Here is a 72089-nt window from a genome sequence, read left to right on the forward strand (position 1 = left end):
GATATTTTTTGTTAGTAGGTAGTCTTATTTTTTTAAAAAAATGTTATGATTACTAATAAATATAGATTTTAACTCCCCCCTAAAAATCCCATCTTTCTCGACTATTTTATCTCTCTATCAACTCTCTCATCTTTCTTTCTCACACCCATAAGCACAAACCTCTCTCTCTCGTTGTCGCCCTTGCCGAGTCTGTGTGTCTTTCTCTTACATTCTGTAATTATCCCGAGGACCCTAAATTAATTTTGAGTTTTACAATTGATGTTTCGGATTGAACTATTGAGGATGAGATTCATGAATGGATTTAGAGGATAAGGTTGTGATTTGTGTACTGTGGAGAGATTTGTGTAAATTTGTGATGATGATTGTGTGAATTTGTGATGTAAATTTAGGGTTTCAATACGAAATCCTAAATTAATTTAGGAGTTTCAATATCAAAAACCCAATCTATTCTAGGGTCTCAATATTGAAACCCCAAAAATAATATAGGATTTCGAATTGAAACCCTAAATTATGTTAGAGTTTCAATCCAAAACCCTAAATTATGTGAGGGGTTTAAATATCAAAACTCCAAAATTAAATTTGGGGTCTCAAAATTGAAACCTAAATTAAATTTGAGGTCTCAAAATGGAAACCCCTAAATTAAATTTGGGGTTTTAATATTGAAATCCCTAATTGAAACCCCAAAACCGTTTTCATGATTGTATGATTTTAATTGTTATGTGATTTTTGCATTATGTTATCATGCCAGGTTTTGTGAGTCAAATCCAACCACTAGTATTAGTGCTAGCTCTCCTAACCTTACCGACCCCCTACCCTTACCCCTACACCCATAAGCCCATTAAGTAAGAAATCAAATTCAATTGTGTGGTCTCACTTCATGAAAATAGAGGGTGATGACCCCAATAACACCTAAGCTAAGTATAATCATTGTGGTAAAATATATGGATGTCACTACCGAAGACATGACACATTCCAATTGAAGGTCCACTTAGAAGAACAATGTAAAAAGAGTCCAATTATACGTTGATTACAAGAAAAGAGTCAATCTAGATGAAAGATTGGGCTTAAAAGAATGGCGGATGGTAGTAGTGAGGGGGAATGTTGAAGAGGTATACAAATTATGATACAGATGAGTGTAGGAGATACCTAACTCGTATGGTTATTGTAGATGAGTTACCCTTTCAGTTTGTGGTAGAGGAAATGTTCCAAGCATACCTTAAGTACTTGGAACATAGGTATGACATTTCTTCTTGCCACACAGTGGTGAACGATAGTTTGAAACTATACGATGTATATAGAAAATTGTTGAGAAACCAATTGAGGGGTAAAAAAGTTTGTCTCACAATCAATTCATAGACATTGGTCTAAAATTTTAATCATATGTCTTTGACGGCACATTTTGTAGATAGTGATTGGTAATTAGACAAAAAGATTTTCAAGTTTTTCCAAATTACCAATCACAAGGGTGAGACAATTGAAAAAATCTTAGAAACCTCAATAGATAAGTGGGGGTTGGAGCAGATTGTGACTGTAACGGTTGATAATGCCTATTCTAATGATACCACTTTGGGGTATCTTAAGAATAAGGTTAAAGAAGACAATACGACAATCATAAGTCGTGAGTGTTTACATGTGAGATGTGCTGCACATATTCTAAATCTTATTATAATTGACGGTTTGAAAGATGTTCATGATTCGGTTGCAAGGGTTAGAATTGCGATGATGTTTGAAAGATCTTCGTCATCTAGGCTTGATAAATTCGGTTGTGGGTATTGAATGTAAGAAGGCATTTTCTTGATGTTTTTACAAGATGAAACTCAGTCTTCTTGATATTGGAGATGACCCAGGAGTATAGAAAGTCCTTTGACTTATTGGGTGAGGAGGACATACAATATGTCAACTATTTTAATAATGAGAGAGGATTGTGCAAGCCTAAAAATGATGATTGTGTTGTTGTTGGGATTTTTGTAGAATTTTTTAGGCTTTTGTACGAGGTCACAATACCATTTCCATTTCTTTGTATGTTACATCTAATGAATTTTGTTATCAAGTATGTCAGGTGAAAGAACAAATGGATGAAATGTGTGGGAGGCTGTGAGAAATGACAATGAGCATGTGGAATGAGTATGAAAAGTATTGGAGAAATCTAAGTAGGTTAAAAATTTTCTCTATTGTTCTTGACTTCCAGTACAAAATTGATGGCATAGTGTTTGGATTGGTATTGGTGAACAGGAAGGCATGAGAGGATCATATTGCGGTAAGGGTATGGGAAACTCTTGAAAGATTGTTTGATAAATTTGCTGCATTCAGGAGTGGTAATATTCTGACACCTACACCTACTGCACCGCCTCCTCCTTAAGTTAGGATGGGGAAAAAACGTAGGTTAGAGTGAGGTGAGAGGTTAGGCCAGGTTGCTAAGCTTCATCAACCTTCAAACATATAGTTGGAGTTGGATAGGTATTTGGCAGCGTATATGCACCCATTTACGCAGAGGTTTGATATCTTATCTTGGTAGAAGATCAATGCCATCAAGTATCCCATCTTTGGAGACATAGTCCACAGTATTTTGATCATCCCTATTATCATCATAGCCTCATAGTTGGCCTTTAGCACGATGTGACACATATATAATGTTTGTAATTTTAATTATGTTTTTGTATTTTTTCATATTTTATAATCTCATTGTCACATGCCCAATCATAATCCCAATGATCTCATCTTGGTTAGTAATTTTAATTTTTTTAACTTTTTCAGTGTTCACATATCTATAATGTTTGTGTTTATGATTTTTTTTTTTCAGATTTTATAGTCTTACTTGCCCACCACTCCCAAATTTCAATCTCAAGACTCAAAGTCATCTGGATCTTACTACAATTTTAGTCTTTAGATTTCATTGAAATTTTTTAATATTTTTAGATTAATTTGTAATAGTTTTAAATTAGTTTGTATTATTGTAATAGCTTATAATTATTAGTTGAAACTTAGAAGTTACTAACTTAATGGTTAGAACTTAGATTTTTATGTTTTATAATTTAACAACCTTTGTTTCATTTTTTGTAATATGTGTAATATAGTTTTTAATTTTTTTTTTGTTTTAATTTAGACAGATTTTTTAATATCTGGCCCCAAAATGATCCGAAAACAAGCTCTGGACCATTTTTTAGGCCCATAAACAGGTTCTAGACCTAGTGGACTAAGGCCCAATTGGGCTAGATAGACCCAAATCCGTCCCTTGGCACCCAGACGGGAGATTGCCCCCGGTGTGTGGGGCTAGATCCTAGGAGGAAACCCCACTCCCTGCCCATGCGGGATCTGGGGTGCAGGAAGGCCCCCCATTTTGCCCCGAGAGGTGTGGGTAGCACTCCTACTATGAATAGTGAAGATAAGTTAGTGTAGAGATATATTGCAAATAGTATTTTCTAGGTGGTTAAACATGCTTATCATCTAAAGCATGATTTATTCAATAGATAAAAGAGAAACTATTCTCAAGGGACTTATAGAGAAGCTGAACCCTTTGGTAGCTGCTATGGAAGTCTAAGGTGCCAAATGTAGTCAAGAATTTCAAATGGAAAGCTCATGGCAACATCCTTAAAACCAAATTGAATTTGAAGAGAATGGGCGTGTACTGTATGATGCAAAATGTCCTATTCATGCTCTAGAGGAGGAAACAATTGAGCATATCTTATGGGAGAGTTTCATTCAACAAGAGATGTTTGGGTAACATGTGGAAAAATAATTCAAAAGAGTAGAATAGGTTGGTGTTGTAGTTTTCTAAAAACTTTCTCAACTTTGTCAACCAAGGTAGAAGTATGAGACTTGGAGTTAATGAGAGTGATTGCAAGGAAATTATAGTCGATAAGTAATTCATATGTCTATAGATTTATCAAGATCTCTTTCAACATCCCTCTCAATTGATGGCATTGGCAAGAGAAGCCTTGGAAGAATTTCATGGTTCCCAAATGCAGGTAGATCATTGTGAATCCATCATAGTTGAAAATTCACCAAAATGGTACTAGACTGGATTAACTTTCATAAATGCCAATTGGGATATTACTCTAGATGTAAGACAAAGGAAGATGCAGATTGGAATCATAATTCGGGATGATTTGAGGCAGGTTTTAGCATAAAACAAATTTATAAAGAGAGCTTTTCTCTTCATTAAAATTAGCCTAAACATTGGGGCTTTTGTGGTAGTTTACTTTTGTTTGAAACTAGGTTTCTATAGGATTGAGCTTGAAATAGATGTATAGAAGTTGTGGAAGCAATACAAAAGGAGATGAAAGACTTTAACTGTGATAGTTACCTAACTACAAACAGTCGAATAATGCTTTCTTATATGCAAGAATGGAAAGTGAATCATGTTACACATGAGTTTAACTTTATATCATATCACATAGCAAAATCATCTCTAGATTTAGTTGCTGGTAGAGTTTTTACTGAGGAAGACCCTTATGATGTTATGCCATATGTTAGGGGTGGGCAGCGGGGCCCCGCCCCTTGATGCACCGCTCCGTTCGCCCCGCCCTCAGTGGAGGCAAGGGACAAAGGGGGCCTAACCCCTTTCCAAGTTTCCCTCGCCCCGTTATATATACTAAAAAAAAAACCCCAAACGAAATGACGTCTTTTTGTCATTTTAGACAAAACGGCACCGTTTGGTCAGGGTTAATTAATCCCCCCTCCCGTGACTCCCCTCTTCCCCCAGCCTCTCCTTCTCAAAATCAAAATTCTCTCAATCTCTCTTAGTTCTTTATCCATCGCTCGCCTCTTCACTGTGTCCAGCATCCGCTCATCTCCGTTGCTCTCTGTGGTCGTCGCTCTTTGTGTCCTTCCCATCATCTTCGCCGAAGGTAAGCCCCAAATCCAAACCTCTTAGTTTTAGTATTTTTTTTTATGAGTTATGGAAAATAGAGGAGGGTTGGGATTAAATGAAGATGGATGATGGAATTTGTGAATTGTGTGCTGTAGAGAATCTTGATTGTGCATGTGATTTTTGAATGTAAACTGTTGCGATTCGTGAATCTGTGCTCTTGTGCATGAGTTTCGGATTGGAACCCTAAATTGGTTTAGTGTTCGAATATGAAACCCTAAAGAATTAGAACCCTAAATTAATTTAGGGATTTCAATTTTGAAACCTCTTAATTAATTTAAGGTTTTGGATTCCAATCTAAATAAATAAAGGCGCCTCTTTTATAAATTTATATGGTATGTCCTTTTATTCTAATGCTGTCTATTAATTCATGCTAATATGAATTGACATATTATAGTTGATTTTAGTTACTTAATAAAGAAATTAGTCTCAGAACCATAGATTTGAAGACGCATTTGTTACTAAATTTTTGTTGAACTTATTAATTATGGGTTTTTCTCAGATATTGTAATAGTTTTTATTTTACTTTTTCTTGTATGAGGGTTATAAGGTCTTTTAACATCTTTCAATTGTACTTTTGGGCTCGAGTGTGCTACTATTGGAAATAAATATGTTTACCAATTAATCGGTTAAAAAATGTTTAAAAAATTGGCACTAATTAGAAATGAGGCTAATAATATGGAATTAATCATGTGATTGATTTTGGGCAGCATTGCTTTTATATATGATACTCCTTACAATATTGGCCGGCCATTATATATTTGAGTTTTGTAGTATGACTATCTATACAAGAAAAAAAAAAACAAATGAAAAATGTTTTACTAGAAGAAATATTGGTTTACTAGAGATATGATTAGAAACTTTTCGTTACATTAAATGATTATATACAAAGTTATATTCTAATCGAGTATTAAAAGTAATTTTATTTTCCACTATTTTCAATCCAAATAAAATCGCAGTGTTTTTTTAACTAAAAACATCACAATTTCGAGGTATATTCATCAACCCACGAGGCAAAACTAATGGGCATACATTTTTATTCCTTTTTTTATGTTGTAGCCACCACTAGAAGCATAAAAGGATAAAAACTCAAAGTTTGATGAATATATAAGAAAAATCAAAACAAATTAGAGAACTGTGCTCCTTGTGATGCATATAGAAATATAGAAAAAAATTCATAAGAATTCAGAGTTGATTGTGCATGCTTATAATATGATGTCCATTTTGATTGTGTATGCTTATTTTATAAAATAAATTATAATAATGAAAATGTTAGTGGCATGTTGAAATTTGATTGTGCATGCTTATTTTATAAAACAAATTGTAATAATGAAAATGTTAGTGGCATGTTTTGATTGTTGATACTTGATCCCTATGTGTTGATTGTTAATGTTAGTGGTATGTTTTTGTTTTAATTTCAGATTTGTTGCTTGTTTTGGAGAATGTCTTCCTCTATTCCCTCAGATTTTAGTGATAGTTGTTCTACTCCTACCGGGCCTACCCTCAGCACTAACCCTAGTGACCCACACAAAACAAGAAACTTGTTTCCATAGTATGGTCTCACTTTACCAAACTAAAGGGTGGTGACCCCAATAATCCCCAAGCAAAGTGTAATTACTGTGATAAATTCTATGTATGTCACTATAGAAAACATGGTATATCACAGTTAAATGTGAACTTAGAAAAACAATACAAGAAGAGTCTAATATTGAGATCCTTACAAGAGAAGAGTGAATCTAGACTAGAGATTGGACTAAAAAAATGGCGGATGAGAGTAATGGGGTTTCTACATTTAAGGGGTATACTAAGTATGACTTCGATGAGTGTAAAAAAAAGTTAGCTCGTATGGTTATCATGGATGAGCTACCTTTTTAGTTTGTGGAAGGGAGAGGTTTCCAAGAATATTCTAGTTGCTTGGAACCTAGGTTTAATATTCATTCTCACCACATTGTGACAAATGATATTAAAAAAATATTACCAAAAGGAAAAAGATTTATTGAGGGGCTAATTGGCGGATTAAGTTGTAAGCCTCGCTCTGATACTTGGACATCCGTCCAAAATTTTAAATATATGTCTTTGACTATGCATTTCATTGACTGTAATTGAATATTACATATGAAAATTGTAAAGTTTTGTCTAATTTTCTATAACAAGGAAAGACGATTGGGAATGCCTTGGAGGCCACAATAAAGGAATGGAGGCTAGCACGAGTTTCAACGGTTACAATTGATAATGCCTCATTTAACGATGTCGCATTGGGATATCTTAAGACCTATCTTAGAGAGGAAAATAAGACAATTTTGGGTGGTGATTGTTTGCATGTTAGATGTGCTGCACATATTTTGAATTTAATTGTGTCTGATGGCTTGAGAGATGTTGATGACTCGGCTGCATGAGTTAGAATGACTATGATATTTGTGAGATCTTCTCCTGTTAGATTGGAGAAATTCAAAATCGCTACAAAGAATGCGGGCATAACATCCAATAATGACCTTTGTATTGATATTCCTATAAGATGAAACTCAACTTTCTTGATGTTGGAGGCAACCCAAGAATATAAGGCAGCTTTTGAATTATTGGGTGATGAAAACATCCAATATATCAAATATTTTGATGAGTACGAGGGATTAGGAAAGCCTATTAATAATGATTGGGAGGTAATTGCTATCTTTGTAGAATTTTTAATGCTTTTTTACGATGTGACATTAAAAATATTTAATTTTTTGTACTTTGCATCTAATGAGTGCACTTAACAAATATGTAGGGTGAAAGAAAAATTGGTTCGATGAGATGTGTATGAGTGACCATATTAGGATGAGAGAGATGAAATTGATGATGAGAGTCAAATATGACAAGTATTGAGAGGATTTGAGTAGGCAAAATATTTTGTTATATTTGGCTGTTGCTCTTGACCCTCAGCTCAAGATTGATGGTATGCTATATGGTTTGAGACTTGTACAAGGGGCCGCATGGGCTGAGCTTATTGGGTTCATGATTAGAGACACCCTCAGTTGATTGTTTGATGAGTTTCTCGTGTTCAGGGGTGATATCGCAACTGCATCTACCCCTACCCTAGCGTCTCTTCTAGAAGTCGGGGCAGGGAAAAAGCGTAGGTTGGTGTGGGCCCAAAGCCTCTTGTAGAACCCCCATCCAGTCCGTCAATCTACAAAGTCGAAATCGGAGGTAGACCGATATTTGACAATAGATCTTCTCCCATATACGGAAGGGTTTGATATACTAGTTTGGTGGAAGATCAATGCCGTGAAGTATCTAATTTTTAGAGAGATAACTCGCAATATTTTAGCCATTCTTATTAGCACCGCAGTCTCAGAGTCAGCCTTTAGTACTAAAGGACACATATTGGATCTATTTTGAAGTTCTTTGTCCCCTACCACTGTGGAGGCATTGATTTGAACGTAAAATTTGATCAAAAAGACTCAAATTCATGTTTAAGATGTTCTTGACTTTAATGAGATTGACGAGGAAGAGGGTGATGATTAGCCTAAATCTGGTAATCGTTGATTTCAATGTTTCATTTTATTATTTTGATTTATTTTATTTATATACATTTCATCGGTATTAATTTCAAATTTAATTGTTGTAGCCGTACATAATACGACGTCTACCTCTGTTGTAGTATGACTTCAACATATTGGACCCCGACCCACCATTGCCATTTGTCATAGGTTTGTACAATTTGTATTGTCCCTTAATTTTTTTTTTTGTATTTATGTAATTTTTGGTATCTAATTGTTTTTATAAACTTACTATCATATGCGTACCTCAAGCCTCAATCATAATTCCAAACCGAAATTCAAATGATATATTCTCAATATCAAGTCTTGATTCCCATCTCATCTTGGTTAGTTAGATTTTAATTTGTTTCTTGTTTATAATTCTACTTTATATTCCTATTCAATTGTTAATGCTTCAGATTTTATGATCTCACGACTCACATCAAGCAGCACTAAATTCTATTTTCACGCTTGGCCACCTATCCCAAATGTCAAAGTCAAAGTTCAAAGTTCCCATTGTTACTTTTATCATTTATGTTCAATTGACAATTGTATTTAGATTTTACATATTCAATTCTTTGTAATGTTGATACAATCACAATGTCCCTTTTATGTTTGTAATTTTGTAATTGTTTTATCTTAATTTGTATTATTGTAATAGTTTAGTTATTATAATTTTATTATAAATTCTATTATTGTAAATTGTAATAGTTTAGGGGTTAGGACTTAGGAGTATTAATAGTATTTATTTAATCTTCTTTTCTCTTAATTTGTATTTTTTTTATTGTAAATTTAATTTATTACAATTTAAAAAATTATGCATTTTTTTTTATTACTAAGCCATTTTGGGCCTAGAAACAGCTTCTAGGCCCATGGCCCATTTGGGGGTACAGAGAGGGGGGTATCTACCCGAACGGGGTACCCCGGCCCTGCACCACAGGGTGGGTGCCAGTGGGAAAATCCCCACATTGTATGGTATGGGTAGCACCCCTACCAAATGCAGTTGCTGGCTTTTTATATTTCTAGAGCATATGCATTAGTGTAGGCATTCTACACTTTTATGCAGTTTTTGACTAATATCAAGCTTTTTAGAGAATTAGCATTGGTGTAGCCAAATGTAAATATAAACTAAAATTTAGTTAACAACCCCATAAAATCGTCTACATTGGAAGAGGCAAAGGCAAATTTTTTGCTTACAAGCTACAGTAATTCTACATATTTGTATGGTTACCATTCCCCATCCATTGAATAATTTATGTTAATTTCTCTCTCCTCACACTCAAACTCTCTATCTTGACTCATAAGCCTTTAGACATTAGCTCAAGCGGTCTGCCAAGCGTCCCTTGAGCGAACACTAAGGTTAGTACTTTGCTCGAACTTAGAATCACGCATACCTCCAACACTTAGTCTGTCTGAGTTTGCTCAAGTCCACTATCGAGTACGCCTCAAGCGTACTCATTGTCTGAGTTTCACTCGAGTGCCAGGTCAAATGATAGTCGAGTGAATAATCTGTTTGTGCCTTTTCTACTTACAAACTAGGCTCCACATATAACTCAATAAAGAAGGGTGGACAAAATGTGTTTGTTGGTTTCAAGAATTGTAGATGAGATTGTTGGGTAAAAGTAAGATTGTCAAAATGTGTTTGTTAGTTTCAAGAATTATAGATATGATTGTTTGATAGAAGAAGGGTTGACAAAAGAAGATAGTTGACAAACAATAATTTAATAATAATTTTTTTGATTTAATAATTTAATTTAATTATAATTTGATTGTTAATTAATATATGATAAGTAGAATTGCAAAAAATGAAAAAGATAAATTAGAATAAATAAATATTATTATTAAATAAATAATATTTTATTATTATTTTGACTAATATATGGATAATCTAATTTGAGAATTTCTCTTGAATGGAATAGGCAAAAGACAAAATATATGATTTTAGCCAAATTTTAATTTTGCCTTTACCTATTCTAATGCTAATGCTCTAAATCTGGGTTGGAATAAGCAAATGCTACTGAAAATACTTTCATCTGTAGTTAATCTTGGAGTTATGTAGTATAAGAAATTGATTAAAAAATATTATTTTATCTCTCTATAAAAATCTAAATGTAGCCATGCACAATTAAATAAAAAACCTTTTAAATATGATGCTTTGTGTTTTTATATAATTTGATGTATTTTTTATGTCTTGTGTGATTTACAATTTGATCTAATTTGATTTGATCTAATTTGATTATGTTGATGCGTTGCAATTTTTTGTGTGGATATATTTGATTGTATAGGTTCGCGTTTTTAAAAATTATGAAAATGAAAATAGAACTGATTTTATAGATTTAAATACACGTTAGAAAAACAAATGATAAAAAATATTATTATATTAAGAATAAAAATTCTTTGTGCAGTCATTTTTGCTTATTCTTTTGTGCACTCTACTAACGTGATTGATTGTGTCACATTTTTTTAATATAAAATAACTACTTTGACCAATCACATCAATAGAGTGCACAAAAAATACGCAAAAATAACTATACATAGTAAAAGTCTATTAAAAATTATTGCTAATCCAATGTAAGTTTGATTTTGGATAAATTAGACAAAATGTAAAAAGTGGCATGTGTAGCCAAAAAAATACCTAAATCTAAGGGTGCAATACTTGTTCACAAGTTGTGTTAGGTTATGGATATTTAATTATATGGGTCAACCCACACTGCTCGTTAAGTTAAATGAGTTAGACACTCAAATTCTAACACGACCCATTCAAAGAACCAATCGTGTTGTGTCACATGTTTTGATCCGTTTAATAATTAACTAGAAATGAGTCAATACTATATGGTTCATTTCAACCTGTTTCATGTAAATGAGTTGAACTTACACGCAAAACCTATTTGACTTGATTAAAATAATTTCACATAAAAGTTAAAATCTATATTTATTAGTATCCAAAATATCTCCAAAAAATTAATAATCCTACCTACTAATAAAAAATACTAGTATTTTTCATATTTTAACCTACAATAATTAATACTACAAACCCAACAATAATAAATATGAGCATAGATTCAGAACTACAATTTCAACAATAAAAATATAAGCATATTAAAAAATATCGATATTACAACTCAACAATAATAAATACTATTATTTTTTTTTCTTGGCAAGTAAGCATTTATAGATAAACTAACGGATATAAGACACAAGTTCGGTGGGGTGGAAGTCCCCTACAGTCTTTCCAAATTCAACGCACATTACAACATAAAAGTAAAAACACAAAGGGGGTGATCGGAGCAAAAAAATTGACTCCCACCCAATTCCCACAAGGAGAGGCCGCTTAGTGACGGTTTTTATATAGTCTGATGAACAGACTATTAAACTGCAGCTAGAAGCCACAGTACAAAGGGGTGTGCTGCAACGTGTTGGTCTAGACTGGCTGGAAGGAACTGTCACATCCACTTTCACTCGATCTTCGGTTAGGGAAAGCGGAAACATAGTGTAGCAATAAAAAATTGAGAAGAATCGCCAGCGAGGGCCACCACTGGTTGTGGCGGCGCGTGCAATACATGTGCCACACCTGGAGAGGGTTGAAAGGATGGAACAAGAAGATTCGACGCTGCTGATCTTGACAGTGCCGCTCGTGGCTGCAGGAAGCTTCCACAGGTGTGGCGGCGCGTGAAACTCGCGCATGGCATAGACCGCACGTGAGGTTTATGTGCCACTCGAATGGGCAGATTTTTTCTGCCGTCTTGAAGATCGGCACCTGGAGAGGCTGATGGAGGGCACGTGTTTGACTTTGCTCTCCGGAAAGCAGCAAATCGACTAGTTTCGGTGTAACTGGTGAAAAACTAACATAAAAACTAAGGAAAGAAAAACCTAAACAGAGATTAAAGTTGGCGAGTGAGGGAGGTGGGTGAAGCCAAAGCTTCAACCCTCCTCCCCCCAACGAACTGATCAAGCTTTTGGAATCGGTGATTTGTTTTTAAAAATGAAAAAGAAAGCGAGAGACTAAGGTAATAAATACTATTATTACAATTCAACAATAATAAAATTTTTGTCTTAAAAAAAAAAACGAAAGAAGGACTTTTTACAAGTTTTCCTGCAAGCTTGCAAGGCCACTGGCCCATTTCTCAAGAGATCCAGCACAAAATAAAGGGGCACGTTCCGGGTTTTACCACGTCCTCAGAGAATAAAAGTACGACCCTTTTGTGTCTATTTTTCTGGGTTCTTCAGTTTCCTCTTCGTTTTCTGATTCTTACGTTCCAAACATATTTAGAAAAATAAGGGAAAGAGCGAGAAAGTGGTTGTGTTTGGTTGCAGAGCGTCGACAGGACTGGAAATGAAGAAGTCACCGCTGCCGCTACAGAGCATTCGCGGTTCCGTGAAGCAGGTTTGCGGAAAGGAAGCTCTGGCGAAACTTCTGAGGTGGCATTTCGGTCATGCTGAATTTAGAGGCAGGCAGTTTGAAGCCATCGAAGCTGTTCTCTCGGGTCCGTACTCTTAAAAAAAATTCTCTATAATTTCTGATCATTTAGCACGTTTAATCGCGCACACACGTGTGTGTATGCATATATTTATTGCTTATCACGTAGTTCTTATTTTTGGCCGCCGTGGTCTAGGGAGAGATTGTTTTTGTCTGATGCCAACTGGTGGAGGGAAGTCAATGTGTTATCAGATCCCTGCACTGGCGAAACCAGGAATTGTGCTTGTTGTTTGTCCTCTAATAGGTGAATGGTATTTAATCTTGGTTTATTTCTTATTGTTTCATATAATTACAGGGAGTTAAATGCTACTTAACATTTTTTGGTCTTTGAATGCAAGCATACATCCTAACTTCTTGCATTGTTGGGTGTTCATTTTACATCTCAGCCTTAATGGTAAGCAATAAGTACGGTATAAACTTTGTTCTATATTTGTTATCTTTGAGCCATTTGAGGTCTGGGTTTTCATCTGTTTTTATATATTTTAGGAAAACCAAGTTATGGCTTTGAAGGAGAAAGGAATTGCGGCTGAATATCTCTCTTCAATCCAAACATCACACGCCAAAAACAAGGTGACTTATCCGTGCTTTTGAGTTCCTTGTTTTTTTTCACATACATGTGGTACCTAGAGGCGCATCATAATAATGTATGGTGGTTATGATAGTCAAGAAGCTGCTTCCCTAGCTAAATTACAAAGGAGTGTTAAACTTGAGCTTTATCACGAATCAGGGAGATTATTCGTTACTTTAGGAAACTATTGTTTGAGACTTTATGCTTTCCAAGACTAATTTCTTAGATGTTTCAGATTTTGCGCATATTATTATAATTGGAATATTGGCATTTACTTCTTTAATTTGTAGATCCACGAGGACCTTGATTCTGGAAAACCATCACTTAGGCTGCTGTATGTAACGCCAGAACTGATTGCAACTCCTGGGTTCATGTCAAAGCTGACTAAGATCTATGCTAGAGGGTTGTTGAATCTCATTGCCATAGATGAGGTGTGAACTACTTGGCCTTTAAACCACTTGTATGTGTGGAATTTCAGTGTTTCTACTAGAATTTTTAGCTATATGTGTTTAATATGCTTGTTTTTGTGTAAATTCAGGCACATTGCATCTCAACTTGGGGCCATGATTTCAGGTTTGTAACATATCCACTGATGAGCGGTGGCAGATGATCTTTTAGACTAGATGCAAAAAGGCATTTCCTCTCATCATCATGTCGGGGATCAGTGTCATGCTCTTTCATTTGTTTTTTTAACAAGCATATTCTTCCATTTGTTTGATTGCCCAACATTTACTGGTACCTTGTAATCTTCTATCTAAAACAATGAAGAACATATTGTGATGTTCCAAACTTAAGCTTTTTGAGTTAGCTTGTGCCTGTGTCTGTGCGTGTAATGGGTAATTGTTACTATACTTCTTTATTATCAATTTGAAACAGGCCTAGCTACCGTAAGCTTTCATCTCTGCGGAACCGGCTTCCTGATGTACCAATACTGGCTTTGACAGCTACTGCTGTTCCTAAGTGAGTCTTCAACTTATTCTATCTGCAGGAAAAAAAATTGATTCATTTCTTTTTAAGTGATGTCTCTAGATCCTTTTTTTTTTTTTTTTAATTTTTTTTATAAGTAAAAATAAAGTTTTATTGATATAAAAGACATCGCCTAAGTACACCGGTAGTATACAACGAACATGCCTAATTACATCTAAGCACTAGTGAGAGATACAAACAAGTCATGAAAATTGTCTGTATTACAAATAATGGCCGAAGCCCAAGAGAGTAAAGTATTGTAAAAAACTCACTTCAGCTCATCCAAATAACACTTCATATCTTCAAAGCACCTCTTGTTTCTCTCCTGCCACAAGCACTGCATAATGCAATGAGGGATCATTCTCCACACAACAGCGATTTGGGCATTTCCCCTAATTCCTGTCCAACACCTCAGAATATCCCTAACTCTTCCAGTCATAACCCATGCCACCTCTGTCCGATTAAAGATCTCATTCCATAAACACTGGGCCACCTCGCAATGTAACAAAAGATGATCCACTGATTCTCCATCTCTCTTGCACATAGAGCACCAGTCTAAGATGATGAGATCATGTTTTCTCAGATTATCTGAAGTGAGAATTTGCCTAAGAGATGCAGTCCATACAAAGAAAGCAATCGTAGGAGGTACCATGCACTTCCAACTAGCCTTATAAGAAAAACTATGATCATTAGAAAATCCCGAGAGCCATATAGAAGGAGCACATAGAGAATTTTTTATTTCCACTCGGATAGCAAATCATCCTATCCTCCATCTCATTGTCCATTGACATTGCATATAACGAGTCAAAGAAATTAGCAAACATCCAACTCCCAATCTTGAGCCGCTCTTGAAAAACTTACATTCCAATGGACAACACCATTAGAAAATACCAATAAATCAGTCACAACAGTCTCTTTGTCATAAGAAATTTGGTATAGCACGGGAAACACTTGCTTTAGAGCCCTTTCACTACACTAGACATCATGCCAAAAATAAATGCCATTACCTCTTCTAATTGCCAATCTGAAAAACTTGGAGAATCTTCCCCATCCAGCTCTAATGTTTTTCCACAATCCCACACCACGTGTCCCCCTAATTTCCTTAGAACACCAACCCCCCCTCCCGCCTCCCCCCCTCCTGCGCGAATACTCCCATACTTCGAATCAATGACTAAGCCCTCCCCTTCCCTATGATATCTCCACAACCATTTCCCCAGAAGTGCTTTGTTGAAAATTCTCACATTACGCACCCCCAACCCACCGCATGGAACTTAGTTTCCTACTCAATGCCTCCCCAAAGAAAGTTGCAAATTTTTTTCTCAATACGAGAGGCCACACTTGTAGGTAGCGGAAATAGGGATAGAAAATAGGTAGGGATGTTAGATAAAGTGCTCTTGATGAGAGTTAATCTACCACCCTTGAACAAACATATCTATTTCCACCCAGCCAATCTTCTTTCAATTTTTTCTAACACACCATCCCAAATAGATTTTGTCTTGAAAGCAGCCTCCAACGGAAGATCGAGGTATTTCAAATGCAGCGAAGCAACCTTACAAGCCACCATAATTGCTAAGCCTTGAATATTGTTCACACCACCCACAAGAACCATTTCAGACTTCAAGAGATTTACCTTCAGGCCTGAAACGGCTTCAAAGCAAAGTAATACAACTCTCAAGTACTACATATGATCACTACTCGGCTCACAAAAAAGTAGAGTGTCATCAGCAGGAAGCCTCCAATAACCGCCTTTCTCAACATATGACTCAATGCTTACATAACAATGACAAACAACAAAGGGGAGAGGGGATCCCCTTGTCTTAATCCCTTAGAGCTGTTAAAGAATCATTTTGGTGCTCCATTTGCCAAAACCGAATAACGAACCGTAGTTATACAATACCTAATCCATGAAATCCATCTATCTAACCATACCTCCCAAGTGAATAACACAAAAAATCTCAATTAACATGGTCATAAGCCTTTTCCATGTCTAGCTTGCACAAGAGCCCAAGTTTACCCTCCTTAATTCTACAATCTAGGCATTCATTGGCAATCAACACTGGATTCAAAATTTGTCTCCCATTCACAAACACATTTTGAGATTTTGAAATAATACTACTCATAATAGTACTCATGCGATTGACTAGCACCTTTGAGATCATCTTATACACCTCATTAATGAGACTAATAGGCCAAAAATATTTCACTTCCACAACCCCAACTTTCTTAGGGATAAGAGTAATAAAAGACGCATTCATGTTTTTTTCGAATTTACCAAAGGTATATAGCTCCTGAAAAACCTCAATTATACCCCCCCCCCAAACCACATCCCAACAATCATGATAAAAGACCATCGAAAACCCATCCGGACCCGGGGTTTATCATTGGCCATCCAATGAATCACCCAAAGAACCTCCTCCGCTTCAAAAGGTCTCTCCAACTACATAGAGCTTAAGTGATCTCAATAGTCTCAAAAGGCATACCATCAAGTTTGGGTCTCCAAGGGGATTTTTCCAAGAAGGTCTTTGTAGAAATTGACAATGTGGTTCTTAATAGAATCATAATTAGAGCAAACATGTCCCTCAACCTGAAGCACCTTGATAGCATTATTCCTACGACGAGAATTAGCCACCCAGTGAAAAAATTTAGCATGTAAGTCCTCTTCCTTCATCCAAAGGACTCGTGACTTTTGTCACCATGAAATTTCCTCCATAAGTAGCACCTTCTCCAGTTCCGAAGTGATGGCTAATTTCCTGCAAGAGTCCACCTCAGAAAGGGGAGCGCTCAACTCCTTTCCGTCAAATCCTTTAATTCCTCCATAAGGGGCAGTTTTTGACTAATGTGTCCAAAGACTTCAGCATTCCACCTCTTCAATGCTTTCAATTTCCTAGCCAATATAAAGCTTGTTGAACCCTCAAAAGAATACGAGGACCACCACGACCTCACTTTCTCCCCAAAATCCTCAACTTCTGCCACATATTTTTAAACTTAAAGTATCTTTTTCCCTTGTGAATGCCTCCACAATCTAGTATAATGAGAAATGGTCCGAGCAAACTCTATCCAATCTCTTCTACTGCAAGGTAGGGTAACGTGCCTCCCATGAAGGAGATACAAAAAATTTGTCCCAATGAGACCAAACCCGATTATTAGACCAAGTGTGCATGCCACCAACAAGTGGTAAATTCACCATATCCATGTCAAAGATAAATTTAGAAAAATCATTCATTGCCTAGCTATACCGACTTCTCCTGATCTTTCACTAGGGGAGTGATGTTAAAGTCACCACCAATACACCATGGTAAATTCCACCAGCTGCCCAAACCCGCAAGCTCCTCCCATAAAACCTTCCTATGTATGTCCACATTTGGCCCATACACACTAGTGAAAGCCCAACAAAAACCGTCCTCCACATTTTTGAACGAACATGCCACCATATAATTTCCAGCACACTCCTCGATAGACTCAACACCTTTGAGTCCCACATATAAGGATAACCTCGGGTGCTCCCTTAGAAGCAAGGTACACCCATCTCACAAATGGACAGCCCTAAATGCTAGTGATGATGCTAGGATCCATGAATTCCATCTTGGTTTTCTGCAAACAAACAATATCCAACTTCCAGTGGCATAAAAATTCTTCACCCGCAGACGCTTATTGGGATCATTAAGACCCTGAATGTTCCAAGAAAGAATTCTAGGCTTCATGGGTAGAAACAACCTTTCCCTTGGATCTACCTTTGCTAGTACTCCCCTCCCATCCGTCATACTTGATTGAACAAGTGAGACGCTTCAGCTCCCTCTTTTTCCTAGAACCGGATCTAGGGGATTGAAACCGACCCTCCTTTATAGTGATAAGTAATGCCCTGAATTGCTCCTCAAACCTGTCACAAGAAATCCCCACACACTCCTGAATATCCTTAACTTTCTGAGTCACCCAATCCGATGGTGAGCCTCCTGTTGTAAGCAAGGGAGACAAGGTGCATAACAGTTCCGGGTCCACCTCGGCCTCCTTATACACCAACTGAAGAGTATAATCCACATCCTCTGACTCAGACGAGAAATCAAGAGGCATTGACTTCTCCTCAGCGACCCCATGCCACTCTCTGCCCCTTGTACCATCCCTTGGGCTAATTGAACCTGCCCAGAGACCTTCGTTAGGGAGAAAATCACTTGAGCCTCTTCCCCACTACCCATCGGCCTTATCTGTGGATGTTGTCACTGAGATCCCACATCCGCTAGTGAGAAAATGTTGAGATCCATTTTTGGATCGGCTGTTGGCAACTCCACGATCACCTTCTGAGCCACCGTCGATGATTCCCCCGCCACTCGCGATCCTGATGGGTTGATTGGCACGTGAACTATGGTCCTCAACACCTTGGCTTCTTCATCACCTTCTCTTGGGTCCTCCATCCCCATCGATGAACTCTTGGGTACCACCGTCGCCTTCTCATGAGTCCAATGAGTGACTCGTGTGTCCGATGGTACCTTGGCACCTTCTCTGGCGAGGTTGACCAACTCCCGATGGTAGAAGGCCTAGCCTCTCCATTCTCCCTGACTCTCCACATGGGCTGGGTTCTAGCCCCAAGGTTTTCTCTATTTTGCCCCATTTCTTGAAGCCTAACCGAGTGACCCATTTAGTTTGGACCTAACCCGGTCGCTTTTAATAGCCCTATCGGACGGCCCATTTGCTTAGAGCCTAGCCCAGACTCCTTAAGTTACCCGCCTGTTACCTTAGATTCCTTTAATTGCCAAAGGGCCCCATAGCCCAGGCCCATTATCTTGCCTGATCCATTCACATCACTTCCCAAGCCCATCTTATAATCCTCCTCAATGCACCGTATTAGAGCCTCCACCTTCTCTTGCATTGTTGACAACTGCATTTGCACAACCAGCAAGGTACTGTGCATGTCCTCCTTTGCCATACCCACGACATGCTTGCTTCCTCCACCTCTCCATTGTGCACTTTCTGTCCCAGATGTAGGTGGAGCCTTTTCACCCTTGTCAGCACCCTCTGCTGCACTAGAGCCATGAGTCGGCACATTCTGCTGCACCAGGACCTCCCTATACGAACGGATCTATGAGTGGTTCACCACCACCAATGGCCTCCGCGCTACCCCTCCTCTGCCATGAAACTCTTGCCCTCCCTCCATAAATGCCTCCCACAACTGCCTCACACAGTGCATCAGCTATTCTCCTCCAGCTCTTACCTCCCAACTCTTTAGGTATGAAAATGAAACTTTTGGCCACCACTACCGTACTCCACTAGAGCCATTAATGTCCACGAACGTTTTGCGATGAAGCTTTTGGTACCCTCCCTTGAGGTTGTGTAAAAATCGTTCTTTTCACCCTTCATGCAATCCTCCAGTGTTTTGGCAAACCAATGCACCGTAGGAATTCCCAACCTCATCTCCTTCACCACCCTCCTAATCCTCTCAGTAATGAACAAGAACTTCCCATCCTTTGACAAGACAAACTCCTTTGATTCTATCACCAAATGTTTCAGAAACCCCATAATCCCCCTAATCTACTTAAAACACTAAACCAGTAGTAATCTCACCAAAGAAACCCAAAGAGCCTCTGGAGTATATACTCTTGAGAGTGAAGCTTAGTTATAACTCTATTATATCCCATTGTCTCTAGATTCTTTTCTCATTAATGCAAGTACTTGAGTTTAAACTACAATCTAGAAATATTTGACGTGTATTTTGCCATATTCTCCTCAAACTTGTAATCACTATATGGCATAAAGATTCACATTGTTTTTTCATCTTCAATTGTTTGTAAAGAGCAAGAAGAAATATTAATTCCTTTTATTATTTCTTGTTCTGCAGAGTTCAGCAGGATGTGATAGAGTCCTTATGCTTGCAAAACCCATTAGTCCTAAAATCATCTTTTAATCGTCCTAATATATATTATGAAGGTGGGTCCTACAAAATTGACTTGATGCCAATCCAATTTCTTTTTGCGCATGTCAACTCCTACAAAATTGACTTGATGCCAATCCAATTTCTTTTTGCGCATGTCAACTCAGATTATACAGCTGTGAGTACTTAGTGTAGCTGGCAATTGTTGACATGACTTATAGACCCAACACAAACCCAACATTCAGAGCTGACAACTTTTGTCACAATTTGTGAACCTGACATGAACTCTACATGAAATTAGCAGGTTAGGGTTGAGGGAATGACTCTTTTAATTAAATGGGTCAGGTTATGTTGACTCATATGACCTGAATCCAACTTGACACGACCCAAACCTGACACGACAACACGAATTGCCAGCCTATACACACTAGTTGATTGTGACTTCCTGATTTTTCTTTTAGTGTGTTTCCAGATGTCTTTCCTCAATTACATGCATGTTGCTGTGACAATTTTCATGCCCAGAGTAGTATAATGCCACAGGATAGTGTATAGACTGCTTTTCCACCTTTTCCCAAATTCATTACTTACAAGATTCTCATGAAGCCGCAACTTTCAAAGTAAACAAAATAAAACACCGTAATATAATAATCTTGAAAAATTAGCTTTTAAGGTAAAACCATCAATGCTAAAGTAATTACAATAGTTTATTGTTGAAGATACTATGCCATAGATTGGAGGAGTGGTGAACTGGGTCTTCATCCTTATTTTCTCACTACAAGGATGATACTGTGATTCCGACTGCCAGACACCTGTGGACTAAACTGAAATCTCTTGACTGGACTTTTAGGTACAAATCAATCTCTGAGCTCAATGATATGTGCTATATATAAGGATGGCTTGTCCCAAGAACTAATGTATAAAAGTTCTCAATTAGTTTATAAGCTACGATATGATGCTGATGGAAGGGGGTTGTTGGGCTAAAGAGAGAAGAAGAAAAAAAACAAAGTACTTTTGTTTAAGGTAGTCCTTTCTCAACAGAAGGTCCAAAAGGACTGGGAAATTTTCATTCATTGCCTTGTAATTGGGAAATTAGGAATTGTGGAAGTAATTTTATGACTCTGCATGAGTTTGACTGTGGTTTTTATTTTATGATGACATAATTTTTTATACATGATCAAAAGACACTATCCTGTTACAGAGGTAATATTATACATCAGATACATCTAACTAGAGAAAGTAACAATGATCAATAAAGTTCTGAAAACTAAACTGAAACATAAATGGGCAACCACCCTCAAGGATAGCGTATTAAAAAATAAAGCTTCGAGATCATCCATTGCCCTTCTGCTGTATTCTAAACTTAAATAATTTCTTTGACGCCAAATCCACTATAGTAAGCAAGTCAGTAATCATTTTCCATAATAGTCTGCTAAGTTCACTCTCAAAATGACCTTTCCAGCATGCTAATAGATCTGCCAATTGTCTTGGCATCACCCATACCAGCCTGAAGAGGCCAAAACTTTTTTGCCACAAAGTACTAACTATTTGACAATGAAATAGGGCATGATCTATAGTTTCCTTAGACTTTGCACATGCAACATCTCTATTATCACAAAATACTCTTCCATACGTTCTCTCTAAGGTAAGGATTTTCCCTAATGTAGCCGTCCAAATAAAAAGGCCATTCTTAGAGGGTCTTACTTCCCCAGATAGGCTTCTATGGAAACATAACACTGTTGTGAGGGATCAATGCATTACAGAACAACTTGGCTTCAATCACCGGTCTCTTGAATATGCCCCATTGCATCTCGTCGTCCTGTCTCATATATGTAGAATATAACTGAGCATAGAATGAATTGAAAAGTCATTTCCTAATCTTTTTCCATTTTGATTACGTCCACTACCCATTGAGGAGATCTATTGGAAAGCTGTATCTACCACCGATGCATCTTCAGCCTGAGCGAGGCAGAATGGATACAAAAGAACCCTTCAAGAAGTCAATGTTTGAAACACACATCATGATAGTAGTTTATTCTAGATCTATCTCCCACATCATATATGGTATGGCGTGAAATGAAAAGTGAAAACACCTCCTAGCCCCTTATAATATTTTTCCAGTGGCATGAAAACTCCCCCTAGCCCCTTCTAACATTTTTCCATTGTCCAACCCCATATGTTCCATTCACCTGATTAGAGCTCCCTCCAACGCATGCACTATCATATTTTGTTTGAATTACCACTCTCCATAGGATCTATCTCATTGGTATATGGCCATAGCCACTTTTTCAAGAGGGCTCGGTTGAATGTAATCATTTTCTTGAGACAGTTTGATTGTGTGATTTATGATTCACAGGTTTCTCTTAAAGTTTATTTTCTATGAGAGACTGTTACTCTGTGGAGGAGGGAATTCTAACTAGAAGTCTCAATGATGCAGTTCGATACAAAGATCTTCTAGATGATGCCTATGCCGATTTGTCTAATCTACTCAAAGTGACTGGAGATGTTTGTGCAATTGTATATTGCCTTGAACGTACAACCTGTGATGACTTGTCTGCTCATCTATCAAAAACTGGCATTTCATCTGCTGGTAACTTGCTGTATTTCTGCCTTCAAAATTTTAGTTCTGGAAAAGATTGATATATTTAAGTGTTATCCTGCTTTTCAGCTTATCATGCAGGACTGAATAATAAAGTGCGGACATCTGTTTTAGATGATTGGATTTCTTCTAAGATACAAGTAGTAGTGGCCACAGTAGCTTTTGGGTATGATCGTCTCTCAAAATCTATAATAATGGAGCCCATTTATGTTCTTTTCACTTTTTTCTTGCAATTGCATACCCTCTGATCCTGTAGGACTAACTTACAGCTGCTTTCTTGACTTAAGAATGTCCCATCATTGCAATATTAGTGTTCACTGATTCGTTTCACCGTTAAATTTCATCTAACAAAATGCAATATGTGGCTCTTGTTTTTCAAACTTTCAACACTATTTTTTGACGAAGTTATTTTTGTTGAAATGATAGTTTCATGATGTGGTTTCATTCGCTGAAAATATGTGTTTAAAATAGTATTTTTTATTCAGTTTTTATTTTTTTTTGGGATTTTATTTTTACCTTTTTTTCAAATAGTTCATAAAATAATAGAGTTTAAATAATGGAGTTACAAATGCCATAGTTTTATAAAATGTTTGCTCCTAAAGTATCTCAAGAAATATTTGTAAGCATTTGCAAGAAACTGGTCTCCAAATGATTTTCAGAAAGCGACTTTCCTTTATTTTGTTACTTTGAAACATTTTTATTTAAGAAGCTAGAAAACCAATTGTAGGATTTCTCATAGTATAGGTTTCTTCTTTTATACTTCTGTGTAATGCCAAGCTCCTTAAGCACAATCTTCATATGATGTGGTGGTTGCTCTGAATAGTAAGGTTTTCAATGGGAATGATGAGCTTTGTTAAACTTTCCGTTAGGTAGGGGCAATATATGCTTACTGCAGTAGTTTATTTGAGGAAAGTTTTTTTTAATACATTTTGCTTCACTCATGATTTACCTAAGATTTGTGATGAGCATTCCTTGGATTTATCCTGATTCTCATCCTTCATTTCTGCTTGGAGCTGTTCTGGTGCTTGCACAGTTACTGAGCTACTGATATTCCTTCAGGATGGTATGAAACTAAATTTCCATTAGTGGGAATCATATTTCAAATATTGGTGCTATCATTAAGATATCTTCTGCCACTAATGACTTAGGGATTGATAATTTTTTAGGGTATTGATAGAAAGGATGTCAGAATTGTTTGCCACTTTAATATTCCAAAGTCAATGGAAGCCTTCTATCAAGAGTCAGGTAGAGCTGGCCGTGATCAGTTACCCTCAAAAAGTCTTTTGTACTATGGAATGGATGATCGCAAAAGAATGGTCACTTCACTGACTTCAACTCTGCCGTACTTTTATACTTTTAAGTTGCACAGTTTCATTGGCTTAATGCCTTAAACTATTTTTGGAGTTATGTGGCAGGAATTTATTCTTAGCAATAGTGAGAAGAATAAGTTACAGTCCTTGAGGTCAGAGGAAGGATTGTCAAAAAACTCCTTGACTGACTTCATTCAGGTGATTATTTAATGATATCCGAATGAAATCTCTCTACTGTTAAATGTCTTGTAGTATCTAAAAACAAAACTTTCAGATGGTTGAGTTTTGCGAAGGTTCTGGATGCCGAAGGAAAAAGATTCTTGAGAGTTTTGGGGAACAGGTATTCAACTCTAGGTGTAATTTGTGGTTTGTATGTGCTGTAGGCTGCTCTATTTCTTTATCAACACTAAAGTAAAGTTAATCATTTTCCATTATTGAAATTAGGTACCTGCATCACTATGTAGAAAATCATGTGATGCTTGCAAACATCCAAACTTAGTGGCCAAGCATTTGGAGGAACTCACAACTACTTGTGCTGTTCGGCAGAAAAGTAGTTTTTCTCAAATTTTTATAAGCAGGTACCTTTTTTTTTTTTCAAAAAGTAATTTTAAAGTGCTTTGTGTGCGTTGGAACTTTACCTCAAATCACATGATGCATATTGGATGCTACCAACCTTAAAACATTACACTTTTGCGTTCGGTATAAAATATTCCTTAAGAAAATCAGAGTACTTGATTAGAAATGAAATCTCTAAAAAATTACGTTGTTTGGAGGCACTTTGTTAAATTTAAATAAAAATGTCATGTGCTACAAATTCCTTGAAAACTGAAGAAATAACATCAGAGCTTTTCCTCGGTGCCTCAAGCCGCAATGTCGTTGTCATCCCCCTGGACAACATCCTCACAAACGTCCTCATCTGGGGTGGGAAAAACATAAAAAAAAGCTAAAACAAAAATGAGTCGAATACTTAGCAAGAACCACATCATGCAGTAAACATTCTTGAAAAAAAACATTACCTTCCAGCTTACATAAACCTTTACCTCAAAACATTAAAGAAATATTATTTTCCTTAACCTCAAAGCATTAAAGAAGCATTATTTTTCTTAATGTCAAAGGCATAAGCATTCTTTCCTTAACCTCCATTCTTAATGGCTGTTACACACTGTTACCCCCGTGTGTTAGGGTTAGCGATCCTTGTGGTCAATAGTTCTTTCCGTGGCTAGCGTTCTCAGGAATGGGTCATAACTAGGTGCAACGTTAGTGATGTGACGTTGCAATCCATCCCTACCTTGTGGTACCATCTTCATTGTCATATGGCCCGTTCATTCACTACTAATAAAAAAAAATTATGGCCCATTCATTATCCTCATCAAACACATGCAGTCATACATTTTCATTTTCTTTTCTTTTCTTTAACTTTACCTTACCTCACTTTTCATCTTTAAATTACATAGTTACACAACATAGTAATCAATCGCCATCATTTATGCAATTCTAAAATCATATGAAACTTCCTTCATCATAAATAGGGCTCATGAAAAGGGGCTTCCAACAAAGGCTTATACATTTATATACCTTTATAAACATTTACTACATACAAACAGTTGCAAAAGACCTTTTAGTTTACATAAAGCGATGTGTAGAAAGACATGATCACAGTCACTTACCTTAGTCCTCGTGTAAACTAAGCGATTAGTGTCTCCAAGCATTAAACTGAACCTATAATAATGAGGCAATGTGATAAGCATTATTGACATTAAACAGTAGGGGTGTGTTACGCTAGCCTTGGTCCTCCTCTGTTTTCCATTAACAAAACAGAGCATATGTGATGTGATTTGTGTGTGTTAAGAGTGTGATGCGGGGTACCACAACGTGAGAGACTTACCGGTGATCCTTGAGCAGCACATGAACGAGATTTAGCGACGCTTGAACACGGTGACTTCATAGTGGAACAAATATCACAGTAAACCTCGCAGCATTGCTCTTCTTGCAAGGCTAGTCTGTTCTTGCAAGTCACGGTTGATGCAGCGATTATCAGCAAAGCATAGCTACGAGAAGGAGGGGGAGGAGAAGAAGAAGAAGAAGATGAAAGTGAAATGGCTAGAAAACTGTTGGAACTGATCACGAAGGAGGAAGAGATGTATTTATAGGATGATAGGTCGGTTGGACGTGTGGGATTACACATCCTGTGCATTACGGGAATAAATCTTCACAACCTCTTCACACTCCACACTCCACATTTTTTTTAAATTTTTATTATTTTTTTCTTTTATCAAATATTTATTATATGAATAATAAATAGAAAAATTGAAATAATTTAAAAATAATAAATTTAAAAAAATTTTAAAATTTAAAAAAATGTGGAGTGTGGAGTGTGGTGGATGTTGTGTAGCAAAACTCTTCATGCAATTACTCCTGCAACTGGGTCGGGTCGTCTGAGAGGAGTACGTTCGAGTTTATGGTTCTGGGTCACAGGTTTGGGCCTTCCAAAGGATATAAGTTTTGGTTCTAAGCCCTATTCTAACCCACTGTTGTCTCTAATCCCACTCTTACCTGCAGAATTCACACACTAAATTCTCTAAGTGTCCGAATTCTAGTATTCTTTGAACTAATCCTGATAAAATAATAATAACCTAATTTACATGTAATTATTATTATCAATTAGATAACCAATCATACCTAATAATACACTAGTAATATTATTTCTAAACCCGGTTGGGCCCTCAATTATAACCTTTATACTTATCAAAAAATAATATTATTTCTAAATAACCGGAGGTTACAGATATAATTGTTACGTAATGGTTTGAATTTTAATTGGAACAAATAGCTGACCTTTTGGCTTTGTATTGCACTATTTACATAAATGGTTCTCTCTCTCTCTCTCTCTTAATGGTTTTCTTAAGAAAGGAAACTCCTATAATTTACAAGCTCATCCCCTTGAGAGTGAGTGCAACTCTTACCCACATCTTCTTTCCTTTTCCATGAGGTAGCTCCATAAAGTAAAACCATTTCAACGAAGGAGGAAGAGATGTATTTATAGGATGATAGGTCAGCTGGACGTGCGGCGTTAGACATCCTGTGCATTACGTTCATGCAATTACTCCTGCAACTGGGTCGGGTTGTCTGAGATGGGTACATTCGATTTTATGGTTCTGGGTCACGGTTTTGGGCCTTCCAAAGGATTTAAGTTTTGGTTCTAAGCCCTACTTTAACCCACTGTTGTCTCTAATCCCACTCTCACCTGCAGAATTCAAAATACTCTAGGTGTCCAAATTCTAGTATTCTTCTAACTAATCCCAATAAAATAATAATAATCTAATTTACATCTAGTATATTATTATTAATCAGACAACCAATCATACATAATAATACTACTATAATATAATTTCTAAATCCCGGTTGGGCCCTCAAATATAACCTTTATCCTTATAAAAAAATAATATTATTTCTAAATAACTGGGGGTTACAGATATAATTGTTACGTAGTGGTTTGAATTTTAATTGGAACAAATAGCTGACCTTTTGGCTTTGTATTGAACTATTTACATAAATAGTTCTCTCTCTCTCTCTCTCTCTTAATGGGCTTCTTAAGAAAGGCAACTCCTATAAATTACAAGCCCACCCCCTTGGGAGTGAGTGCAACTCTTACCCACATCTTCTTTCCTTTTCCATGAGGTAGCTCCATAAAGTAAAACCATTTCAAAAAACTAATCAATACATTATTTTTTGCTAACCAGGTTTTTCCCTTTTTCATCCATAATTTGAAAATACCATAATGCATCAGATCATGTATTTCATATTTTGATTGAGTTTAGCATGACTGTCGCAATCTGCAGTTGAAATCTGATTTAGATATGTATGGAACTTCACAGCATAACTAATTAACATGTTTTTTTTTTCTATTTCAGCTCCTCAGATATGATTGACGGAGAACAATTTTCTGAATTCTGGAATCATGATAATGATGAGAGAAGAGATTCTGATGAGGATATATCTGACTATGATGGTATATCTCCCTTTTGTTAAAATCATTTATCTTCCTTTGTGCGGGGTGCCCCCTTTTCTTTCCCAGAGGCAATGGAGGGTTTGTTTTACTGTGCTCTTTATCTCACTCGTTTGGTTCAACTTTTCAGACGATACCACTAAAGCTGTTCAGAGCCTAGCAGGGTCAAAGTTACCATCACATTTGGGACTAGACGAGAAGATGGAGTTTTTACAGCGTGCAGAAGAAAGATATTACCAGAATAATATCTCTGATAGACAGGTTGAAACTACAATGGTCTGCACCTTAGTATTTGCAGTTATGAACGATCTGCTTGGTAAAATCAGCAAGAACATGACGTGACTTGCCTTTCAAGCCATGCAAAGAGGAAAATGACAGCTAGTCTAATATTTAGAACACATCTGTCTAATGAATGCACGAACTCAATCTGTTTGATATCTAACCTACTTTAGATTTGTTTTCCCTGCCTGACTACTTGTTTCTTTTTTCATGACAGAATAAGAAACTAGAGAAGAATGTCATATCTGAGACTTCGAGGGAATCAAGCAAGCAAAGATTACAAAATGCTCTAAAGCAGGCTCAGCAGCGGCTTGGCAACTTGAAGTATGCTCACCATTCTGCCTGCGTAGAGTTGATTTATTTTTGATCTTAGTAATTGGCATACAAAAGTGATTTGTTTTGGTAGTCCATTATATTAACATTAGTATATAAAGTTGTTCGATTGTAATAATTGAAACTTCTGATAAGTCAACAGTCAAGACCATTTAACTGGGCTCCTGGTGTTCGTGTTTTGTGCAGAATTGATGTGGAAACGTCCGCTTGTTTCCTTGAGAAGGAGTGCTACAAGAAATATGGGAAGACTGGAAAATCATTTTATTATTCACAAGTGGCGAGTACTGTAAGGTGGCTGTCAACCACAAGTTTGTCGGAGTTAACAACTCGGCTTGGCACTGCCACCAGTTTGACCTCGGAGGACATTTTGTCTAAAGCAGAGCCTTCTACAACATCATTGCCTTTGTTGGATCAGGGACCAACAAAATTCACAAGCGAAGAGCTCAATGGCAGCTCTAGATCGGAGATTTCTTTAGGAGTTTCACCACTACAAAGTACTTCCTCTAGTACAGATCTTCCGGTAATTCCATCGTTCTCCGATTATGTCAACAGCAGAAAGGCAAAAGGAAGCCTAACTAATACATCACAAAAGCAATTACCTAGAACAACAGTTCAGAAGAACCCCGGGAAAAGGATGAAATTGTAACAAGGCTTTTTTTCTGTTCTCAAGTAATTATTGCTTCGGTTCATACAGTTTCGGGGAAGTAGTGTTCGAATGAGATTGCAAAACTTTTAGAATGATGTATTTTTATTATATGCATTCTAGTGTATATGGAATACTATCTGTCGACCCGACAGAAACGTTGTAGCGCTTTTGAAAAATCGAATGTCGTTTATCCAACTTTGCATTCTACTTTTTCTCATAAATAAACAAAAACGTGGCGGTGAGACCATTTTGAGCCTGATTTCATGGGTGAGCCCCAAGTACAAGTACAAAAGACTGATATGCTAATTACTATCAAACAAATGCGCATATTAATTTAAGATTTCACCCATATAAATATAGATCATTGTGATCATAAAGAGACAACTCTTGTGTAACAAGAAACTCCAAAAAATAACCAAACTAGATATTTTTATTAATCCAAATCAGAATATTTCTACGGGCAAACATTATAGTATGCAATTTATCATAGATAATTTTCTCTATATAAATGTCAATAGCAAGTATGCCAGTCGTTAATTCAAATCATCAAATCATTTCAGCAACCAGAACAAACCATGGGCTTCACTAACCGATGCCAATGCATTTGTTCTGCTTTGATCCTCACTTTGGGAGCTTTGGCTTCTCAAAATGCTGCTCGCACCCTCCAAGATGTGGTAATGCGTGAGATGCATGAGCAATGGATGGCTCGTCATGGACGTATATATGAAAACAATCAGGAGAAGGAGGATTAGCGTTTGAAGATATTCAAGGAAAATGTTGCACTTATAGTATCTTTTAACAGCGGTAGAAACTAACCTTACAAGTTAGGAGTCAACCAATTTATAGATCTTACGGATGAAGAGTTCGAAGCCTCACGAAATAGATGCAAGGGACACGAATGCTCGTGAAAGACTTCTTCCTTCAAATATCAAAATGTGACTGCATTGCCTTCTACCATGGATTGGAGAAAGAAAGGAGCCGTAATACCTATCAAAGACCAAGGCCAATATGGTAATTGTCTAATCTTGAGATGAAATATGTCCACTTTATGTTTCTAACTCTTTTTTGTGGTGAAATGTAGGATGTTGCTGGGCATTTTCAGCAATCGCAGCCATGGAAGGAATTACTAAGCTAAAAACTGGTCAATTGATCTCTTTGTCAGAGTAAGAGCTGGTTGACTGTGACATTGAAGGAGTGGACCAAGGTTGTAGCGGTGGTCTGATGGACAATGCTTTCCAATTCATCCAACACAATCATGGTCTCACTACGGAAGCCAACTATATATCCTTACATGGGTGTCGATGGAACCTGCAACACAAAGGGTGAAGCCAACCATGCAGCCAACATTAATGGTTATACAAGATGTGCCGCCAATAGTGAGAAGACACTTCTTAAGGCCGTAGCTAATCAGCCAATTTCTGTTGCCATAGATGTTGGAGGATCTGACTTCTTGTTCTATTCAAGTGGCATCTTTACAGGAGAGTGTGGTACTAGCCTAGATCATGGTGTTACTGTTGTTGCTTATGGGGTTACTAATGATGGGACTGTCATGAACCGGCGGCTAGCATTGGGACAAGAAGCGAAGAACCCTAGAGTAGAGAAACTGATGGGCGTCGAACTGGAAGTGAGAAGTGGAAGTTGAAGTGTTAAGTGTTAAGTGCATAACTCGGAACGAAGACGTAAGAAGGAAAGGGAAACGGTGCGTAGCGAGGTCTTGAAGGCAGAGTCGGTGTGCGTGCGTTTTGAGGAGAAATCGTGAATGGGTGCGTGCGTTTCGGGTGGAATTTGAGCAGTGTGCGTGCGTTTTGAATTAAGCATGGGTTGCGTGCGTTTTGGGTGGAATTTGAGCAGTGTGCGTGCGTTTTGAATTAAGCAGGTGGTGTGCGTTTTATGTTATATTGTCAGCGTTTAATAACTGTTAAACGCACCGTTTGAGTTGGAAGACTTCAAACGGTGCGTTGGGGCAATACTGGGAGTAAAAACCTGGGCATCACAGAGTAAAGGGATATTGAGTCTGTCATTTTGAATATCATAGTCAGTAAGGTTAATTTATCATTCTGAGAGTTAGTTACAAGTGAGAGAAAATGTAAGCATAAAGGGGAATGTGAGTGGAGAGGAACGGCATTGAAGAATCTTATTGTAAGGGAATTTTATTGTAAGGAGGTTGGGAGCCCTCGAAGCACTCCTGTAGCAATACAAACTCTCATAGTCTTTTTATCAAACATCTTCTGTGCACTCTGCTCTTTCCTTTGCAGCAACCATCTTCAGCATAGTCATATTCCTCCATTACATACACTCATCTTCCAGGTTCCTAACAAGTGGTACAGCAGCCAACCGATCCTACCAAGTTTCATACAAACAGCCCCAACAGCAAACCCAAACACCCAGAAAATTCATCCAAACAGCCACCAAAATAAAACCCAAAACACCTAGAAAATTAATCCAAACAGCCACAGATCCAAGCCTTCTACTCAGACCATACCATAGACTAACATGGCAGAAAACACTCGGTCAAAACAACAACAACAACAACAGGTTGATGCCCTACAAGTTCAGATGGACCAAACTAAACAGGACCTCCATGAAGTTATGACAGATGTTCAAGAGATTAAAGACATGCTAAGAGCCCATTTTGCCCAACAAAACAACCCCCCATCGCCCCCACCTCCACCCCCACACAATCCATTCCAACTGGAATTTGACAACACAGACCCAAGAAGATTTAACCCCAGGGGTGTCAAGTTGGAATTTCCTCATTTTCAAGGAGCTAACCCAGCAGCTTGGCTCTTTAAAGCCAACCACTACTTTGATTTCCACCAAACTGCACTACCTCACCTTTTGTTGATGGCCTCTTACCACATGGAAGGCGAGGCTCTTGTTTGGTTCCAAGAAGCTGAAAATGGTGGATTATTCCGGGATTGGGAGATGTTTTCCAGGGCGTTACTCCTTCGCTTTGGTCCCACGGCGTATGACGATCCAATGGAGGCTCTGACGAGGTTGAAACAGTCTGGCACTGTAGCTGCTTACATGAGCCAGTTTGAGGCTTTGGCAAATCGTGTGAGAGGTCTTTCCAACTCTCACAAGCTGAGTTGCTTCCTCAACGGCTTGAAAGACGAGGTTCGCATTCCAACCCGTATTTTAAACCCTGTACATTTACATGCAGCATATGGGTTAGCAAAAATGCAAGAGGAGTATTATTGCAGCACAAAAAAATTTACTAAATCTACGGGGGACAAACCAAATACTATGGGGGGTAGTAACTCCTTCCAAAGCTCTTACTCGGGTGAGGCGTATCACAAATGGAAAAATCCGACGGGGGGTACTAAACCTGTTTATTCAACTCAAATGGATGAAAAACGTCGCAAAGGCTTGTGCTACCATTGCGATGAGAAGTGGAACCCGTTGCATAAATGTAAGAGTCCAAAAATCTATTTGTTACAAGGTAGTGAGGATGAGGGTGATGAGCAGGAGGAGCTGCAGGGTGATGAAAATGTGGAAAAAACTCAACCCGAAACATTGTCCAGCAGCAACGAACAACCTGAAATTTCCTTGGCAGCCATTGCTGGAACCCCCACATCAAAAACCATGCGTGTAGTTGGAAGTATTTTCGGCGAACAAGTGATTATATTGTTGGACTCAGGCAGTTCACACAATTTTATTGACATGGCTGTGGTGTCGAGATTAAAATTACCAGTGGATTACTCAGTTAATTTGAGGGTGCGAGTAGCCAATGGGCAAGGATTGAGCAGTGAAGGAATCTGCCGATCAGCCCCTTTAAAGGTCCAAGGTAACTTGCTAAACCCACCTCTTCATTTATTGGACCTTGTGGGTTGTGACATTGTGTTGGGTATCCAATGGTTGGAAACATTGGGCACTATCTCTTGGAATTTTTCGAAATCTCTTATGAATTTTGTTTTGGATGGAAAACCCATAGAATTCAAGAGATTAAAGTTAAATTCATCGGTAGTGGAGGATGGGGATAAGTTGCTTAAGGCGACTATGACTACCGGAAAGGGCATTTTATTGCAAATCATGTGTAAGGAGGTAACAAATGAAAAATGTGAAGATGTGAACGGGGATATTTCTGATCTGTTGGAGGAGTTTGAAGGGGTATTTAATGAACCCCAAGGGCTGCCACCACCCCGTAGCCATGACCACCATATAGTCCTCAAAGAAGGCACTCAACCAATTGCCAATAGACCCTACCGGTATCCATATTACCAGAAAACTGAGATTGAGAAGATTGTGACTGAATTGTTGATGTCAGGGGTGGTTAGGCCTAGTTCTAGTCCATTTTCATCCCCTGTTTTGCTAGTTCGTAAGGTTGATGGTAGTTGGCGGCTTTGCGTGGACTATAGGGCACTCAATAAGGAAACAATAAAAGCCAAGTTTCCGATTCCAGTTATAGACGAGCTGCTGGATGAACTCTTTGGGTCAGTGATCTTTTCTAAACTCGATTTAAGATCGGGCTATCATCAAGTGAGAGTCGTGCCTAGTGACATTCCCAAAACAACATTCCGTACTCATGAGGGCCATTATGAATTTTTGGTAATGCCATTTGGTCTTACTAACGCACTGGCCACATTCCAAGGGCTCATGAATGATGTTTTTAAACCTTTTTGGAGAAAATTTGTGCTTGTATTCTTTGATGACATTCTAGTATATAGCAAATCTATGGGGGAACATGTGGATCACCTAAGAGAGGTTTTAAACACATTGAAACAGCACTGCCTGTTTGCAAAAAAATCTAAGTGTCAGTTTGCGGTTAATGAAGTTGACTATTTGGGACACATTATTAATGATAAGGGAGTGATGGCTGATCCTTCTAAGATTGTTTCAATGATAGAGTGGCCCGAGCCTAAGAATGTGAAGGCCTTACGAGGATTCCTTGGACTCACCGGTTATTACCGGAAATTTATCCGGAATTATGGTCTCATCGCTGCACCGCTTACTTCCTTACTCAGAAAAAACAGTTTCTCTTGGAACCCGGAAGCCTGCGAGGCTTTTACAGCCTTAAAACATGCCATGTCTCAACCACCGGTCCTTAAACTTCCTGATTTCAGCAAGCCATTTGTAATTGAGTGTGATGCAAGCGAAAAAGGGATAGGGGCAGTGTTAATGCAGCTAGGGCAGCCCATCTATTTCTTAAGTCAGGCCCTTAAGGGCAAGGCCTTGCTACTTTCGACATACGAGAAGGAATTATTGGCTCTTATGACAGCAGTACAAAAGTGGAGACCCTACCTCCTTGGGTAGCCTTTTATCATAAAAACTGACCAACAAGCCCTTAAGTTTTTTGCTAGAACAACGCGTGGGGATTGAGAAGCAACAGAAATGGATTACAAAGCTAATGGGTTATGATTTTTCCATTGAATACAAAAAGGGTAAGGAAAACAAGGTGGCGGATGCCCTTTCAAGAAGAGAGGGGGGAGACCAAGAATCGGTTTGCTCAGCTATGATTTCGTTTCCTACGCCTCTTTGGATTGAGGAGTTGAAGAAAAGCTACCTAGATTCTACGGAGTTAGTGGAGTTACTTAAAAATCTGCATCAAAACCAGAACATTCCTCAAGGGTTTCCCGTGCAACAAGGGCTAATTATTAGGAAAGGAAGGGTGGTTTTGAACCCAGATTTTGATTTTAAGTTAAAAGTTCTGCAGTACATTCATAATAACCCCCAAGCAGGTCACTCCGGGTATTTAAAAACATATCACAGAGCCAAACGAGATTTTTATTGGAAAGGAATGAAGAGGGACATCAAATAGTTGGTGAGAGAATGTGAAACCTGTCAAGCTGTTAAATATGAAACAACTTATCCAGCAGGGTTGTTACAACCCTAACCTATTCCGGATCAGCCTTGGACCGACATATCACTGGATTTTATTGATGGGTTACCGAATTCTAAGGGATTCAGTGTTATTTTTGTGGTGGTGGACCGTTTTTCGAAGTATGGCCACTTTATAGCCTTGTCCCACCCCTACACAGCTCAAGTAGTCGCCGATGTGTTTATGAAAAATATCTTTAAGCTGCATGGGTTTCCTAGGTCCGTGGTGTCGGATAGGGATTCTATTTTCTTGAGTTCTTTTTGGCAGGCTCTATTTCACTCCCAGGGTTCCTCTCTTGACTATAGCTCGGCCTACCATCCTCAAACCGATGGCCAGACCGAGGCACTTAACAAGGGTTTGGAATGCTACCTAAGATGCTATGCAGGGGTAAAACCCAAGTCCTAGTCAGTTTGGTTACCTATGGCAGAGTGGTGGTACAACACCACTTATCACACATCAACAAAAATGACCCATTTTGAAGCTGTATACGGGCACCCTCCTACCACCTTACTATCTTATGTTCCGGGAACAAGCATGAATAACATGGCAGACTGAGTTTTAAGGGATAGGGATCAGGTGATACAGTTGCTTAAGAACAATTTGAGTGAAGCCAGTAATCGAATGAAACACTTTGCTGATAAAAAATGGACTGAGAGACAGTTTAAGGTAGGAGATTGGGTCTATTTGAAGTTACAACCATACAGACAAAAAACCCTAGCAATTCGACACAACATGAAATTAGCCCCCAGATTCTATGGGCCTTTTCAAATTGAAGCTAAAATAGGTGTAGTGGCTTACAGATTAAAGCTTCCAGAATCTTCCAAGATTCACTCGACCTTTCATGTGTCTTGCTTAAAAAGAAAAATTGGCTGCCAAGTTCCAATTTTTCCATCACTACCACCTACAGATCACACAGGGGAATTAAGACCAGAACCAGAAAGAATCATTGAAAGACGCATGAAGAAACAAGGTGCAAGAGCAGTTACCGAGGTCCTCGTGAAGTGGTTGGGGTTGCCGACTGAAGAAAATACTTGGGAACTATTATGGCGTCTGCAAGGCCTTTACCCTCACCTTGTGGGCAAGGTGCTGTGATGGGGAGAGTTGTCATGAACTGGTGGCTGGCATTGGGACAAGAAGCGAAGAACCCTAGAGTAGAGAAACTGATGGGCGTTGAACTGGAAGTGAGAAGTGGAAGTTGAAGTGTTAAGTGTTAAGTGCATAACTCGGAACGAAGACATAAGAAGGAAAGGGAAACGGTGCGTAGCGAGGTCTTGAAGGCAGAGTCGGTGTGCGTGCGTTTTGAGGAGAAATCGTGAATGGGTGCGTGCGTTTCGGGTGGAATTTGAGCAGTGTGCGTGCGTTTTGAATTAAGCATGGGTTGCGTGCGTTTTGGGTGCAATCTGAGCAGTGTGCGTGCGTTTTGAATTAAGCAGGGGGCATGCATTTTATGTTATATTGTCAGCGTTTAATAACTGTTAAACGCACCGTTTGAGTTAGAAGACTTCAAACGGTGCGTTGGGGCAATACTGGGAGTAAAAACCTAGGCATCACAGAGTAAAGGGATATTGAGTCTGTCATTTTGAATATCATAGTCAGTAAGGTTAGTTTATCATTCTGAGAGTTAGTTACAAGTGAGAGAAAATGTAAGCATAAAGGGGAATGTGAGTGGAGAGGAACGGCATTGAAGAATCTTATTGTAAGGGAATTTTATTGTAAGGAGGTTGGGAGCCCTCGAAGCACTCCCGTAGCAATACAAACTCTCATAGTCTTTTTATCAAACATCTTCTGTGCACTCTGCTCTTTCCTTTGCAGCAACCATCTTCAGCATAGTCATATTCCTCCATTACATACACTCATCTTCCAGGTTCCTAACAGGGACCAAGTATTGGCTCTCACGAAATAGAAGATGAGTACAAGGAAAATAAACATGAAGACACCAAACAAGTACACCACAACATGCAGAAAATACCATGCATTAAGCAAGTTGATGAAAAGCACAATGCAGCAGCTAAAAGGTGTAAAGCACTGGCATAGAAAAGCAAAGTAACAGAAGGAAAGCATGGGGCGACAGATCAACCTCAAAGGCGGCACTGATTACACACAAAAGTAAATAAAGTGATGAAAGACATGTAAATGTCAAAACCAACAGACTACAATAGATTGCTTGTGAAACAGTAGAAGATAAAAAGTTAACTTTAGGACTCTTCCCTTTGCTCTTTTCTATTTTTCTATAATGTATATATGTGTAGCAGAACTTTGTATCTACAATGAATTGGAATGAGAATCAGTTTTTCTCCATATTGAGATTCATTTCGAGTTTTTATTTCCACTTCTAACATGGTATCAGAGTAGGCTAGTTGTCTTGCTGTGTTTGCTTAAATCTGCAAACAAACTTCATTTTCTAAGCCATGACATCCTCATCTTCTTCTTCTCCTATTTCCCTTGCTGAGGACCCAAGCAGTCCATTCTTTGTACATCACAGTGACAATGCTAACACTGTCATTGTATCACCTCCATTAACTGGTTCGAATTACATATTTTGGAGCAGATCATTTCTGCTTTCCATTTCAAGCAAAAACAAACTAGGCTTCCTGCCATACTACTCCTGAGTTGCCAGATCCCTCATATGTGTCATGGCTGAGATGCAACAACATTTTGCTGGCTTGGATCCAGAATTCTGTTTCAAAGGATATTGCTTCTAATGTATTTTTCATGACCTCAGCTAAATAGGTTTGAGACAAACTTAAAAGAAAGATTTGCTCAACCTGATGAAGCTCGAATTTATCATCTATAACATAAGCTCAGTAGCACTGTTCAAGGGCACCTTTCTATAAGTGATTACTTCACACAACTTAATACTATTTGGGAAGAATTACACATTTTCACCCACTTCCATGTCATAATCTGTCCTACCAAATGACTCATCTTCACCCACTCACATGTCACAATCTGAAACACCCCATCCTGAAATATCTTTTCTTGCTACCTCCCTTGATTCAACTCTTCCTTCACCCTTACCTCATGAGTTGCCTACCATCCCTCCCTTTCAAAGATCCACCAGAGATAGACATCAACCTGCCTATCTCCACCAATACCACTGTTAAATTGCAGCATCCCATCCCTTCATCAATACTTCCTCCACATCCTCTTCAACTCTTCACCCACTCCACCATCACTTGATCTACAAACACCTTTCCCCACCTCTCCCCATCCCACCAATCTTTTTTTGCTTCCCTCTCATTGTTTTCTAAACCATCATTCTATAGTGAAACTGTCCAATTCAAGCATTGGCAGGATGCCATGAACACCGAACTCAGTGCCTTAGAAGAGAACAACACTTGGATTGTTACTTCTCTTCCCCCCACCAAAACTGCAATTGGTTGTAAATATGTCTTCAAAGTCAAGCTCCAATTTGATGGTTCTCTTGAAAGACATAAAACAAGGCTTGTTGCAAAGGGATACACTCAAAGAGAGGATTTTGACTTCTAAGAGACCTTCAGTCTAGTGGTCAAACTCACCACAATTCATGTTTTTCTTGCCTTGGCATCCATTCAAAACTGGTTTTTGTCTCAAATGGATATTCATAATGCCTTTTTACATGGAGATCTCGATGAGGAAATTTATATGGACTTACCACTTGGTTACCACATTTACAGAGAGTAGCTTGAGAGGGAGAAATTGGTATGCAAGCTGGATAAGTCCATCTATGGACTTTAACAACTATCAAGGTAATGGTTTTCAAATTTTCTAATTCATTCACTACTATTGGTTTTCATCAATCCAAATCTGACTACTCTTTAATCACCAAAGGGAGCAAAAAAGGAGTCTTCACAACACTCCTAGTGTATGTGGATGATATCATAATAGGAGGCAATTCTCAAAGAGAAATTGATCTGCCCAAAGCTCACCTTCATGGAAAATTCAAAATCAAGGAACTTGGACCCCTCAAATACTTCCTAGGACTAGAGGTTGCAAAATTATAAGCTGGAATAAATGTTTGTCAAAGGAAGTATACCCTTGAAATCTTGAAAGACTCAAGGTTACTTGGCACCAAACCTGCCTCCACACCCACTGAGTTAAATCACAAATTGAGTCATACCACAAATGAGATCCTACAAGACCCTACAACCTATAGAAGACTCATTGGAAGGCTCATCTACTTGACCATTACCAGGCTAGACATTACCAATGCTGTAAATGTTCTGAGCCAGTTTATGGACAAACCCTCACAAGCTCACTTACACTCAGTTTATAGAGTTTTTAGATATCTCAAAGGATTTATAGGCCAGGGCATCTTCCTATCATCAAAGTCATCTCTACACTTGAAAACCTACAGTGACTTTGATTGGGCTGCTTGTCCCCAAACTAGGAGATCAGTCACAGGTTTTTATATTTATTGGGGACTCATTGGTAAGTTGGAAATCAAAGAAACAAGTGACTATTTCTAGGTCCTCAGCAGAAGCAGAATATAGAGCATTGGCCTCTACAAGTTGTGAAATTGTTTGGCTCCTTGGTCTGTGAAAGGAACTCAGCATTGACCATGCACAACCTGCTCTCTTGCTCTGTGATAACCAAGCAGCAATCCATATCACAAAGAATCCCATCTTCCATGAGAGAACTAAACATATAGAACTGGACTGCCATTTTGTTAGAGAAAATGGCTTGGCTAGAATCATCACACTTGTCCACATTGCCTCAAAGTTCCAACAAGCAGATATCTTTACTAAGGCCTTAACAATTTTTGTTTTTCAGTTCTCATTGTCCAAGATGGGAATACTCAACATATATACCCATCTTGAGGGGGAGTATGTAACACCCCGTATTTTAGTATATTTTTAATTGAATGGTTATTTTTATTAATTTAAATAATAGTTCTCTTGTTTTAAGTTTATCGGATTTTTAATTGGTTTATTTTTATGATTTTTAATTTGTGAAAATTATTTTGATATGCTTCCTTAATATTAATTATTGTTATGCATTTAAATTGCTCTTCATTTTAAATTAATTTATTGTTGGATTTAATTATTTTATTTTCATTTAATCACTACGTTTAAATTATTTTATTTGACTTACTGTTTTGAAATCTTTTTCCTTGGATCATTTTTGTAACCCAAGATGTGAGGATTGGATCTCATTTCTTCCCTTCACTTTTTCTTTTTCCTTTTTTCTTTTCCTCTTTTTCTTTTCTTTTTCTTTCTTTTTCTCCTTATTTCTTTTCTCCTCTCTCTCTCTTCTCCCCCGCGCGCAAAGTCCCTCTCTCTCTCCCCGTCCGCGTCCACCACTGCGCCACCGTGTGCTATTCGTGGGCTTCACAGCCCCTCCCATTTTCTTCCCCTTCAGCCGGCGACCTCACCCTCTAATTTCTAGCCCCTCTAGCGCCGCCATGAGCTCCCACGCACGGTTTCAAGCCGCGGCACTCCTTGAGCTCACGCGTCGCCGTCGCACTGCCATTGGCCACCACCTCTTCACCACATCACCGGCTACCCCTAGATACCTAACCCACCCATCCTCAGCTCCGATCCGCCACCGGTGAAGTCCATCCAACTTCATTTTCGTTTTGGGCTTTTTGGGCTTCAATCGCCTTCTACGCCACCACCCACCACCACAATTAGCTTCATCAACATCCCTAAGCCATTCCCTAGTAATCTCAAGTCTTCGTTTGACCCCGATCAAAATCTAGCATTTTGAGACCTACAACGATAGTGCATTTTGCACTGTTACGTCGTTGTGCCGCCACTTCTAGCACCTCCATGATCCTTCAAAAGTTATACTATAGCGCTGTAAGTATTTTCGCAAAAAACTTTCATGATTTAAATGTATTTTTGCACTAACTCATTTTTATTGTGATCTGGTTGGTTGTGTCGGACTGAGTCTGAGGAGTAAGGAGGTCGGATGGATTGGAGGATGGAGTTGTTGTGCGACTGGATATGTTGTGATTTGTTGGTTGTTGGATATTGTGTCGTTTCATATACATTGCATATTTGCACGCATGTTCATGTTTATAAATGAAAACTGGATTTTCGCATAATTGCATACATGTTCATGTGTATATTTGAAAATTGAGTTTTCATGTGAGAAATGGTTTTTGGGTGCGTGTGTATCACGACCCCAAGTCAAGATGGGGCATTATCTCGGTGGAGCTCATCTGGTCACTCGGGAGCGGAATATACTGAGTGACGTCCCTTGGGTTGTCGCTAGGCGACAACGGGATCGGAAGGGATGGTAACGATCTCGTGCCTACTCCGTGGCCCCTCTGCTAGCGAGGACTAGAGGATGCTTGGCAATGAACCCGCTGGGCGAGGAACTGGGCATCGCTCGTTACGAAGTCACTCAAATGGTCGTTACCCATGGTGTGACGAAGGGAGCCAGGGTGTGCGAATGATCCCTAGGGGAGATCATGGTGCATATGGTTAAAATGGATTATTTGTTTGGGCAATTTTCTCGAAAAATGGTGGATTATTGATTTAGGCCATTTTCTGGAAAAATGACGGGAAAATGTTTTAAGGAAATATTTTGGGCCAAATGGGATTTTGGCGTGCATTGGAAAATACTCATTTTTGGAAAAAATGTTGTTTTGGGACTAATGCATAGTTCATCATATGTATGCATAATTGTTGGTTGTATTAATGCATTTTTATTCTCGAGGGTTGTTTGGATTATACTTAGTTGCGGTAACGTTTTATGGTAACGTAAATTTTGATGCAGATGATGCTGAGGGTGAGCCTGAGGATTCGGCTCCTCCCAAGGAGTGATATGGGATCACTCATTCATGTATTTGGACTTGTATTATATTTTTCGGGATAACTGTATAACTCTTTTTAAACGTTTTACTTATGTAAATTTGTATTAAAAATTATGGTACTTAGTTGACTTACTTAAATTATCTGCTGCGTTGTTCATTGTACACTGTTGCATGTACACACACTTGGCACTATCGTTGGCATGTGTGACCGTGTTGTCATCATTCGGGCGTCTCGATTCCTAAATTTCTGTACATGGGGGTCGGGGGTGCCACAGGGAGTCTGACGAAACAGAAAATGAGTACAAAGAAAAGAAACATGAAGACACTAAACAAGTACACCACAATATGCATAAAATACCATGCAACAAGCAAGTTGATGAAAAGCACAATGCAGCAGCTAAAAGGTGTAAAGCACTGGCACAGAAAAGCAAAGCAATAGAAGGAAAGCATGGGCGACAGATCAACCTCAAAGGTTGCACTGATTACACACAAAAGCAAATAAAGTGATGAAAGACATGTAAAGCACAAAACCAACAGACTGCAATAGATTGCTTGTAAAACAGTAAAAGATAAAAAGTTAACTTTAGGACTCTTCCCTTTGCTCTTTTCTATTTTTCTATAATGTATATATATGTAGTAGAACTTTGTATCTACAATGAATTGGAATGAGAATCAATTTTTCTCCATATTGAGATTTCATTTTGAGTTCTTATTTCCACTTCTAACATTGGCTGGTGAAGAACTCGTGGGGTACAGAATGGGGTGAAAAAGGGTACATAAGGATGCAAAGAGATATTGATGCAAAGAAAGGCCTTTGTGGTATAGCTCTGCAAGCCTCTTATCCGACGGCATAAAATTTGGAAATTAGAATCAACATCAATGTACACTACCTCACATGCAATATAGTGCACTACTTATTTTCTAACCTTTTAGTTCTTACTATTTGAAATCTATATGTATAATTTGTCTGGTTCCATATGGACAATGTCGACGAACGTTCTCTTACATCTATGAAATGCTTATCCATCTAGCTTGAGGATGTGGACCGTACCTTAGCTCCTTATTTTTCTTGACCAGAGCTATATTGTTTAAAAAGATTTAAAGGAGATTTGGATAATGATTTAAGTTGATATGAGAGTTAAAAGTTGAATACGATATTTAATATTATTTTTATTTTGAGATTTGAAAAAGTTGAATTATTTATTATATTTTGTTTGAAAGTTTAGGAAAGTTGTAATGATGAGATGAGTTAAGAGTGCCTTCAAATCCAAGTATCACCTTAACAATTAAAATATTTTTAAAGAAATACAAACATACGATGAACGTGGATAGATGAGGGGAGTATGGCTACTTCAACTGTATTAGAGTTGAGATAAGCTAGTTCCTTGAAAGCTTTAACCATTTTGGTGGACTATTGACGTAGCAAATATTTTCTTCTTTTAATAACATATACTGCATATTAACATCTTATGAAGAGACCTTCCAATAAAACACTAGCTTTAAAAATATTTGAAGCGTATATAATATTTATCCATACAAGAAAATACTATAATGAGAGATAGGATTGAAGATTGATAAAAATTTGGACAGAAGACTCTTTGAAGGATTAGTAGTTTGAATATTCTCATTGAATGCAATGGTAGCCTAGGGATAAAGTTGCGTTTAGGCACTTGGTCACTTAGGTTGTTCAAATTGCTCTATATGCACAAAGGTTTCACGATTTGAGCAATTGCTAGGTTTTAGTTTGTCAGCATGGTAAGTTTCTTACCCGCTATGGTATAAAAAACGGTGTTTTATTGATTTTGCAAATGGTAATTGCCGCATCATTGCACGACTTTAGTATATTGATATATATAGAACACAGATTTACACTCACAGCTATATTGTGAGTTGTATGTACAATTGCTACTCTTATCCTAACGTATACATGAGTTGTACAAAATGCAAGAATCATGGAAAGGAAAGTAAATGATTGGATTGTAGCCGTGATGCATAGAGTTTGTCTCATCATTCCCCCTCAAGCTCAAGGCGGTATAGGGTCGACACAGAGCTTGCTTTGATTCGATTCGAATTTTGGACTACAAAGGGATTTGGTGAAGTTGTCAGCAAGTTGCTCTTGACTAAAAACATGTATGAGATGAATCAACCCATTAACTACTTGTTCTCGAATGAAATGGACATCAATTTCGATATGTTTGGTGCAGTGATGAAAAACGGGATTCTTGGCCATGCTGATGACACTGATATTATTGGAGTGCAGCGTAGGAGGAGGAAGGTTATACCCATGAGCCTTTAGTAAATGCATGAACCACATGATTTCAGTCGTGGTGGATGCCAAGGCTTGGTACTCAGCTTCAGCAGTGGTGCGGGAAACCGTTGTTTGTTTCTTCGCTCCATAAGACAGTATGTTACCACTAATAAAAATTGGAAATCCAATGGTGGAGCGCCTATCGTCTTTGGACCCCTCCCAATCTGCATCACAAAATCCTTGCAGTGCCAAAATGGGAGCTCTGGTGAAGTGTAGGCCAAGATTTATAGTGCCTTTGAGGTACCTGAAAATTCTCTTAACAGTAGTGAGCTGACGGCACAAGGAGCTTGCATAAACTAAGAAACAAAATTCACTGCATAAGCCACATTCGGTCTGGTCAAGGTGTGGTATTGATGTGTGCCCACCCTCTGCCTATAGAGAGTTGGATTAGATAGGAGAGAACCTCCATGAATAGAGAGATGAACACTGGGAGCAAGTGTAGTGGAAACAGATTTTGTCCCTTCAAAACCAAAGTACTGTAGTAATGAAATAAGATGCCGAGATTGTGTGAGAGTTAAAGTATCATCCTCTCAAGCCACTTGTACAGCGAGAAAATAATGCAAATCACCCAAATCTTTTATATGAAATATTTTGGATAAATGAGAAATAAGTGTATTGATTGACGATAGTGAATTCCCCGCGAGAATATATCATCTACATAGATAAGTAGAATAAGCATATCAGATTTATTTTGACGAAAAAACATGGAGGTGTCATAGGGACATCTTTGAAAACCCAATTGGTGAGTGTAGTTGCTAAACTTTAGATATCCTGCTTGAGGGGCCTGTTTTAAACCATAAGGGGTCTTATGAAGTCGACAAACATACTCGAGATGATGGGGATCTTCAAAGCCGAGTGGTTGAGTCAAATAAACTTTTTCTTGTAAGTCCCCATGCGGGAAAGCATTTCTTATATCGAGTTGTTTGAGAGACCACCCTTGTGATAAGGCCATCGTTAGAATAAACCGAATAGTTGATGGTTTGAATACTGGACTAAAAGTTTCATCGTAATCACAGCCTTGAAGTTGTGTGAAGCCCCGAGCTACAACACAAGCTTTGTCTCATTCAACAGATCCACCAGCTCGTGTCTTTACTTTGAAGACCCATTTGCTTGTGACTAAGTTCATGTTTCGAATAGGTGGAACAAAGGTCCAAGTTTGGTTCTCATGAAGTTCATGAATTTTTGATTCCATGGCCTGTTCCCGTTGGGTCTCCTTTTGTGCTTGTTTAAAAGTTTTGGGCTCTGTAGGAGTTGCAATGAAATTTTTCAAGAAACACATTGATAGTGGATGATGAATTGAGAGAAATGTTTTGGGCCTCCTGGTGTCATCTTGTGACCTAGTACATTGAATGGATCTGTGTGGGACCAGATTCATGTGTATTGGCTTGGGTAGGATCAACAGTTGCAATTTGTTGTGTAGGAATATTAGAGTCCAAATGTTCTTGGCCTGATGTAGTTGGATTTGGACCTGGAGAGGAGTGATCTACTGAGACATTTGAATGTGGCCCGTGCTATAAGTCTTTTGGGAATGGCCGTGCCTTGAACCATTGGCATGAAGCTATAGAAATAAACAGCTAAGAGAAAAACAGAAACCGATCCTCATTAAAAATAAGTTGCCGTGATACAAATATGCAATGCGACCTGTGGCTAAAGCCATGCACTGATAACCTTTGTGATTTGGGGAATAGCCAATAAAGACACATAGTGTATTTAAAATGTAATTTGGATCGACCAAAAGGTGTTAGATGTGGATAACATGCACATCCAAAAATTCTTAGAGAAGAGTAAGAATGAGGAGAATGAAAGAGTGGGTGTGGGCAGCCTATTGATTAGACAAAGAGCAATTTTGATTGTAGCCATCCAAAATTTTGGAGGTAGGGAAGAATGGACCATAAGGGTAAGTTTGGTATCAACAATGGGATGGTGACTTAGTTTAGCAAAGCCATTTTCTTCAAGAGTGCCATGACAAGATATTTTATGATCAATTCCTTGAGATAGAAAATATTGTTTTAAAGTGTGGTTTACAATTTCGCTACCACCATGACTTTGTATAATTTTGACATGAGTGTTCAATTGATTTGTCATCAATTTAAGGAACATTGAAAATAATTGAAGATTATTAGATTTTCAGGCCATAGGAAAAATCCAAATATACCGAGAAAATTCATCAACAATAACTAGATAAAATCGGCATCCATCATAAGAGAAAATAGGAGCGGGACCCCACACATCTGTGCACAGTGTGTGAAGAAATGAAAGAGCATGGTAACTGCGAGGATGAAAAGGTAACTTTGTTGATTTTCCTAAAACACAACTTTCACAAAAAGGAACTTGCTTATTCAAGCTAGGGAGACATGGCAATAAACATTGAAGGATCTTAAGATTAGGATGACCAAGCCGAGCATACCATTTGGAACTAGAGAATTTGGTGGCCATAAAAGTAGTAGGATTGTAATGAAATTGAGATAAAATGGATATAAGCCATCTTGAACTAGCCCTTTAAGTAGCACTTATCTCATCTTCAGGTCCAGGAGTAGAAAACTCCATGGATAGAACATAAAACAACAATGATTGTCAGTGGTAAATTGAGAAACTGAAAGAAGTTTCTTCTGAAGCTGGGGAACAACCAATTTATTTTTCAAAACCAAGGGCACAAGAGGAACAACAAACGTACCAACACAAGAAATAGTAAGGTTAGATCTCTTATCGACCATGACCAAGTCGATGCCTCTGTAAGTTCTAATACCTTGTACATTCATGGAGGTTGGAGTGCTCGTGTCAGGTAATCAGGGTTCATCAACCGTGTCGTCAGCCTGCATTGCTAGAAATACTTTGTACTAATCTACTTCTTCGTTAGATGCACAAAAAGCATCTGCTTTGTGATTGAGACCTCCACACTAAAAGCACATAATGCAGGAGCTACGACCAGTACCACTCACACCACTTTCATGGCTATTGTGATTTGAAGATTGTGGAGTGCGACTGCCAGAGGAACGATCCTGAGACTGTGAGGCTCCATGGTTGCCTTTATATCATGGTGAATAGCCAGAGCCATAAGCACGGGTGGAAGAATTACCTTTAGACTTTGAAGTCACTGCTTGGTTTGTATACAGAGTAGTTGTTGAAGAGTTGTCTCTAGTAGATGATGAAAGTCGAATTTCAAAGTCCCTTAATTTACAAATGACATTTTCTAGAGGAGGACAATTGCCTCTAGCATTTAAGGCAGCAACTATATGATTGAACTCAGATCCTAAACCTCTTAGCAGGCAGATGATGAAGCCGTCATCATCCATAGGCTTCCCAGCGCCACAGAGGGAAAGGGCCAAAGACTTCTAAGTTGTGCAAATAATCTTCCATGGAAGATGAACCCTAGGTGAGAGATTGCAACTCTCCACGCATTTGCTGAACCCTGTCTAGTGTATGTCGGCCATACAAAATTTCAAGAACCTCTCATTCAGCATGTGATGTGTGATTCCCCCAGATCTTCACTTGAGATTTGGCAGATTTTGAAGCGTTGGGATATGCAACACAAGGTTACCTACCCCTGTTCATGACAAATAAAGATTTAATGCACCTACCATGCATATAAACAATATGCAATATTTGTAGCTGATAATTTTTTTCTTTGAGTAATACTATGTACTAGATAAGATATATCCCAAATTAACGAAAGCATATTTTACAAAAGTCACACGATAACTAATATCCAAAGGTTACAATACTTTGTCCATAATATCTGTAACATTACTAGTACTGTAGACAGAGCTCCTCATGTACATAATCAAATGAACATTATAACTACTAGACTAGCCTAAGAAGTAGCTTGGGCAACTCGACCGAGATAGCCATAATCCTATCTACAAATTGGAGCATCAAAGCGATGAGCTCCTCGTCATCATGTCATGGCCTAATCGACCTCGTCCAAGAGATCCTCTACCGATTCTCCAGGTCCTGACATGATCTAGCATTTTGGGAGGAATTGTAGTTGGGACTGCCAAGTGAGATTTGATTACAAATCTCAGAAGTTAACTACCAACTAAAACTAACAGTATATAAATGTATGCATGACAATAAAAGACATGAATGTTGACGTGTATATAAATGATCGTGACATAACTTAGCAAATAATATGACATGTGCTGACATAACCATAATTGACGTGGACTGAACTTGAAATTGAACATGAATTGAATGTGAAATTGAACATGAATTGAACTATATTCTTGTCTCATGGGATTACTATGATGTTCTTGTCTCATGGGATTACTATATGATGTTTTTGTCTCATGGGATTACGATAATAATACTCTTGTCTCATGAGGTTACCTTAATGATTCAGAATAATAATAATGACTTGAATAATAACTTGATTGTATGTAGACGTAAGATGACTAGATTTGAAAAATACTATTTTGGACACATATTCCAAACTTGAGACATGACATGATGTGAAATGAAATGATAGATAACATGACATAATGTAACGTAACATGTACGTGAGATGAATGATATGTCATAACATGGCGTATAACAGATAAAAATATATTTGGAAATAAATCATGGCATGACATAATATGGCGTGTAATAGATAAACATGGAATTACATGACATAAAGTGTAACATATAACTTTTCGTGACATGACATAATATGTAATAGATGAATAATTTGTTATAAGGCATAATATGTAACAGATAAATATTTCATGACATAGCATAATATGACATGTATATTACGAGAAACTGTAAGGAGAGGTTTCTAAATGTTAGAAACTTCTTACTAACAGCTTAGAAACATAATAATATTGACTTAGAGTAAAATGATCATTTTACACCTCTACATATGGAAAATGACAATTTTACCCCTAACTTAAAGATTTCACATCCTAACTCCAAAACTCACCAAAATTTACATTCCTAAATCTAAATATCTAATTAGAAAAATTTAAAACACATCACAACTAAGTCAACCATGCAAAGGTCGAAACATGTATAGGCCAAACCTCTTGATTTTTGTTTCAATTCTATCAAACCTAATTTCTCATGCTTAAAACCGAAATATGCAACATAAAAAAAATCATATCCTATGCCCAAATAACATACTAGAACAACCAAAAAAACTCACATCACAAAACCACAATTTCTTCAATACAAAACTTCAAGTTGTTAACCTTAAGCACAATCCTTGATGTTCAAGGTTTTAACTCTTTTCAAAACAACTCCAAGCACTCCATAAGTTAAATAACATACTCTCATTACATTCATAACTCATTCCTAAGAACCATCATGCTTTGAATCATCAAGCCAAAGTCACAAAATCCAAATTTAAACATTCAACTATCACACTTTCACCAAAACCGAAATCTATGTGGTTTGGTTTTGATCAAACCATTAGATCTGAAATATTTCATGAAATAAATCACAAATGAACAATATTATATGGTTAGTAGTTAGTACTCCAACCTGATAAGTTTTCATAAGCGGGGAAATCATTTATTGTCCATAACACGACAACATGCATCTTGAACGACTTGCCTGTTGATGATACAAATGTTAGAACCTCATTCTCCCACAAATCTTTCACTTATGCAATTAATGGCTGTAAGTGTACGTCTATATCATTTCTCGGTGATCTCAAACTCATTATGAAAGATCGATCTTTTATACACTTTCACGGTAGAAGATTATACGTCATAAGTACAACTGGCCAAGTACTATGACTAGTACTCATGTTCCCAAACTGATTAAATCCATCTGTTGCCAACCCAAGTCGCACATCCCGAGGTTCTTCAGCAGACCATGGTGCTCCAAATCAAATTCTTTCCAAACTTGGTAGTTAGCCGGATGTGTCAAGACACCATCATTCCTAACTCTGGACGATGAGTGTCATATCATGTCTACAACTGTTGCACGTGACGTAAATAACTGTTATAATCTAGGTACAATGGAAAGTGGTGTACAACCTTGCGCGACACATTCTGCTTCTCAGATGTCCATCTTGATTCATGGCAAATGAGACAATCATTCAATTGCTCATTCTCTCTTCAAAATAATACACAGTCATTCTTACCTGCATTTATTTCATTGTAATTAAACTCGAGTCATCATTTCAATTATTTCATTTCAATTATTTTGCTTCATAGAAGTTGTGAGATAAAATATTGTCTGATGGAAGTGCTTTTTTAAACAACTTGAGTAATATATTGACGGCCTTAATAGATAATCGGCATATAAATTTTATGTGAAGCAGTCTAACTGTAAATGACAATTTACTGTGCCTTCTACATCTTAGATATAACTCATGCTATGAATCATTCCACAAGCATGCAAAAGTGTTATGGCCGCATCATTTGAATTTGATGTGTCTGTATCACCTTAATCCATAAACATTCATGCACCAATGTCACCCAACATTTGCTTCATATCCTCATCGTATTCATCACCAACAATCTCTGGCAGTACATCTTCATCGATGTCTTCTTCTTCATGTGGAGGCTCGAATGACGTTAGATATGATTTGCCATGTAAGACCCAATCAGTAAAACCCTAGTCAATACCTTTGACAAATAGAAACTATCTCACCAAGTTTATCTTATGAGAATGCAAATTCTTGCATTGTCGGCATGGGCATCTAATACGCCAGTCACTATCAGCTGTACAAAATGTGAACTCTAGTAATTTCTTAACACCTTCAGCATATATAGTGTAATCCTCATCCAAGCGATCTCTAACTCGCATCCAACTCTTATCCATGCCTAATACCCTATTAGAAACAATCATGTGGGCATCAACAAGTAAGCATGTATCTAAAATATCATACAATTTCTTTATTTCACCGGGTAGTTGGTCCTATTCCATTTGGGATTGAAAGATCATAGTCACCAACCTATTAACTATTTTTTATCACGTCCAATGAAATTTTGGCAGCATCTCTTCATAGTTCTCCAAATATGCTTGTTTGATTGTGTGCACTGATGAAAAACACATCGAGATACCATCACCGAAACTGCATATCTAGAGAATAAGAAAGGATGAATCTACCAAAATCATGATGCCGGACGCTAATAGGTATAGTTGGATAGTTTGCGAGAATGATCTTACAATCTTAAACTGTCCACTCTGGAAAATTCAAGAGTTATAAATCAATCGTTCATTGGGATTGATAATTCTTGAATAGGTCTAAGGTTTATTTCGATGAAACATACAAGACACGATAGTAATACACAACAACAATGCAAGATACAAGAATATATCAAACAACAACTAACACAATTATCGAACTTTATATTAAATTTAGGGTTTAGTTATTAGAATAGAGTGGGGCTACTCTGCCGCCTCTATGTGCCCACTCTGCTTGCCGCCTAGTGCAAATTGCACTTATTTTTTTTTTTTTTTGCATTTTATTTCAAATATTTTTTAAACATCTTAAACATTTTTTAAAAATAAAAAAATATGTCAATACATTAAAAGTCACTTCCTTAAACATTAAGAAAAAAAATTGAAAAATTAAATATATGAGGGGTCAAAATGAGGGGGTAAAATGAGGAGACATACTAGCATTATTTTCTAATAAGTTAACACGTTATTAACTACTAAGTATTTTTGAATATTTTTTTTTAATTATTAAGTATCATTAAGTATTAAGTATTTTTTAATATTTTTGAAGTATTTTTAATACTATAAATATTTTAACTATTTTTAATACTATTATTTTTTAACTATTTATACTATTATTTTTTAACTATTAATTATTATTATGTTAACTATTAATTATCTTTTAACTATTTATACTATTATGTTTTGATTATTAATTATTATTATGTTAACTATTAATTAATTTTTTTTAACTATTTATACTATTATTTTTTCACTATCAATTATTATTATGTAATTTGTATTTAATGTGAACCAACATTCGAACGTATAAAACGTATGTTCGAACGAAACATAACTGTTCGAACGAAACATAACTGTTCGAATGGTAATATATATATGTTCGAACGGATTCAACACAGATTCCATATGCACTCCCAGAACAATATCTAGAACTACAATCCTCAAACACAATCTCACAAATCATGCACAATATCGACAAACACATAAATACATCAATTATAATGAGTAAACTATAAACAATAAAACACAAAATTTACCTTCAATGCAATTCCAAACAACTCAATCCACAATAAAACACCTACACAATATGTAAACAAACAAATTCAGTGAACAACTCAAACCAAACAACTCTATTTCAGTGAACAAAAAACATACATTTGAAAAATTCGTGTGCAACCCTCTTTGAAATGTGAGTTCAATCTAACTCACTCTATTTCACTCTTCATCTCTACTTTCTCAGAAGAAGCTCGATCTGAGAACTGATCGTGAACCGCCACAGAATTGAAGCATCGGCCAGCGTCGATGTTTCTCCTCCCCATCGACCGGTTTCGGCTGGTTTTCTCCCCAAAACTTAAGCGTCGGTCGTCGTTGATTTTGCCCAAAAATCACGCCGAAGGGGTCAGTTTTCACCCCTAGCGAATGTTTTCCCGCTTGACAATATTTGTGCCACGTTCGAATGGTAACAAAGTACCATTCGAACGCTACTCCACTGCTCAAGGATTGGCGGGAGCATTCCCGCCACTATTTTAGAAGCGCCAAAAATCCTAGAAAACGTTCGAACTTGCTTTTTCATGGTTAAAAACGTTCAATCATTGATTAAGCATTCTTACAGTATTCCATAGCCTTCGAACGTATATTACTAAATGTTTAATTATAGTCTAATATCTATACTATAAGTTTTAATTTATTACTATATATAATTTTTTTTTACAAACATTACTATATATAGTTATATAAATATATTGTGATTACAATATGCTAATATATATAATACTATATACTAATATATAATATGTAGTATAGTTTACTATAGTATTATATATAACAAGTTACATATACATGTACCATATAATACTAATATATGTACTATATTGATATATGATATATACTATACTGATATACTGATATATATCATATAGTGATATATACTACATATAATCATATAGAGATATAATATACAACATGTAGTATACTATAGTATCATATATATAGTACCATATATATAGTATCATATAGTGATATACTATACATATATATACTATAATATATACTATCATATATGATATAGCATTATAGTGATATAACATTATCATATACTATCTAACATGTACTATATAAATCTATATATATATAATATAACATGTACTATATATATTATATAACATTATAGTGATATAACATCATATAGTGATGGGAAGAGCTCATCAAGGCTATTCATGGTTTTGATCACACAATTGCTCATCAGTTTAGGGAAGGCAATAAAGTGGTAGATTTTCTGGCAAGGCAGGGGGAGGAGGGGAAGAATTGTACATATGTGGGTACCGATGATTTGCTCCACCATTTGAGAGGTTTGCTTAGATTGTATTATCTTGGTTTGCCTAACTTTAGGCATTAATTTTTTTGGTTTGAGTTTTCTTTGGTGGGATGTTATGGTTTATTAGCAATATTGTTTGTGAGGCTTTGTTAGTAGTATTGTTTGTTTAGGTTTTCCTCCGCCACAAATTTTTTTTAACAGTAGCAACCACAAGTCCATAAAATCCCCCTCCATTCAATGCCATTTCTGAACTGGACTCTCTTTGTCTGCCCAAACATTGGCTGCTGCAATACAACTCCACAACATATGGCACACAGACTCATTCTCCCTTCCACACATAGGATATAAAGGGTTCTCCACTACTTTTCGCCTGTTTAGATTCAACCTGGTAGGTAAGCTACTCACAACAGCTTTCCATATGAACATTTTCGGAGTGTTAAGCTTCCAAATTTTATTCCAAACCTCTTTCCCCAATTTAGATTCTGAAGAGCTCCCTTTCTCTTTGCCTCTTGTAGACCTCTCCAAGTGCTACCCACTTTTTACACTATATAAACCATCCTTTGTAAAGGCCCAAATTCTCTTGTCAGGTGCATTAGCTTGACTTGCAGGTATGCCACAAACAATATCAGCTTCCTCTTGTAAGAGAGTGTCGTGTACTAGCGTGGAATTCCACCTTCCATTAAGTAAGAGATCTTTGACTTTTGCCTCTGCACCCAAGTTCTTTCAAGGTGATTGAATAGAAAATTGAAAGGGTCTTGGTATCCACTTATCCTCCCATATGCTCACTTGCTCTCCATTCCCCACCTTCCAAGCCAGTCCCTCCTTTAGTAAACCAAGAGATCCCCACAGACTCCTCCATATTTTTGAAGACCCACACCCTAGTTTAGCTTTCAGTAGGTTAGTATGCTCAGTAGGTCAGTATGCCTAAAATACTTATCTTTTAGTACCCTAGCAGCAATTGAGTATGGCATATTCACTACTCTCCAGCATTGCTTTGCAAGAAGGGCAGTATTAAAGCTTTGAAGCTTTCTAAAACCCAATCCCCCCTCTAATTTTGCAATCCCCATCTTAGCCCAGATCTTCCATTGGATTCTTCTTTCATTTTGCTGGAAGCCCCACCAGACTTTAGCCATAAGAGCAGCTATTTCTTTACACAATTTCATAGGGAGTTTAAAAACATTCATGTGATAAGTTGGGACAGATTGCACTATTGCCTTCAACAATACTTCTTTTCCAGAAGGTGAAAGGAAATGGTTTTTCCAATTGCTTATTTTACTCCACACCCTATCCTTTATACCTCTAAATGTGTTATATTGAGATCTTCCCACCATTATAGGCAATCCCAAATATCTCTCACAACTGTTTTGGATCTCTACTCCCACATCAAGCCTAATCCTTCTCCTTATATCATCCTTAATATTTGAGCTGACAAATAAAGATGTTTTCTGCCTATTTAAACATTTCCTAGGAGCTTTCTCATAAATCTCAAGCAACTCTTTTATCTTTAACCATTCCTGCCAAGAGGCTTGCCCAAACACTAAACAGTCATATGCAAAAAGGAGATGTGTTTCCATATCCCACCCTGGCTACTGAAACTCCTCTTAATTCCCCCTTATTCTCAGCTTGGTTTGTAAGGGTACTCAATCCCTCTGAACACAGAAGAAAAAGGTAGGGAGATAAGGGGTCTCCCTGCCTTAACCCTCGAGTTGGAACAAAAGGATTGCTAGGTTTTCCATTCACTACTATGGTATAGGAAACTGATTGTACACAATGCATGATAAGACCCACCCATCTTTCACCAAATCCCATTTTAACCACTACTGCCCTTAAAAATCCCCACTCAACTCTATCATATGCTTTTGAATATCGAGTTTCGAGGCCATACTTCCCTTATCTCCCATTTTCTTCATCTTCATGGAGTGGAGGATCTCATAAGCTGTAATTATGTTACCTTTAATTAGCCTCCTGGGTATGAATGCACTCTAATTCAAAGATATTACATGATTAAGCACTCCCTAGAGTCTGTTGGCTAGTGCCATTGTAATAATTTTATACAAAACATTGCAAAGACTAATAGGTTTGAAGTCCCCAACATTTATTGGCTCCTTTATCTTAGGAATCAGAACCACATGAGTATGGTTCAATGACAACTGGTTTCCATCCCTTTTAAGAAAACTGAATACAACCTCTATCACCTCCTCCCCTACTACCTTCCAGTAGGTTTGATGAAAAGAAGCCCCAAATCCATTTGGCCCTGGGGATTTCAAGGGCCTAATCTACTGCACAACTACTTCCACTTCTTCTCTAGTAAATTCTCTTTGCAAACCTTCATTCATCTCTACTGTAATACAACTTATCATTGCACCCAAACAAGATTCAATAGCCTCACTCGATGGAGATGTTGATTGGAGAAATATGTGGTGGAGGAGAAATGCTTTTGTCTTTGAAGCTAAATTCAAGGGGCCTTTTGAGTTATTCCTACAAGCTCAAGAAACTCTAAAGGTGTTTGCAGAGGCTAGAGAGGAGTCGGATGGGGTTATAAGAGGAGTGGAAATATAGAAGAAAGATATAAAGTGGAGGAAACTAGAGGGGGGTTTTGTGAAGGTGAATTGGGATGCTAGCTTGGATTCTGAGAAGAAAAGAAGGGGGTAGGGATTGTGGTGAGGGTTGAAGATGGGGAGGTATTGTTGTCTCTTTGTAGTTCTGATGTAGGTTTGTACACTCTAGCTGTTGCAGAGTTACAAGTATGTAGAGAGCCTTAAAGCTATGCGTTGAGATGGATTGGACTAGGGTCATCTTAGAAGGTGATGGTATGGGAATTATTCATGCTGTAAATAGGAAGAGTAGCGGCTGGGAGTGGCATGGAAAGCTAATTGAAGACATAAAGCTGATTTTACATAATAGAGTGAACTGGTCAATGTAGTATACGAATAGAGATAGCAATATCGTTGCTCATACTTTAGCAAAAATGGTTTAAATGTAGTAGATGAGGTTGTTTGGATGGAAGGGGGGCCTTCGGGCATTTACTCCTTTGTATTGCAGGACAAGATTTGTAATGTTCCAGTTATGAGGTAATACAGAATGAGTTTCTGTTTCAAAAAAACAAAAAAAATAGTGATATACTATACATAAATATAATATAGTATGGTATATATGATATACTATACATACATATACTATGATATACATATAATATATAATATGTATATATATATATATATATATATATATATACATTTTTTTATGAAAGGAGGACGACATCTCCAAACTTTATTGAATCAAACCCTCACTTGTGGCGGAGGAAAACCTAAACAAATAATACTACTAACAAAGCCTCACAAACAATATTGCTAGTGAACCCTAACATCCAACCAAAGAAAACCCAAACCAAAAAAATTAATGCCTAAAGTTAGGCAAACCAAGATAATCCAATCTAAGCAAACCTCTCACATTGTGGGGCAAATCATCGATGCCCACATATGTACAATTCTTCCCCTCCTCCCTATGCCTTGCTAGAAAATCCACCACTTTAATCCCTTCCCTAAACTGATGAGCAATCGTGTGATCCAAACCATGAATAGCCTTGATGAGCTCTTCCCAAAAACCCCATAAATACCAAACTATACAAGAATAATCTCTCAGCCCCTGTGCCACCCACATCGAGTCACACTCAATTTCGATCCTTGTTAATCCAAGATCCCTGGAAAACAATAAACCATGCATTAAGGCACGTAGTTCGGCTTCATTATTGGTACCATAACCAAACTTAGCCGAAAAAGCTGCCAACATTTTTCCTCTATCATTCCGCACCACCTCCCCCCCCTCGACAACTACCTAGGTTGTTCCTACAAGAGCCATCCACATTTAACTTGAACCAACCATCCCTTGGTCTCTTCCATGAAATTTACAGAGGACGCCGAATTGGTATATCATGCACCGACACATCTAAAGTAGCGAGAATGACATGGTGCAAGCAAGAAACGACACTCACTTTAATAATTTTTCCAGAAATCTACCGCAACCAAGTTCTTATTGAAAGCCATACACTATCTACCGACTAGTATTTCCCTTCCATCTTGGCTGAACAATGCCATTGCCACAACTTCCAAGATATTAAACAAGGCATCAATTCGACTAACACCCGCTTTTGTGATGACTTCTTCGCACAACGAAATCAGAAGCACACACGCATCCACCAGCTACTACTCTCCAAACAATTCACTCCCAAAGTCAGAGCTACCCTTCTCCTCCATACCTCCTAGGCAATCCTACCTGAACAGAGAACATGATCCCTATCCTCTACCTTACCCAAACAACAACTATTGTAGCGAGATGCTAAAGGAATATTGACAGATTGCACATGTGCATCCACTGGAAGACAATTGAACCTCGCTTTCCACATTCAAACTAAAATTTTATTCAGTAAGAACTTACTCCAAATCCATTCCATTCCCTCCAATTGAGGCGCCTTCACTTGAATAATTTCCCAAGTAGAAGACCAAGAAAACTTCCTATCTCGACTTGGATGCCAAATTAAAACATCCCAACCTTCACGTTGACCAGGTACCACAACTATAGCTCCCTTGCTTGATTACAACCAACAAGATTTTCTAGCAACCTCACATCCCAAGCATTATCGACCCAACACTCTTTTATCTTCAATTGTGGTGAAGAAAAAATAGGAGCTAAAACAGCAAGTGGGCCATTGGACATCCATCTATCAAACCAAAAAGAAGCATTGCCCTCACCCACTTTTGTCGACATGTTATCCATGACTTTCGGCATTACCTTTAAAATGGATTTCCAAAGTCTAGAATCAGCACTTTTAGCTTCAGATACTGTGAAATGCTCACCTGTCAAATATTTTGCTTTAAAGAATTTAGCCCACAAATTATCTATTAACAAAAGTCTTCAAGCAAACTTCATATGCATGGCTTTTTGTACTTTTGAAAAATTTCTAACGCCAATCCCCCCTACCAACAGTTGGTTTACACAACTTTGATCATGATAACCATTTGTTTTGGCTTGTCTTGTCCCTTCTCCCAAAAGAAATTAGACAAAATGGAATTCAACTTGCTCAAAACAATTTTTGAAACATCGAAAACCACTAGCAAGTGTGTGGCCATACTAGAAAGAACATGCTTAAGAAGGATTAGCCGCCCACCTTGGGATAACAATCGCCACTTCCAACCTACAACCTTGTTTTGAAATTTAATCACCGAAGGCTCTAAAATGCGACCTGTAAATCTACCTGTAGTAATCAGTGCTCCCAAGTACCATGTAGGCAAACTCCCTTCAACAAAACCCATGAAACTTAGTAGATTTAAATGCGGAGCAGTGCTGATTTTTCGTAAGAAAAACATAGCCAATTTTTCTCGATTTACAAGCTGCCCAGACCATGGAGCATACACCTCCAAAATTTTGCTAATCCCCTTCATAGACCTCCTTTCCCCGTTTGAAAAAAATTAGTTAATCATTTGCATACAACAAATGCAAAATCAAAGGTGCACCATGTGGATGAGCAAATCTCTCAATCTCTCAATCCCTCCATCCTCAATCCCTTCATGGAATAATCGAGAAAGAACCTCCTCCATTAAAATGAAAAAATACGGCGATAAAGGATCTCCTTGACGAAGACGCCTTGACGGCTGGAAAAAACCCTTATACGTCCCATTCATCATAATAGAAAATTATGGAGACTTAATACACATCTCCACAAGGCCACATAATTTTTTTGAAATGCCAAACACTGCCAAAACATTGAGTAAAAAATTCCAGTCCACTCTATCATATGCTCTGGCCATATCATTTTCATCATCACATTACCCCCACACGATTTTTTATTAATCGAATGCACCAACTCCTGAGAGATATATTTTCCAAAATATTTCTACCTGGAATGAAAGCTCCTTGTTCAGGAGAAATAATATGTGAAAGATACAACTTTATGTGCTTCTCTAATATTTTTGAAAAAAATCTTGTAAGCCACCAAACACAAACTAATAGGGCGAAATTTATCAAAATTTTCGGGTCTTGCACTTTCGGGATTAGAACAATAAAATATGAAGAGTAATACCTTGGCAAAGCATTACCTAAAAAAAATACACGCCACCAACACCAGCTCCTCTTTCACAATGTCCCAACAATAAATAAAAAAAGCCGATCCAAAGCCGTCAGGCCCTGGGCTACTATTTTTCGAAAAAGTCAACAATGCGTCTCGCACTTCCTCCTCCGTCGGAGCTCTACAAATGGCCTCATTCTCATCATTCAAAATTACCTGACTCACAATAGAAGACAAATCTACAGGCTGAGAAGCACCCACCCCATTAAGAAATTCCTCAAAATACTTCACTGCTCTAAGATGCACCTCGTCCATCGTACGTAACTCAACACCATCAGGCAATGACATTGAGGCTATATCAGATTGTCGCCTCCTCATATTGGCAACTGCATGAAATTTTTTTGAATTTTGATCACCCTCCTCCAACCACTTCTTCTTGGCAATCTGAGATAACCGGATTTCTTCATTGTTTTCCCAATAACTAAGCTCTGTTTTAGAAACCAACAACTCAATTTCTAATTCTTTATCAAAACCTGATTGTAGCTGAAAATCCACCTGCTCAATCCTCTCCTCAAGCTCCTTAATCGTATGGTTCACATGCCCAAAGACATGCCTATTCCAATCCCTTAAAGTCACTATCAATTTCTTTAACTTTGCTACAAGTTTCAGAAGACCTTTCTCCAACACCAGCTCCTTCCAAACCAAAACAGCACAATCTCGAAAGGATGAGTGCTGCAACCACATATTCTGAAAGTGAAAAGGCGTTGGTCCATATATTTCTTCTACCTTCGAACCCTTAATCAACATGGGAGCATGATCCAACGTTTTTCGAGATAAGTACTCCATAGAAGCCGACAGATACACTCTAAAAAATTCTGCTTTCATAATTGCTCGATCCAGACTAGCCCAGCTCCTAGCACACCCCTGCTAGCCATTACACCAAGACATCTTGCGACCTCTAGCACGAAGGTCAAATAAGCCACAGGAGTTTAGACATCCATTAAAATCACCCATCGCCACTAAAGATCACGAGTTACCTCCCACCCTCTCCCCATCATCTCGAATGGTATTAAAATCACCCACCACCAACCACAACACCTTAACACTGTTAGTGCAATTTAAAGCATGCCATAACTCCTTTCTTTCTAAATAGTTGCATTTGGCATAGACCAAACTTATCAATGTCTTTTGGTTCACTCCTCCAACTAAAACTATAAGCAACTGATATGACATATCATCAATATCCAATGTAAAATCATCATGCCATAATAACCAAAGCTTGCCCCCATCGCCGCATTAGAACATAAATTTTTTAAAACCCAAGAAATTTGCCAAACTTGGGAGTTTCTCCTCCCTTGCAAATGGTTTTGCAATAGAGACAATCGATACCTTAAACTTCAAAACCAAACTTTTAAGCCTTCGCTTCGACGTGCCTAATCCCCGCATGTTCCACACTAATATAGTACTAATCATAAATTCATTTTAGAAGAGCGGGATAACACCCGCTGAGAATGACGTAAAACCATACCATCTCTATGTTTCAAACGGCCTTGAAAAAACTTTGCTTCACTATCAGAGTCATAGCCCTTCTCCTTTGCAAACTGGTTTAATGAAATCTCCTCATCATGATCTAACATGTGATCCTCTTCTAATATATAATCCAAAGCTCCATCCCCTCTCTCCAATGCCAATAAATCATCTACAATCCTAGACGAACCTCCACCTCCCAAGCCAATCTATTACCACCATCCATGATCACAAAATCTACTACAGGAGAAGCACTAGGATCCTTGAGTGGAGACCCGCCTCGAAACTGATTCTCCACAATCTCACCTAACTCCACCATATTATGCTCCCCCTCAACACCCTCAACATCCCTCCTCATCCCCACGCTTGAATTAATCAAAGGGACTCCACCATCAGCCAATGTCCCATCATTTTTCTCATCAGCATTACTTTGAGCCAAAACAATGTCCTGCACCTTCTCTGTGCCCTCCATCATGCTTGTCTGTCCCGCCTAGCCCTGAGAAGAATCCACCCTAATAGGAGGTTGTATAATTTGCGCTGTAGATTCCTTCTATGCCTTTTTTTCACGCCACACTTCTTTTTCCACCTCACTTTTCTCCTTTTTTTTTTTTTTTTTTTTCTCCGAACAATTCATTGTTGACCCATCCTACAAGCAACTACCGTATGCCCTTGTCTTCGACACTTTGAGCAATAAAACCCTAATTTTTCATATTTCACATATTTCCATATTTTTTTCTTAGCCACCAAAATTGGAAATCCCTGAACCAATTCATCCAATAGATCAACCTCCATGCAAATACATGCACCAATTGCACGAGAGCGAGACAATGTAGCATTATCGGTCCCAAGATATCTCCAAAACCTACTGGCCAGAATTTGCAGGCAGTCCCTACGATACAGATGCAATGGTAAAATAGTCATCCATAAAGCTGACCGTTGGAATCTCAAGAAGACCCCAAGTTTTCAGCCAATCGCACTGCATCAATAGAGGGTTGTGTACGTAGAAATTTCCGAACCAATGCAAAACGAAAATCCTTCGCCGCCTTGTTCATCTCAGCCTTTGTCAAAATGAATCCCAATTCACCATCCACCTCCACCAGATAATGCATCAGCATTTTAAAACCAGAAGAGATACTTGTACAAGCCAACACCTGCATGTATGATTTATGCGGAAGATGACCACCGTCCTTGCTACCTAGAGAACCACTAGAATCCCCATCCAAACGAGCCCCACTAGGCCCCGTCAATGCCAGAGGCCCTAAGGGTGCCGCCATGAGGCGTAGCCCTAGGAAAACCTTAGTCGCACATCGAAACCAGAAACTTCGTAAAAGACGGAGCAAAAACTCAAAACTTAATTTTTTTTTTTGATAGATGGGATAGGGGGATTTGATCCTTGGATCTCTTAGTGAGAAATCAAGGTGTTGCCAATTGATCCAAAGGATCTATGGTATATATTATATGATATTATAATACTATATCATAAACTATATTATAATAATTATTTATACTAATATACTATATGATAATATATTATATTATAATTAGCATATACGAACACTATATATTATAGTATTTATATATGAAATCACTATATGATATATCATACATATAATATCATATAGTATATAATATATTAAATATAAAAAATCAATTAATTTACTAAATTTGAAACAAACACAGTTCGAATGGTAAATAATAATGTTCGAACAGTAAGTCAAAACCGTTTGAACGTATCACATTCCGTTCGAACGTTATTGTATATATAAGTTATTGGGGGAGGCTTTTCAACGCCACTACTGCCCACAAAAACCATTTAAAACTCTTTTGAACGAACCCCATAGCCAATCGAACGCTGTTGTCACTGTCGTCGTCACCGCCGCCATCCAAGAGTCATTCTTTTCAAGTGGTACGCTCCTTAAATACCTCATTTGGGTTATTTTAACTAAGTTTTGTTAGATTATTTTTAAATAGGAAAAACACCATTTTCAGTCAATAGCCTCCATAGGTGGCCGTAAATCCACCGTAGGCTATTTATATTTCATTGTGTAGTTGATATTGGTGGAAGAAATGAAAGGAATTGAAGTATTCCTTTCGTTTCCATTGCCGCTGAGTTGACTCAGCCATGGCTGAGTTCGCTCCATAATTCTTTCAAGCAAATGTTGTATTCGTTCAAACGGTAGGAACTCAAACATCGAACGTTTGATCTTATCACCATATGTTCGAACCGAATTTAATATCCGCGTTCGAACGGTGATGTAAAAATTTATATGTTCGAGCAGTTATGGATTCGATCGAACGGTATAGAAAATAGTTTCTAATTTTTTTAATTAGTATATAATTTCGTGAATATTTATGTATTATATTTTATAACTAATGTTGCATATATATATATATATTTTATTTTTAAAATTTCAGTCTGATAATGTCTTATAGGGGACGTAAGCGTAGTAGACCAGGTCAACCTTCCATCGAAACAATCCGAGAGAGGATTATCTTATTAGAGCACCAGGTGAATGATTTGTACGTACAGTCCTAGGGCATACAAGCCCCACCCACTCCCTTAGAAAAAAGTGAGCAAATCTGAGACCTACATGAAAAACCTATTTTACATAATGGGCCCCACTATTTTTCAATTAATGGAATGCATGAGACTTGTATATTTCAGGACTGTATCTAGCATTACTCAACAAATAAAGTTATAAATATCATCCTTTGTGTTTTTAATTGCGTGCTAATGAAAACTGATGTTGATCACACGCTGAGAATAGATAAACCTGTTCAAGTACTACTAATGTACGAATGCTAGTTTATATTGAAGGCTACTTGTCAAACCAACAGAAACGTTGTAATGCCTTTGGAGAATGATCAAACTGCGTTTATCCAACGTTGTGTTCTACATTTTCTTATAAACAAGCGAAACGTTACGGTGAAACCTACACTTTGGTTTTGATTTCATGGGTAAGCCCCAACAATAAAAGACAAAATACCAATTTGTATGCTTCGCTATCCCATGCAGGCTGTAAAGGGCCAGTTCGTACTATCAACCAATGAACATATTAATTTAACACTTCACCCACATAAATATAGACAAATATAATCGTAAAGAGACAACTTTGTAACAAGCAAATCCAAAATGCCAATTGAAAATAACCAAATTACTTATTCTTTTATTTGTCAAAATATCGTATCATTTCCAACGCTATATCTTCTTCCTCTAATGTTATAGTATGCAATTGATCAGGGAGGATTGTCTCTATATAAATGTCAAGAGCAAGTATGCTGGTCATTAATTCACATCATCAAATCATTGCAGCAACCAGAGCAAACCATGGGCTTCTCTAACCAATGCATTTATTTGGCTTTGATCCTCACTTTGGGAGCTTTGGCTTCTCAAGTTGCTGCTCGCACCCTACAAGATGTGGCGATGCGTGAGATGCATGAGCAATGGATGGCTCGTTATGGACGGTTATACGAAAATAATCAGGAGAAGGAGAAGCGTTTGAAGATATTTAAGGAAAATGTGGCGCTTATAGAATCTTTCAACAACATTGGGAACAAACCATACAAGTTAGGAGTCAACCAATTTGCAGATCTTAAGAATGATGAGTTCAAAGCCTCACGAAATAGATTCAAGGGGCATGAGTGCTCAACAAAGACTTCTTCCTTCAAATATCAAAATGTGACTGCATTGCCTTCGTCCATGGATTGGAGAAAGAAAGGAGCCGTAACACCGATCAAAGACCAAGGCCAATGTGGTAAGTGCCTAATTTTGAGATGAATTATGTCCACTAATTTATGTTTATAACACTTTTTGGTGATGAAATGTAGGATGTTGCTGGGCATTTTCAGCAGTGGCAGCCATGGAAGGAATTACTAAGCTAAAAAGTGGTAAACTAATCTCATTGTCAGAGCAAGAGTTGGTTGACTGCGACATTAAAGGAGTGGACCAAGGTTGTAGTGGTGGTTTGATGGACAATGCTTTCCAGTTCATCCAAAACAATCACGGTCTCACTACAGAAGCCAACTATCCTTACACAGGTGTGGATGGAACCTGCAACACAAAGGGAGAAGCCAACCATGCAGCCAACATAAACGGCTACGAAGATGTGCCAGCCAACAGTGAGAAGGCACTTCTTAAGGCTGTAGCTAATCAGCCAATTTCTGTTGCCATAGATGCTGGAGGATCTGACTTCCAATTCTATTCAAGCGGAATTTTTACAGGAGAGTATGGTACTAGCCTAGACCATGGCGTTACTGCTGTTGGTTATGGGGTTACTAGTGATGGGACCAAGTATTGGCTGGTGAAGAACTCATGGGGTACCGAATGGGGTGAAGAAGGGTACATAAGGATGCAAAGAGATGTTGATGCAAAGGAAGGCCTATGTGGTATAGCTATGCAAGCCTCTTATCCGACTGCATAGAATTTATAAATCATAATCAAAGTCAATGTGCACTAACTCACATGCAATATAATGCACTACTTTTTTTCAGTTGTTTCAATTATTACTACTCAAATCTATATGTGTAAATTCTCTGGTTTCCTTACACATGATATATGTAAACCTTTTTCTTAGTATGCTTATTCTCCCGAACAGAGCCCTATTGTTTGGAAAGACTTGACAATGAAAATGCTTTCAAAGAAAGACATGCAAAGCTAGAAATATATTAGGAATATGGATGAATGACAGGAGTATGGGTATTTTAACGGTATTATATTTGACATCAAGTTATTCCTTGAAATACTCACAATGTAGGGGGATAATATTTGGACGGCTTCTCTCTCTAGAAAAACCCTCTCCCTTCTCTCTAAATTTCCCAAAACTCCAGATCAATCGAAAGGGGGTGGGAGCTTCGGCTCCTCCCCCCCTCTTCCTCTTCTTCTCTGTCCATTTTATTTCTGTGTTGTGTTTTTTGTTTTATTTTTGTGTTTTTTAGGCCAAATAAGGGAGGATCGCCATTCGAGTCTTTCCAGCCGTCACATTTGTACACGCGCCCCACCCGCATGACGAGTCGCCGATCTTCAAGACCTCCAAATTCGGCGTCCATCAATGTGGAGCGTAGCTCGCACGTGTGGGATGAAGTTTTGGATATCGTTGGCGCGTGTCTTGCACGCGCCACCGTGGAGCCCTCTGCCGATGCCACGCTCATCCGTTTTTATTTTTTCTGTTTCTTTCTTATTTTCATTTATGTGTTTTGTAGTTGTTTTGTTTTTCTGTTTTTGTTGTTGTTTTTTTTGTTGACCCAAGTGAGGTTTGGGCTTTTGTATCGGACGTTATCTGGGGCAAGAGTCTTTCGAGAGTGGTGGACGATGCTACGGCCTGCGGTCGTACGGCCGGGCTGTTGTGGTCCGTGCGTGAGCTGGGTGCTCGTTCTGTTAGGGCTCGAGATGACGATGCTTGCGGTGGGTGTGACGTCTGGGTCTCACTAGTGCTTGTGGTCTTGTAGTTGTTAATGTGTTTATTTGTAGTTGTTGGTTAGTTTAGTTTTTAATAAAATATGAATAGGCTATTGGATTTGATGTCCATAGCAGTGTCCCGTATTCTTCCTCCCTAGGAGGATAGAGGGGGTTTTTAAGTTCTGTTTTACAGAACGTCTTCTCTATTACGAGAGAGTTTGTTTAGAAGTTAAGACAATGTCCGCCACAAAGGAATTTGTATGTGGGGAAGTCCCAGAGCTGATGCGTAGTTTGCCTTATAGACTGGATTTTCCATGTATTGGATTTTTCTTGTATTGATAAGTCACAGTTGTAACTTCGGTTCATTAATGAAATGAGTCTGTTTTCATAAAAAAAAAAAAGTTATTGCTTGAAATCGCAACCATAAATTGGGTCCATCAAAGGCATTAATACAATACTAAACTAGTTGTGTGAACCATCGTTAAATTGCAATGGGGGTTAATCCACTATCTCATGAGTTGCTCTTGTTTTAATAGAAGAGAGAAAGAATTTAAATATACACATCAACCATATTTTGAAAAGTGTGCTAAAAAAAAGTGATCTTCTAGCTAAATCTAGATAAAGACCTAGGCCTAAGCTGATCCAAGTTTTGTATTGCGTGTACTTTAATAGAGCATAATGTTTCATACTAAACTAGTCTATCAAAACTCATGAATGATTTTGGAGCATATAATTCCAAAACTAGTCCATTGAGACAATTTCTTAAGAAGTACAATATAAACAGAAGGGAATCATAATTAATTAGTAATTAAAATCTACTTTAGAAATTGAAATTTGACAAAATGTAGCCTAATTTCAACACACTTGATAGAAAAAATCTTTAACAAGTATACCCATTTTGATGTCTTTAAAAACAAAGTCCAAAAAGTGGAAAAACGTTTTTACGGCGGAAAAAAAAAGTAAGAGAGCTTTTTACAAAGACCAATGGTTATCAATAACTTTTACAATAGGATAACTCCTTAACAAGTTAAACTACAATTTAACATCTTACAAAGGAGAGTTGTATTGTGGCACGGGCACTTGTAAAGCTACCTGTCTGCTACAGATAATGTTTGGTTAATGCATGTTAGGGCCATATCCTTATTTGTGCTTTCTACGTTCAATGCTTTAAGTTTCATGAGTCACGGGCACTCGTAAAACTATAATGTTTGCTTAATGTATGTTAGGGCCAAATAAAAATGATCCTTAAATTCCAAGGCTGCATTCTAAAAAGGCATCACCTTTCCATTTGGTCATCAATTCTACTGACTATCTTGCCATCAGCTGCCACATTTAGAACTGGTACTTTCTTGTAAACGCCATTCTTTGGCGTATCTTGTGCATTGAGCTAAGATCCTCAACTAGGGGGGACGATATGGATTTGGTGCTTGATGTCTCCCTCTTTGACATCACTTCGATTGTCTTTCCTGGCTTGCCCCTAGGGTTTCCTTCTTTTGGTTTGAGAGGTCTGTGAGGTAGGGTGTAATCCTGCCGCTCTAAACATTGTGTCTGGGGAAGTTGGTGCTGCGGTCGAGTTGCCGTTGTCTAGTCAGAGCATGTAACACACTTGATGAGTAGTATTTGGATAACTAGAAAATATGAGAGAAAATGTAAAGAAAATGGTCAGATTCAAGGTTGACCTAGCCTCCAAGAGAAAGAGAGAAAAGAGAATAGCTAAACATTTTCATTAATGATTCTGGATCCCTCATTTCGGTAGCTACAATGAGCATATATGCTAAAGCCTTGCAAAACTGAAAAAGACCTCAACCTTGATAAAACATAACCCAAGACTAATAACTAACGGACTAGATAAAAGAAATAACAAGCTATCGGCCCAGCTACCCTGTGGCCCACTTCATTACATAACATAAAGGAAAATAACAAGTAAAGGAAAACAAGAAGCTAAGTGTATGCCCAACTTGGCCTAGGCCCTGCCCAACCATTCCATTCGTGGATTGTGACAAACCATCCCCCATAGAAGCACCTTGTCCACAAGGTATGATATCTTTGCCCACGATTGTCCCACCACCTGGTTCAAAAACAAGAATTTTCTTTATACCAACCGCCACTTCACATTTCACAATAATAACCCCATCAATGGGTGTTGCTTCATACCCCAGTCCTTTCCCCTATCAAAAGGCCAATAAATTGATACTTGAAAGAGCTGAGATCTCTGATTTTTTACCAAAAAATTCTCCTCAATTGCTAGCTTCTCCCTGTTTGCAGCTTCCATTCTGTTCAAAGCTTCTTCAAATGCCACCTTACTAATTTTAACTTCCACAGTAGCTTATTCCAAAATTTCAGGAATGCTAATACGAGTAATTGGATTGGGATCCAAGATTCGTATTATTAATTCCATGGCATTAAAAGAGAGCCAAGGAGGGCAATTAAATGCAGCCGCCAACACTTTTTTATATAGGTCCATAAGATTAGAATCATCAAAAGGCAAGTAACCTGCAATCAATATGAAGAGTATCACTCCACATGACCATACGTCTACCGTTGTTCCATCATAGCCTCTATCGTTAAGGACCTTAGGAGCAACATAATTCTGGCCATCATCCCTGACTTGTTGGGATAGAGCACTGGATCCAAAACTAGACAATTTAAGGTTTCCATAAGCATTCAACAAGAAGTTTTCTGGCTTGAGGTTCCTGTGATAAACACCCCTGCTATGGCAATAATCAATGGCATTAATAAGTTGCTAGAAATATCTGCGTGCTTCATCTTCATTGAACTGGAATTTGTGCTCCAATGCCGAAACCCTGATGGAAAAATATGCTGTTGCTTTGCAGAGTTCAAGAAGATCTGAACCTGTGTAACCTTCACACAAGCTAGATAGGATGTCATAGTTGAGGTCTTTTTCCTTACATCTCTCATGGGACCCTCTGTTCTTTATAAGCTCATCGAGGGATAGACCCAAAACAGTGGCCATAACAGCAGTACGAGTAATAATCTTAAAGGGAGAAAATTGAACCTGCACTTTAGTCATGGACATCACTCCTTGCAAACCGTTCGAAGTTCTAGAAATTATTGAATTCCCATCACTAGATCCCGAAGCATTCTTATCACCCTCATCAAAATTAACACGTATTTCCTCATCCTCTCTCAGATTATCCCTCAGCGTTCTTTCCCTGTCAAAGGGCCAAAAAGGTGGCATTACATCAAGCAACTTGTGAGCAAAATTGTCATCTACCAAAACTTGCAAATCCATGAAGCTTTTACAATAGAGTTCTCCACCCAAAATTACGTGACTCCTTTGAAGAGTAGCTTCAAACTAAACTACCATTGAAGCCTTCTTCTCATTATTTATTTTCCCTATTTCTCGGTTTCCACTTTCAAGAAGAGATTCGGTTAACTTCCACTTTTCCTCAAACCTTGATGGCTCTTCAGTGCACACTTCTTTAACTGCCTTGTCCCTGAGTTGTTCAGAGAGCCTCAAGGCCATTACTGCTGCTTGAGCCCTTCCAACTCAGAGTTGTTATCCCTGAATTCATTCTCAAGTCGATTAAGCTCAACATTGACCAGATCTGACCCCTAAAGCATGTTACGAAACTCATTTGCGTTGAGGCTAGGCCTCACCGATGCTATCTGTAACAAGCTCTCCATACTGATACTGTTCGTAGTAGTGGTGGTGGAAAAATGCAGATACGGCACGAAGCTTCACCGGCAAGGTGCATTAGCCTATTTTCCCTTTTTGGCTGAGAGAACAGGGAAGAGAGGAACAATGAAGCCTTGAAGGCCGTGAACTACCACCAAACCGTTGTTGAAAAAAATAAGGTTGAGTGATCTCCACTCCTCTGATGAAGACCTTGGCAGTGGTGGGGAAGCTACCATTCTTGGATGTTTTGGAGGTGATGGTGAAGCCTCAGCCTGGGCTCCACGTCTCTATCCTGGTACCAAAAGCAAGCTTCTGGAGATAGTCGTTTGTGACGAGGCCAGGAACAATGTGTTCTTGAGGAGGTGAGGGATGGAGAAAGAGATGGACTGTGATGGAGGAGCAACGATGAAGTCCTTACTTGTCGCCGGTGACCCCTGTGACAGATCCATTATCTGTTTGTCCCTGTACGACGTTGTCTTCCTCAGCTCCCACCGCCTTAAGAGATCAACGCCACCGGGATCGAACTCCCATATGATGGTTAGGCCTCTTATGATTAATGAGTATTTGTTGCTCTGAGAATGGTGGAAATGGTTTCTGGTTTCCAACGGGATTTATGTAAACATGAGAAAGAGTAAGACTAGCGGGGATGACTACCTCATTTTCTTCCATTGTTGATGTATATTTTTTCTCTTCTTGCAGACAATAGAGTTGGTTTTCCAGATCTGAGAACTCTACATTGAAGTTGTTTTGAAAATCTTTAAGGTTGTTCTTGACATCTTTGAATGTCTGTAAAATAACATCCAAACATTACTATGATTGTTCGACTTGCTCTTTGATGTTGAGTAAAGATGAAATAATTTTTTCTATTTCCATGGATTGATGAAGCCAATCCAAGGAAAGAATGGCTCTGGATACCACTTGTAACACACATGATGGGTAGTATTTGGATAACTAGAAAATATGAGAGAAAATATAAAGAAAATGGTTAGATTCGAGGTTGACCTAGCCTCCAAGAGAAAAGAGAATAGCCAAACATTTGCATTAATGATTCTGGATCCCTCATTTCAGTAGCTACAATGAGCATATATGCTAGAGCCTTGCAAAACAGAAAAAGGCATCAGCCTTGATAAAACATGACCCAAGACTAATAACTAATGGACCAAATAAAAGAAATAACAAGCTATCGGCCCAGCTACCCTATGGCCCACTTCATTACATAACATAAAGGAAAACAACAAGTAAAGGAAAACAAGAAGCTAAGTATACACCCAACTTGGCCTAGGCTCGGCCCAACCATTCCATTCGTGGACTATTAGAGTAGCTTCTCAGGTGAGGGAAACCCCGAACAATGTTGGGGGAGCTTGGAACTCCTTTTGGCGTTTTCCATGTGGGAAGGGCTTCAACAGTACTTTCTCCTTTTGGAAGCCCTTGCCTGGGAATCCCCTTGTTGAGGAGGTGCCTTTGTTCCCTTCCTCAAGTTCGGCTCCTTTTTCATCCTAGCATGTGGTCCAGTCGGGGATTTCTCACATTGGCAGACACCGTTGCCCCTTAATCTGAAGAGGTTCTTGCTGTTGAATTTTCACTGACTGAGGGGCTGCCGGGCAATAGATGCCCCAAAGGGAACCAACTCAAGGCTTATTTGCAAGCCCAAGCTGCCCTCGTGTAATTGTTTGCTTCATTTGTCACCCTAATGGACCGTTCTGCTGCTAGATCGATCATCAAGGGTAACAACCCTGGCCCTAGGCCGT

General features: G+C 38.1%; 2 protein-coding genes and 1 pseudogene across 4 annotated transcripts; all 3 read left to right on the forward strand.

The window, feature by feature from the left end:
* The first annotated feature begins 12555 nt into the window (after window positions 1-12555).
* LOC121250504 (ATP-dependent DNA helicase Q-like 3) lies at window positions 12556-29618 on the forward strand. 2 transcript variants are annotated; one of them, XM_041149634.1, is made up of 19 exons: window positions 12556-12866; window positions 12996-13103; window positions 13246-13253; window positions 13346-13429; window positions 13718-13858; window positions 13966-14000; window positions 14304-14387; window positions 20221-20309; window positions 22688-22840; window positions 22919-23015; window positions 23909-23912; window positions 24016-24165; window positions 24265-24357; window positions 24434-24499; window positions 24604-24737; window positions 28071-28168; window positions 28296-28426; window positions 28662-28768; window positions 28964-29618. In XM_041149634.1, exons 1-19 carry the CDS (start codon window positions 12716-12718, stop codon window positions 29421-29423), a joined length of 2193 nt encoding a protein of 730 aa, XP_041005568.1. In that variant the 5' UTR covers window positions 12556-12715; the 3' UTR covers window positions 29424-29618. The 2 variants fall into 2 exon arrangements, with proteins under 2 accessions (XP_041005568.1, XP_041005569.1); XM_041149635.1 differs by lacking the exon at window positions 12556-12866 and having other exon boundaries at window positions 12996-13110.
* A 380-nt stretch (window positions 29619-29998) lies between these two features.
* LOC121248544 lies at window positions 29999-42837 on the forward strand (annotated as a pseudogene).
* Window positions 42838-63149: 20312 nt separating this feature from the next.
* On the forward strand, window positions 63150-65727 carry LOC121248698 (senescence-specific cysteine protease SAG39-like). 2 transcript variants are annotated; one of them, XM_041147238.1, is made up of 3 exons: window positions 63150-63175; window positions 64661-65061; window positions 65135-65727. In XM_041147238.1, exons 2-3 carry the CDS (start codon window positions 64731-64733, stop codon window positions 65725-65727), a joined length of 924 nt encoding a protein of 307 aa, XP_041003172.1. In that variant the 5' UTR covers window positions 63150-63175; window positions 64661-64730. The 2 variants fall into 2 exon arrangements, with proteins under 2 accessions (XP_041003172.1, XP_041003171.1); XM_041147237.1 differs by lacking the exon at window positions 63150-63175 and having other exon boundaries at window positions 64635-65061.
* Window positions 65728-72089: the final 6362 nt, after the last annotated feature.

This window comes from Juglans microcarpa x Juglans regia, chromosome 2D (genome assembly GCF_004785595.1).
Source record: "Juglans microcarpa x Juglans regia isolate MS1-56 chromosome 2D, Jm3101_v1.0, whole genome shotgun sequence".
In the NCBI taxonomy this organism is placed as follows: Eukaryota; Viridiplantae; Streptophyta; class Magnoliopsida; order Fagales; family Juglandaceae; genus Juglans; species Juglans microcarpa x Juglans regia.

Excerpts from the sequence above, each read along its gene's own strand:
- LOC121250504 (XM_041149634.1), top strand. The coding sequence starts at position 12,716 with ATGAAGAAGTCACCGCTGCCGCTACAGAGCATTCGCGGTTCCGTGAAG. Across the intron at positions 13,430-13,717 it reads CATCACACGCCAAAAACAAG|ATCCACGAGGACCTTGATTC; the intron begins GTGACTTATCCG and ends TTTAATTTGTAG. Across the intron at positions 24,738-28,070 it reads TCTCAAATTTTTATAAGCAG|CTCCTCAGATATGATTGACG; the intron begins GTACCTTTTTTT and ends TTTCTATTTCAG.
- LOC121248698 (XM_041147237.1), top strand. The coding sequence starts at position 64,635 with ATGGGCTTCTCTAACCAATGCATTTATTTGGCTTTGATCCTCACTTTG. Across the intron at positions 65,062-65,134 it reads CAAAGACCAAGGCCAATGTG|GATGTTGCTGGGCATTTTCA; the intron begins GTAAGTGCCTAA and ends GATGAAATGTAG.